Source organism: Dendrobates tinctorius, unplaced genomic scaffold, assembly GCF_039654945.1.
Source record: "Dendrobates tinctorius isolate UK_male_01 unplaced genomic scaffold, ASM3965494v1 ptg000103l, whole genome shotgun sequence".
Classification (NCBI taxonomy): domain Eukaryota; kingdom Metazoa; phylum Chordata; class Amphibia; order Anura; family Dendrobatidae; genus Dendrobates; species Dendrobates tinctorius.
The window spans coordinates 19,085,133-19,157,221 of record NW_027361771.1 but is presented as its reverse complement, the minus strand read 5'-3'; positions in this window follow the sequence as shown (position 1 = coordinate 19,157,221).

The following is a 72,089-nucleotide window of genomic DNA, read 5'->3' as shown; positions in this document are numbered from 1 at the left end:
AGCCGCTGAACTCTCACATTGTTGATATGTCGTCAATGCTAAGCACTGGGAACTGTGGCTGAGACTTGTCAGTGGAACCCGGGATGGTGGGTACACAACACTTTGTTTTTATACCAGGCAACACCCATCCCTTATCAGTTGCCAATGGCAAATTTTAAAGTAACCCAAGTTCCAGATTGCCTGCTGTGCGATATAATCAGTCATCGCTTTACATTGATTGAACATGGCTCCAACATATGCAGCATTTTAATCTAACACGTTGCAACATTGCAAATCAGGAGGTTCTCAGATATGCTGCCTTGTTTCTGAAAAGCCTGGATGGCATGTTCGACCACGTATAAATGTTTGAAATGCCCATATACTCTCCTGGCAATTGGCAACATCTTCATTAAGCATGTGAATGTCATTAAAAGCTTTTGCACAATCAAATTCAAGAAGTGCTCCATGCAAAGAGCATGTGTTACTTTGTCCAATATAGCGTAGTTATGTTTAACATGCAGTGCATGATATTCCAAGAATCATCACTTTATAAAATGCCAAGTTGTGTCCAGGAGCCATCCTGCATGAGATTTGCTGCAAATGAGCAACTCGTTCACTGTGCGGATTTTGTTGTCCATGCTCCTAAATTGTAAAATAGCTTAAACTTACGAGAACGAAAACACTGAAGGCAGCAAGTGGATGCTACATTTTGCCCTGTTGCTTATGGGGATTGATGTCTTTTTAAGTAGAATATATAAAATGTTGTGGATAAGCTCCATTCATTGATGGAACCAGACTTAGCACCTAACTGTGGAAAATTTACCACTAGAGATGAGCGACTTTGTCTTTTTTCGGGTCGAGTCGGGTTTCATGAAACCCGACTTTCTCAAAAGTCGGGTTGAACGCAATCGGCCGATTATCGTGAAAAGTCGAAGGCCGACTGAAACACGAAACCCAATGCAAGTCAATGGGGAACCAAGGTCGGCAGTGAGTGGAGGACAGGAAACACACCTACAGTGCCCATTTTAATGCCAAAAACATCAATTCTTATTACTTAAGCTTGTCAACCTTAATTAACTTTATACTAATAGTTAGGCATTGAAAGCTGGGGGTTATTTGGCTAAAGTTGTGGGGGGGTAGGGCTGGCTCCAGATTTTCATGGGCCCAGGGCCAAAGAGTGTCAATGGGCTCCTTTAACACATGCCACAATTCATGATTCTCTGATACGGCAGAGAAATAGCGGTATAGTACAATGAAAAATACTTCACTTCTTACATCACATGACTGATATCCATTTTAAATTCTCCAATAGCTCCAAAAACGGACATCATATTACTCCATACAGTATTATGGCCACCGCATAGTGCGTTATACAGAGTAATGAGGCACATATATTTCCCCATACAGAATCATTGGTCCCATATAATGTTTGATACAGTATATGATGAGCTCCACATAATGCTACAGTATATGTTGGTCCCCATGGATGAAGCTCCACTGTTTATGGGCCCAAATAATGCTCCATATATAATAGGCCCCATTTCTAATGCTCCAGTGTATAATGGGCCCTGTAAATGCTGCTCCAGTGTCTGATGTCCACCTTTGGAATGCCTCAGTATATGGTGGGCCTCATATATCATTCTCCAGGGTATAGAGCTCCCCAAATATTGCTGTTCCAACATTGAAAACAATTAAATAAGTCTCCTCGCTAGGGAATCCCTGTACTAGTCTGGACTCCTCGTCGTCAACATCTTCCATCTCACTGCAATTGGACTGTTTAGACAGAGGGCGTACAGACGTGATGTCATCACGCTCTCTGACCAGCATGTCACTGTCAGGAAATGCGGAAGATGTCACGGCGGTGGAGGAGGGAGAGGTAAGTATTTCAACTTTGCAAGTGCTGTTATCCTGAGCAAGCAGGGGGGGCCCACTCGTTGGCGACGGCACTGGCACAGGGCCCCTCATAGTACGGCGGTGTGTCTGATGGCAGGTGGTCCCTCCTGGGTGGGCCCTCCCACCGGCAGAGACACTTTTGCGTACTATGAGGGGCCCTGTGCCAGTGCCGTCGCCCATGAGTATGCCCCCCCACCCTGCTCAAGGAATCTGCACTTTCATCTGCACTTTCCTCTTTGTCACTGTGTAAGGTGGTATAGTATGCGGGAAGGGGAACATGAGTTTCATCAGGGTCAGATTCTGGCTGTGTAGAGTGCGAGAGAAATGTAGTGGTCTGGGTCAATGTACCAGCAGAATCCTCTAGCAGTGGCTGGGCATCAGTGCACTTGTGGCGTCCCCAGGAGTACGGTCGCCACAGTGGCATTACCTTCCTCCTAGGGAGTGTGATGTCATGCTTGAGAGCAACAAAGGATCTCTCTAGCAGTTAAACCAACACACAACACAGTTCCCACTCCAGGCCAGCAGGGAGACCTCTGAACCTGACTGCTGAGGAGCTGCTCTCTGTGGTCGGGAGGAAGTAAGTTAGGGCAGTCTGTGAAGGGAAGAGAAGTGTGTGGATGTGAGAAGGGGAGCTGGAGGATGAGCAGAGTTAAGGCTCACTCCTAGCTGGAGCGCATGGTCCGGATTCCGGTCTCCGAGTTTGTAGGGACACTGACGGTCCTGCAGCAGAAACTGGAGGAAGTAGCAGCTGTAAATGCTCTGTTCCCAACTAAGGCTTGGAGGCCCCAGCAGCGACGTGTGTGAGCCAGAAGGAAAAGGCTATGGCCGCCTACCATATGAGAAAGTTCCAAAAGAGAGTCAACAGGGGGAACTTCAGTGAATTCAGTACTGCGAGTACCTCAGATAAGCGCAAGAACGGAGGCCACACTACCTATCTGCAGAGAGAGAATTCGAAATTGGCTTCCAGGCTGACCAACTCCTTCTCCATCTGTACTCTGGGTCCTGGACGGCACTTACCAAGTACAGGTAAAGGAACTGCACGACTGTGTCTGTCATCTTTCTCCTGCGCCTGGCGCACGGCTCTGCTACATCCTGCACTGCACACCATCTACCAACTCTTTCATCTGCCCTGCGACTACGACCCTACCTGTGCAGGGCTTCTACATCTTAGCTGCACCACAACATCTGTCCTAGAGAAGCGACACTGCTGCCCGGGTCAATCTGATCAGAAACCACAGGTGGCGTCACGTATCATTCACCTATAAACGTTATTCACCCCTTTGCATGGACGCCCAGGGTCACGGAATGGGTCATCACCACCAACGTGACACATCCCTCTGAGACACTGGCCCGGTACTGATTAACCTCACTGCCCTGGCTGGCCACCCACACTCCAAGTCAGATTCATCTTGGACTGGGGAATTCACGATTTGACTTGATAACCCAGGCATGGTATGTGAAAAGAGCTCCATGGAGTAATCTGTAGTGTGGCCTGCCGCATCCTTCTCTTTTGGTAGGGGTAAAGGACACAAGGAAAGGTGTTGCTCCTGACTAGGAGCCTCCGCTGATGACTCAGTGCTTTTATTTTTTGAAACTTCAGAAGAGGAGGCGAGAGAGCTGGAGGCTGTGTCAGTAATGTAAGCCAAAACTTGTTCCTGAAGCTCCGGCTTTAAAAGTGGTTTACCTACTCCCAGAAAAGGGAGCCTTCGAGGCCTTGTGGAGCCAGATGATGACGCAGGCTCAACACCTCCTGCCTTAGGTGCTATTGTGCTTTTGCCACTACCAACAGATGCACCACCAACACCACCACCATCAGGATCAGCTGGCAACCCCCGCCCACTTCCACGGCCTCTTCCACCATACTTCCTCATTTTTGTGAAAATGTACCCAAAATACCACCAGCTATATGGTACTGTAAAACAAGGTAGAAGGTGTATATAGTATTGGTGAGAATTTGAATCTCACTATAGATTTGAGAACGCTGAACTATTGTCTCAGGCCCAGTAGAGATTACACCTCAATGTAACACCCTGAAATTGGATGGTGTATGACAAGGTGGAGGGTGTATATAATATTGGTGACAATTTGAATCCCACTAGAGATTTGAGGATGCTGAACTATTGTCTCAGGCCCAGTAGAGATTACACCTCAATGTAACAGGCTGAAATTGGATGGTGTATGACAAGGTGGAGGGTATATATAGTATTGGTGAGAAGTTGAATCTCACTGGAGATTTGAGGACGCTGAACTAGTATCTCAGGCCCAGTAGAGATTACACCTCAATGTAACAGGCTGAAATTGGATGGTGTATGACAAGGTGGAGGGTGTCTACAGTATTGGTGAGAATTTTGATCTCACTAGAGATTTTAGGAGGCTGACAATGATGCTCTCACTCCAAGTATGGACGCAGGCAGCCTAATAAGCAGAACTGCTGCACACAACAGGGTGGAAAAATGAACGCTTGGTAACTGTGCAGAAAAGAGGAAGAAAAGTATTTTTGCTTTTAAAAAAGCAGTTTGCACAGCAGTGTGCAAACAGCAATGCAGCTATCAGGGAGCCTTATGAGGCAGCCTAATAACCAACAGAGCTGATGCACAAAAATATAGCCTTCCCTGTCACTGCACACAAACTGTTGTGTTGTAAGTGGAAATCGCTAACAGAAGCAGTTTTTTGGTTCTTCTTCCCTGCCTAACGCTCTCCCTTATTCTGAATCAGCAGCAGCAACCTCTCCCTAATGCTAAGATCGGCAGAAGTAAGATTGCGGTCGGTGTGCATGCCCTTTTATAGCCCCTGTGATGCCACACAAAGCCAGCCAATCACTTGCATGCCCTTCTCAAAGATGGTGGTGACCGACGCCTATGTCATCGCTTGCCCACAGTGTGTGTCCTCCATCATTGGCTGAAAAAGGGCGCTGGAAGCATCATTTGAAACGTGACTTTGGCGCTCAGGTCGCCGACCTCGTGGCCGACCTCACGCTATGGTTGGGTTTCGTTTCATGAAACCCGACTTCAGCGAAAGTCGCCGACTTTTGAATTTGACCGACCCGTTTCGCTCAACTCTATTTACCACCTGTTCTAGTGCATCACTGCACACAAAACATTCACCCAGAAGGCCATGAAAGATATGTTCCTGTTCCTTTCCATTACTATTGATCCACATGTTAATGGCTCAGTACGCTTTTGAGCTCAATAACTAGTCCGGGAAGAGGCTCATGTCCTTTTGCACATGAAAGCAGAGAACAAGTACCCCGTTCTGTGAAAATACATGACAGCTGGTTATCTTCCAGTGAAGCTGAGTTCACACCATCATTTATGAAAGGCAATGGACTCCATTGAGTGTTACGGCATTGACTGTAACACCAGCAGCTTGACCAGATGGTCGTTGAATTGACACACAAGTGGATAAGCGAGTGCGTTTTGTTATTTCCTATGTACACAATAGAGTAAAAGAAGCAGGAGTAGCCACAGTATAACAAGCTGTAGAAGGTTAGCTTTAATTTTACTCATCACAAGAAGTATAAAAGAATTGCAGCCCTCACCTGATCCTTGGTGATATATTTCTTTATTCCGTTACATGGATAACATAATAAGGTTAGGAGTGTAGGTGGCACAGGAGATTAACAGGTAAGACAAGAGACCTGATGGACTACGGCCGTTTTGCGCCTTCTTTCCGCTTCTAATGGTCCATTATAGAATGGAATAAAGAAATATATCACCAAGGATTGGGTGAGTGCTGCAATTCTTTTATACTTCTTGTGAATTATTCATATATGCTATGATGATGCACCACCCTGAAGTGAGCCACTGAAGAAGCACATGAGGTGTTATTTCCACAGACACTTTACTTTTGGTTAATCTTGCTCATAATGCTGGCCAATTTACTTTTCCCAAATTCCTCATTCCTGGACCAGTTGAAGCTGTAACACGCGAAACAGCCGTCGTCCTCGCCAGCACTCCCCGCATTCCTCCACAAACCTGAATCCCGCACTCAAACGCCTGCACCATTGGTGAAATAAAGGATTTTTGAGAAATACTGCAAACGTGGTGAATGCCACATTTTTTTTCTTTGTCAAGCATTATACTCACATGTTATTTCTGTGCTGAGCACCACAAACCGTTTGCAAAGCTGACAATATTCAGTCAAATAACAGGCCATTTTACTTCCATTGTGGACTCGTAGCATCTCTAGTGCAGTTTACTTTACTATTGCTGCATGGACCATTTCAATTTTCCCAAGTTCCTCACGTGAAGATAGCGGGGTAAGGACCTTTGGTGCCCATGGAATAGTGTCAGAATAAGTGTGACTCAAGATGGCGGCCAGAAGCTTGGATTCCATGATGATAACAGCGGTGGTGAAGAGAAGAACCACCTATTGTGAGTTTGGACGGTGCTCGAGAGTGCAAAAATATGTTCAACCCCAAAGAGTGTCTGCCCGAAGAAGGATGTGCTCTGCAGCCAGGATCCGACTCGGAGTTTGAAGTTTGTTTTTAAGGAGGGCATGCTGCAATGCGAGGCATGGCCCATTGGGTGGAAGAGGGCAATGGCAAAAGGTAGGTCCGAAGGCAGAGCTCCCAAGAGTGTATCACAATACAGTGGTCGATTCAGATTTTTGGTCCAGGAAGAGGCAGAGTGGAGCGGCTGACGCCATTTAGAGTGAGAAGCTAGGACGAAAGCCCCAGGCAGAGATGGCACATAGCGATCGAGACCAAGGTGGGCCCCATGACTGCTCCATGGATATGAGTGAGGGAGAGACAAAAGTTCAGGAGGAAGTGACTGAGATCATCACGCCCATGGTGGAAAGTTACAGAACAATGGGTACTGCCTGAGGACGGTCACCCTCAGATGATGATCTAGTGGTCAACCATTCCACAGCCAGAGGTATGCATTCTGGTCCATGAACTGAGGATGCTTTGATGGAGCCCTATGTAGGAGGAAGAGGCTCCCTTGGGCTGAGGGAGAGAAGACCCCTAAGGCCACCAGCACAGGAACACATCCGCTGAATAGTGCAAACAAGCCTCTGTGTGGCTGGTCCCCCTTCAGGTGTCTGCCAAAAAAGTCCATAAGGAGATGCCGGAACAGGTCGGGACTGATGTTAGCATGGCAGAGGTAAGACTGAGTGAGCAGAAGGTCCCTCGTATTATTTGGTGGGAGATAAAGAAGGACTTGCTTTGTACCCATTGCCCAACAGCCAGTAATGCCTGCTGATAAAAGCAACCCCCTAAGAGCCTCCCCTAATGGAATCAGAAGTGACCAGTCAGAATCCCCAGGAGGGTCGTGAATTGGCTGAACAGTCTTGTCAGGTGGAGCCACCAAGCTTGCTAGCGCTGTGGAAAGAAGGTCCAGGAAGTATGAAGCAGGAGTCAACTGAAAGAAACAGGGCCACTACAGACCAAGTGGTCAATAAAGTTCAGGTGACCAGTTATGGGTGGAAGCGCTATGTCTGGAGGAAATGATGGGGTAAAATTTCTGGACCAGCCCTGAAAGCGGAAAAGACCACCCTCCCCCACCACTTAGACCATTTTCATGAAGGAGAGGCTAGATACCCTGAAGAAGTCTTGAAGCAATAGGTGATCCAGGCCACAGCGTCCTTGTGCTGGAATTAGTTTAGAAGGAAGCCAACCCAACTCTGTCTATCAAAAAATCAGAGGATGTAGTTTTCATTGTTTTTGCTGAACCTGTTGCACCTTTTTCTGCTAGACTGCAGGCACTGATATGACCATTGTGATTTTCCTGTGCTCTGTCCCTTATGGACACTACCATCAAGAGAAGGTGATAAAATCCGCTGGACGGTGACCTTGGATAAAAGGGACTACTGTTGTGCTGGCCCACAGGGCTCTGTTAAGATCTGGACATGGACACTTTGCTTCTAGTGTCCTTAATAAAAAGAACAAGTGGGTGCTAAGTTTTAAGGTTATAGACTGTGTCATTTGCTGTTCCAGGACCCTTACCAATAAGGGCTAGGTGTCCACTGAGAAGAGGATGCCGGGGAAAGACTGCAATCTAAATGTTTCACAATGTTTTATGACATATGCATAAACTCTTCTTCTAAGGTCTCGGTATGGTCGAGTTCAACCATAACTAAAGTGTGAGGAATGTGGGAATCATGAAGATGATATTCCATTCTTTCACACACCAATTGGTTAAATGCATTTTATAGTAATGCATGTATCTGAAAGCAAATTCCCACTGGGGCTACAGTATAGTCTATACAGGGTTGACTGTAATGGCTGGCCCAGATAGGGAAGAAGGAACTGTTAGCTAGTGTCAAGTTCAGAAAGTATCAAGTTCAGTTAAGGAGAGTGTGGTGAAGTGCTAGCAGTGGTCATATAAAGTGGGCAACTAATACTAACATGAGCCTTTTACTTGGGGAAGTGGATTGCCAAAGAACCCTTCTGGGTGAGTCTGACTGTTGGGCCAGAATCCTCGAGATGGACGTTGGGACCTTTGGGGGCACTAAGCCTGCGGTGTTTCAGGGAAATATGGACTCTCAAAGGCAGGAAGTAATGAAATCTGGGTGCACTGCTTTTGGGGGAGAAGAATTCCTAGTGCTAGTGGAGTTAGCAAGAGGGATACTGTCCCAAGACCGAGAACTAGGGCAGAAGTTATTTATGGTACCTGTGGGAAAGACTTTGCCCTTTTGTGCACTATCCTACATGCTTCATTGTAATGTCCATAAACTGCCAAGTCCAAGATTGACTGTTATAAAGTATTCAGTGTCCCCTGGATTGTGTACTGTAAAGGTTCTGGAAGATGAAAGCTTGGAGCCAGTGGAGGCCTATGGGGCACAAGCAAGTGCAATACACCCTGCACACAGCAGCACATCGGGACTGGGACACGATTTTTCTGTAGGGTGCCGAAGCGTGCAGAGGCAGCAGCTCATCCATGACTACTTCGCTCAGGTACCTTGCACAGGCTGTCCAGCCACTAACTGGGAAGGCAAGTGCCAGACAGTCTGATGGGTGTGTATGCTGTCAGTTGGAGTCAGCTCCCTACCTTGGTCAATTGGACAGCATCACACCCAAAAAATCTCTTAACTTCCTGCTGGAAGCTGTCAGATATATTTCCTGTTTCTGACTTCAGGATGTTTGGTGACCCTCCTGGTTCTTACCTGGCTACCTGTCCGTTCCTAACAGCCTGCACCATCAAACAGCAGCTGACCCAATGGCCCAAGAATCCCTGTGTCATACAACATCTCAGTATTTGGATTAAAGAGTGAAGGCCTGGACTCTGTGTTCTTGTAAATGAAGTGTCTAGCTCAAAGCCTGTTTGTTACAGTAATTTTAGATCTGTCAGACTATGAACAATGCATTCCATTGTAATCATGTTACAGTTACAAATTATGGTCCATGAGCAATGAATAGTTAATAATTTTATAATTTTGGCCCTTATTAGCATTATCAAGAAGTACTGTCTCCTTAACCCCTTAATGTCCAATGACGACACAGTCCGTCATCAGACATCTCCCCTGCTTTGATGAGGGCTCCGGCGCTGAGCCTGCATCAAAGCCGGGACATGTCAGCTGTTTTGAACAGCTGACATATGCCCGCAATAGGCGCGAGCGGAATCGCCATCCGCCCGCACTTATTAACTAGTTAAATCCCTCTGTCAAAGCTGAGAGCGGGCATTTAAATAGCATTTCCGGGCGCCGGGCCGGAAATGACGTCATCGCCGACCCCCGTCACGTGATCAGGGGTCGGCGTCATGTTGCCTGGACAACCAGAGGTCTCTATGAGACCTCTATGGTTGTTCCAGGCATATGGCTTTCAGCGCCACCCGGTGGTCGACGCTGAAAGCACAGCAGTAAATCTGCTACATATGGGCGATCTGCTCATCGCCCATATGTAGCAGAGCCGATCGGGTTGCGCATGCTTCTAGCCTCCTATGGAGGCTATTGAAGCATGCCAAAAGTAAAAAAAAAAAAATGTTTAAAAATAAAAAAAACCTAAAAGTTCAAATCACCCCCCTTTCGCCCCAATCAAAATAAAACAGTAAAAAAATTACCACATACACATATTTGGTATTGCCGCGTTCATAATCACCCGATCTACCAATAAAATAAAAGCATTAACCCAATCACTAAACGGCGTAGCGAGAAAAAAATTAAAAACGCCAGAATTATGTTTTTTGGTCGCCAAGACATTGCATTAAAATGCAATAACGGGCGATCAAAAAAACATATCTGCACAAAAGTGGTATCATTAAAAACGTCAGCCTGGCACGGAAAAAATAAGCCCTCACCCGACATCAGATCTTGAAAAATGGAGACGCTACGGGTCTCGGAAAATTGCGCAATTTTTTTTTTTTTTTTTTTTAGCAAACTTTGGAATTTTTTTTCACCACTTAGATAAAAGAGGACATAGACATGTTTGGTGTCTATGAACTTGTAATGACCTGGGAATCATAATGGCAGGTCAGATTTAGCATCTAGTGAACCTAGCAAAAAAGCCAAGCAAAAAACAAATGTGGGATTGCACTTTTTTGGCAATTTCACCGCACTTGGAATTTTTTTCCCATTTTGAGTACGCGACATGGTAAAACCAATGGTGTCATTTACAAGTACAACTTGTTCCGCAAAAAATAAGCCCTTACATGGCCATATAGATGGAAAAATAAAAAAGTTATAGCTCTGGAAAGAAGGGGATGGAAAAATGAAAATGCAAAACCAAAAATACCCCTGGTCATTAAGGGGTTGGACTGCTCACTGTTAACTTGTAACTGCAGAAATATATTAGTACTCTTGTAACAGTACTTCATTTGAAATAACTTTATCTTCTCAAAATCTTCACAGGTCATGATTAGCTTCAAACAGACTTCTTTAAGGCCATGTGCATGTAAAGGAGAGAAGTTCGTTGGATGCAGTGAAGAGCCAGAGGCGGAGAAGGGGATAACAGAATTTACTGAACAGGCAATTAACAAGTAATACTCCATGCAGGGAGGCAAGACTAGTATGGCAGCAGCGGGATTTGCACGCAAACACAACGCTCGAGAATAAGATATACAAAACAAGGTAACTTATCGCTTGCAGTTCTTGCAGGGGAAATGCTGGAAAATCCCCCGATGATGTTGCAAATCGTGGACAAAGTCTCTGGCTCTGTTACAGAGGAACGAGAAGCACTGTTGCCCGACGGTACTGAGGGATCCGGTTCTGCTTGGCATGAGTGCGCTAGAACGTGGAAACACTCCTTTTTGTAACCGTGGCAGAGGGCGGTCCTTTGGGGTAGTCTCTAGGCAGCTTATCTGTTACCACAGACAGGACAGGGCTGTCCAAAAGAACAGGGTCAGACGATAACTTAATAGCGTCAAAGTCAATCTTATAGTCAGTATGCCGAGGGAGGAGTGGCGTGGAGTTGTCAGCCAAAGCAGCGGACAGGGAGTCAACTTTCTCCTGTCGCTTTCCCACCAGGTCTGACCCGTTCCTGTGCTCAGTCCTCCTTATATTCCCTGCACCCCCTGCTTTCCAGCAGGAAGGTCCTTACCTCTCAAAAGAAGCCTCCCCCGGCAACACTGGTGACAGTCCAGATAGTTCTGGCCCTAAAGGGAACCGGAAACAGCTGACTCTGTCTCGGCTCATCTTCTTACACCCTCCCTTTTCACTCGCAATTCCATGGTTGAGGCATCCTGAGCATTATTAGAGAGCTTTTTGTCTGTTTTAGCGGTTTGCCGCCAAATATACTGATCCTGATTGAACAGATTGGGGGGCTGTCCAGCCATTGTGTGTTCGGAGCGATGTAGATTGGAAGCAATAGTGGAGCCTTCCAGCGGGGGCAAAGTTGAATAAGTACCTGCCGTGATGTTTCCTTCCGGGGTCTCAGGGCCCTGATCTCCAGATGAATTTTCAGATGGCTGTTCGAAACATTATTCCTCTTCGTCCTCCACGGCCACAGGAGGCACTTCAGGAACCTCAGGGGTTTCTTCCCTGTGTATGGGGTCCTCGGAGAGGCATGGCCGGAGCATACTCCTGTGGACCACTCTGGTGGGTGCATTCTCTTCCCCTTCTGGATAAATCTCATTTACAGGCCCTTCCATACTGACCCTACGCTTCACTCTGTATGGCCTGCTCTCCCACCGATTTTCCAGCTTGTCATGAAGACGTTTCTCCCGCACCAACACTCGATCACCAACCTGAAGATTTGTCGCCCGCAGAGGAAGCGTCTCAGGGTTCTCCAGTTCCCAGAGCCGTGTCTGAACCAAACGATGTAAGGGCTGTAGATGGTGGTGATGTTCTCGGACTCAGGTAGACAACCCCGTCCATGGGTAGTCCTCTCCTGGATCCAACTCCAGCTGCTTAACTTCTTTTCCTGTTCGGCCAAACAACAAGGAGTAAGGTGTGTAACCGGTGGTTTAATGTACTCGACTGTTGTAGATCCGCACGAGTTCAGAGACATATTCTGGCCACCTAACCTTCCTATCGTCTTCCAGGGTCCTCAGCATCTGGATCAAAGTATGGTTAAATCGCTCACAGGCCCCGTTTCCCTGAAGATGGTACGATGTGGTGTGTGATCTGTCAAACTGATAGATCCGCTCTAATTCATCCAGATAGATGAGCGTGGCCTCAAAGTTCAAATCACCTAGACACCTCTCCATCGGTCGCTGGAACGTACCTGGGGCATTGGCCAGGCCGTACGGCATCCTGTTGAATTCAAAGAGGCCCATGGGAAGTATAAAGGCTGTTTTCGCCTGATATTTTTCTGACGTGGGCATTTGCCAGTAGCCACTAGCGAGATACAGCATCGAGAAGAATTTGGCCTTTCCAAATGCGGACAGAGATTCCTCAATCCGGGGCAGAGGGTATGAATCCCGTACAGTACAGATGCTAAGCTTGCGGTAGCCTACACAGAACCTCAGTGACCCGTCCTTCTTCCGCACCAACACAATGGGAGCTGTCCACGGACTCTGGCTCTTGCTAATGACACCCGCCTGCATCATCTGACTGAGCATTTCTCTCACTTCCTGATATAACTGGGGGGAATGTACTGGTTGCACTCTCGAATGGGTGCTGTACCTCCCGTTGTTATCTAGTGAGTGATCACCGTGGTGCAGCTGAAGTACTCTTCATGATTTGCAAAAACGGACTGATTTGTTACCCCAGTAACGCTTCTACTTGGTGCACTTGGGTGGGCGTGAGTTCGGACAGTTCAGCGCGCATCTGTTCCAAGATGCGCCGACCCGCTTGGATGTATTGAGGTTTGGCCGTCGGAGAGGTGGTGACTTTCACTGACCACGAGTCTTCCGGATTCACCGCCAACTGTATGACCTGGAGCGGTATGACTTATTCGGGCATGCCCACTACCTGTGCGACTTCACCCCTGTGTGGGACGACAATCTCTTGGTCTATCAGATTCATGCAGCGTACCAGAACCATCCCTTCTCATACCACGGCCAGCGTTCGGGCCACTAAGAGTCCTGCAGGCAGTTGTTCCACTACCAAAGGTTCCAATTGGAATTCCACCCCCTCCAGCGGGACACGTGCTCGGACGGGCACGGTTAGACTGGCACAATCACTTTTCCTAATGTTTCCCCTTGACTAGAGACTTCCTGCACCTGAGCTGTATGAATTAGCAGTTGGAACACCCGCCGCAAGGGGGTGTGCGGACTCCACTGGTTTAAAGAAAGGTGAGATGGCTCATCACTCAGCAGTTTTCCAAATTCTTTCAAGATATTCATCCCCAGCATAATATGACCATGGCCAGCCTCTCCCTGGGTCAGCACGATACCCCTCCTTCCAAGATCCTTCCTGCACAAGGAGACCTTCATCCATATCACCCCTGCAACCGGGATGGGCAGGTGATTTGCCACCGTCAGTTTTACTACCGAGCCCCACTCAGCCCTGAGAGTCTCTGGGAAGTGCCGATGGAAATATGCTTCTGGCCATCCTGGCACAGCCTGGCCATCGAACTCAGCCCAGACCAGCGGGCATGTAGACACCAGATTCGTGGGACTTTCACTTCTCCTGCCTTTCCATTCTGGTTCTGGGTGACATCCCTCAGGCTCAGAGCCCTCTAGAGTAACAGGCGGCGTGGCCGGGGGCCGGCCTGTCATGGACATTCACTAGCCATATGTCCTATCTCTCTGCAGTTATAACAAGTGAAAGACCTTGGTTGACGGATCCTTTGGGCCTTGTAATGGACATTTGCTTCACCTTGTACTCAGCATGGCCCCCAGGGAGCTACTGGTTCTGGGCTCAGCTGCCTGTTCTACCGCCTCCATGCCATTAAACTGCATCCTACCAACTATGCCAAAATGTAAAGGAGAGAGGTTCATTGGATGCAGTGAAGAGCTGGAGGCAGAGAAGGGGTAACAGGATTTACTGAACAGGCAATTAACAAGTAATACTCCACGCAGGGAGTCAAGACTAGTACAGCAGCGGCAGGAATTGCACACAAACGCAACGCTCGAGAATAAGATATACAAAACAAGGTAACTTTTCACTTGGAGTTCTTGCAGGGGAAAGGCTGGAAAATCTTCCGATGGCGTCTCAAATCGTGAACAAAGTCTCTGGCTCTGTTACGGAGGAACGAGATGCACTGTTGCCCGATGGTGCTGAGGGATCAGGTCCTGCTTGGCTTGAGTGCGCTAGAACATGGAAATAGTCCTTTATGTGGAATCCTCAGGAATGGTGCTCAACACAAGCTGTGGGCACACACAGACTGCAGCAGCAGGCAGTCCTTTGGCATAGTCTCTAGGCACTTCCCTATTGAGCTTTGTACTGTACCTCAAATGTAGTTTGGGGTCTGTTTTCTCCTTTTATCTTTGTGAAAACACAAAATTTGAGGCTAAAAACATTTTTGTGGGAAAAATGTGATTTTTTTCTTTGCCTGGCTCAACATTATAAACTTCTGTGAAGCACTTGGGATTTAATCACACATCTAAATAAGTTCACTGAGGGGTCTAGTTTCCAAAATGGTGTCACTTGTGGGGGGTTTCCACTGTTTAGGCACATCAGGGGCTTTCCAAACGCGACATGGCGTCCGCTAGTTATTCGAGCAAATTTTGTATTCAAGGAGCCAAATGGCGCTTCCTCCATTTCAAGCCCTGCCGTGTGCCCATACAGTTGTTTTACTCCACATATTGGGTATCAGTGTACTCATTAGAAATTGCACAACAAATTGTATGGTGCAATTTCTCCTGATACCCTTATGAAAATGCAAAATTGGGAGCCAATAAACATTTTTGTGGAAAAAATGTGATTTTTTTTTTTTATTTTCACGGCTCAACGTTGTAAACTTCTGTGAAGCATCTGGGGTTTCAAGGTGCTCAATACACCTCTAGATAAGTTCCCTGGCGGGTCTATTTTCCACAATGGTGTCACTTGTGGGGAGTTTCCACTGTTTAGGCACATCAGGGTCTCTCCAAACACGACATAGCATACGCTAATTACGCCTGCAAATTTTACATTCAAAAAGTCAAATGGCGCTCTTTCCCTTCTAAGCCCTGCTGTGCGCTCAAAAAGTGATTTATCCCCATATATGGGGTATTGGCATACTCAGGAGAAATTGCGCAAGAAATTGCATGGTCCATTTTCTTCTGGTACCCTTGTGAAAGAAAAACAATGGGTCTAAAGTAACATTTTTGTGAAAAAAGTTTAAAGTTTTTTTTACCTTCCACATTCCATTAATTTCTGTGAAGCACCTGAAGTGTTAATAAATGTGTTGAATGTGGTTTTTAGCACCTTAAGGGGTGCAGTTTTTAGAATGATGTCACTTTTGGGTGTTTTATGTCATATAGGCCCCTCAAAGTTATTTCATATGTGATGTGGTCCCTAAAAAAATTGGTTTTGTAAATTTTGCTGTAAAAATTAGAAATTGTTGGTCAACTTTTAACCCTTTTAACTTTCTAAAAAATTTTGCTTTAACCTCAAATATTTCATTTTCAGGAGAAAGTGGATCACAAAATTTGCTGTGCAATTTGTGCTGAGTACACACATACCCCACATTTGATGGAAAACTACTGTTTGAGCATACGGCAGGGCTCGTAAGGGAAGGAGCACCAATTGAATTCTGGAGCACGATTTTGGCTGCAACACATTTAGAATGCACGGAAATGCCAAACAACAAGTGACTCCACATCTTGAGGAATTCATCTAGCAGTGCAATGAGCATTTTTAACCTTCAAGCGATTCACAAAATTGTATAACATTGGGCTTCTGCTGAAGAAGAAGTAGCTATATACTTCGAAGCACGTAGAATAAACCACCATCCTTCATGTATTCCGTCTGGATTGATGTCTTATTCAGCAGCACGGGTAATATCCAAAAGATTTCTTTTACTTTGGTTCTGAAACGGTCACTTGTTGACCTGTGGATCTGCTGAGCTGATATTCTCGCTTTACCAAAGAATTAATCAGGTTAGTAGAATCTGATCAGATATTGATAATATCCATCTGATTAGACCCTATTTGCGCCAAATTTTTCCTACAGTTCTATCGTTAGGCCACAATCCCTCAGTGACCCTATGGTCATCTTTTGGCCCTGGGTCACCATGGAGACAATCTTGGGCATTGCTGAAGGGTGTCAGCTCGCTTGGCGTAATTCATCACGATGATCACGCAGAATCTGTACGGCAGTATGCAAGAACACAGCTGCCGCAATGCCATACGTATATGATGCATGTCGGAAAGGGGCTAAGTAAAAATAGGAATAATGGTACGATGAATGAGAGCCATGATAGCATAAAGCTTTAATCAGCTGGCCAGGAGTGGCAGAAAAGTTTCCCTTTAAATAGGCTGCCAGGTCTGATGCTATCTTCAGGTACTGGTTGCCTTAGTAGTCTGATGTATCCAGAGTAGAACCTTGTACTCAGCAGAGGAATTGCCTTAGTACAAATGAGCAGATCACTTTGTGCAACCCCAGTGCGCAGTCTAGGTCACTAATCTCCGGCCCTGAACAAGAAATGCCCAAATATCCTGAGTTTTCAGTTTCCCCAGCTTGGCATTTCATCATCTATGTGGCATGTGGCACAGAGATAACGAGTATGACACAAATTATAAGCCAAGACTAAAGTCCCAAATGGTGAGAAAATTTGGGCAGCTCCTGTCTACGGCCAGAGAACATTGACCTGGATTGTGCACTGGAGTTGCGCGTAGATATCAGCTCATCGCTACTAATAGAATATTCTGTCCACAGTATCAAGTTTTCAGGGTTGCTTTCCCTACAATGCCATGTTTCGGACTATGTCAAAATGAAAAGTTTATTTGATGCAAAGTTCTCACGACCATATTTTTTGTCCAAATGGTGTCCATGAACACAACTGAAAGCAGTCATACCAATGTTATTCAATAAGACTGTTCAGATTAATGTTTTCTTTTCATGGACCCATCGTCTGCATGAAAAAAAATGCTCTTCAATATTTCGACTAAGACTTGCCTGTTCAAGTCTATAAGTGCACAAAAAAAACCGTTTTCAAATGGACCATCCATATAGAGCCCAATTTTTATGGATACAGTGCAGTTGTAACATAGTAAATTGTATTTGGTCTTGTAAATGATAAGTGCTGATGTATAAATACGGATGCCATACAGATTGCATATGGGTGACAATACAGATGAAGAAAAATCCGTTTTTGTGGTTGAAAATTGGATGATTTTTTGATACGCTTGTGTTAATTTAGTCTAAGGAGCAATGTCTAATTGAAATCGATACTTAAACATTCAATTCATCTCAATAAACTAAGGAAAAGTTTGGAAAATTGGAAATTTTTCTCAGAGGGGCTGATATGAAGACAGTTCCATGTGATCTCGTCCATATTTCATCCTTGCCTTGTACAGTGTCACAGAATGCTACATGGTATAAGTGCTACTCTAATATATTTGTCCACTAGATGGCATAATCTCATAGATGAATACCTTTTTTCACTTGCATTATTGGACTTTGTCAGAACAGCATTTGTATTCCAAGAAAATTTGTGTTATTGTTTAATTTTACGAACATGTTGTGCAAAAGCATATCCATCCATATAGCCATACATGGGGCTTTTTTTTTTGCTGGACAAGTTGTACTTTTAAAAGTATCCGGTATTGTGCTTAGCGCCCTTGGCTTTATATAGATTGTACTTTTAAAAGACACCATTTTATCATGCGATGCATTGGAAAGACGGGAAAAAGATTCCAAGTGCGTTGAAATGGCAAAAAAGTGCAATTCAACAATTGTTTTTTGAGTTCCTTTTATTTACCATGTTCGCTATGTGGGTAAACTGACCTGATAACATGATTCCCCAGGTCAGTACAATTATGCAGATACAAAACATGTACAGGTTTTTTTTATTTATTTTTATAGATCTGACTTACAAATGCAGTGATACCAAATGTGTGTATTTTTCTTAAATTGTCATATTTTTAATGGGGCAAACAGTGTTTTTTGTGGTTTTTTATATTTTTAAAACAATTTTTTCTTTCAAGATCTCCTATGAACTCCAGCTAAACCCTGGCTTACAGGTATTGTCATGACCTGTATGGGGGTCTTCAGCATCCCCCCGGTTATCCATCAGTGCCCCACAATCATGTCACGGGCTGCACCGATGGGAGGATAGAATGACAAAACCCTTGCCAGCACATGTTAAACACTCCTGTCAGAGATTGCCAGTGGCATTTATCATGTTAACAGCCAGGGGCAGAACTCAGCTCCAGCCGCAGTCATTTGAAGCAGATGATGGCTCAATAATTCAGCCATCATCTGCCGGGAAAGATACAAGTTTGGTTTGCAAGCCCAGTGCGTCATATGTTGGTGAGGGGTTCATGTAAAGTGTTGTAATTCAGGCTGTAGATAGTTGTAGAGGTTTTAGTTATTTTATGCCCTCATATGTTATGTGTATGTATGCCAAAAAAAAAGAATAAAGTTTAACACCAACATGTTGCGTTCAGCACAGTTCGGCGCAGCATCAAAACGACGCAATCAGAGGAATCCGAATAGTCAACATGTTAGGTGGCGTTGTCATGCTCAAGCAGACCAATTTTTTATTTTCAAGTGTGAAAAACTTTACATTTGCCAAAATGAATTAGGCTTGGGTCAATGCGGATTTTCATTAACTTATGGCTGATGAAAATGAGGCTCTGCATTGTGTTCTATAGCATTCTTATTCCATCAGTGCCAGTGCCCTCCCATCGGGCACTTCCTGCATGTCCATCGTGTAATATCTATACTGTGCAACTGATGCTTCTACTACTGGTGATAATTTTCCACAGCTGGACATATCCTTTCCTGCTCCATCATATTCTACACTGTTCAGTTGCTGTTGCTGCCACATACACTGCCACTGGTGATAGACAGCCATGCAGACCTCCTGTTAACTCATTGTGTTTTACTGCTATACTGCTCTGCTGCTATTAACCCTATTCTGTACAGGGTAACTAAAAGTGAAATTACTCCCACAAAAGAGATAATTTTTGCATGCCTTATTACAAAGACAGTCTCTCTTTCAGCCTTCTCTTTCCAAACAGCAAACTCATTGCTACTCCCAAAAAAGGGATACTTTTTAGAAGGCTTTTTATAAAAAGCTATAGCTTCATCATATATTTAACAACACACTTCTTCCTCCTCAAACAGAGAAAAATGTTAGAGCAACGCTTGTCAAAAAGCCTTGGCTTCTTCCATGTTCCTCAATTGCGATAATTTTTGGACCAATTTTACATTTCCTAAAGCTTAAACATCTGTTAATGCAGTGTGTTATAAAACAGGGTGTTGGTCACTGCTGGTTACCATCCACCAATTACAATCCACTGTTGAGGTCACATTTAGGCTGTGGTCAGGGCCGGACTGGCCATCTGACAATTCTGGCACAATGCCAGAAGGGCCTGTCTGGTCATGGGCTGCCTTGTTGCCTTGTCTGCTATGTTGTTAACAGAATCAGTGTTCTCAAGATACACATACTGTTAAGGCCTGTTTCACACATCAGTTTTTTGCTTCAGTTAAAATCCGCTAAAATGGCGGACAACGGATCCGTTCTTGGACTGATGACGACGTTTGTCACTGGACCGTTATTTCAACGGATCCGTTGAAGGAAGAATTTTAAAGGAACCGCTGCCTGGGGAGGAGAGAGAGAGGGAATTTTTTCACCGCCAGAACAGAGTTTAAGGTCAAATTTCCGAGCGAGGCAAATCCTCCGGGCATGCGCAATGTCAAATGCGGATCCGGCCGCCGAAAAAATGTTGCATGGTCCGTTCACGCATGTCGGCGGACTCCAAAATTTTGGCAGATCCGCAAAAAACGAATCGAACGGATGGCCATCCGTCAAGATCCGCCGGTAATGCAACTCAAATGGAAAAAAAAACGGATCCGCCAAGCAAAATGGCGGATCCGTTTTTTTTGCACAATGGCGGATTTTGACGGATTTAAAAAAACTGATGTGTGAAACAGGCCTAAGGCTAAGTGCACACGTACCGGAACTCTCGCGGAAATTACCGCGAGAATTCCGGAATTCCAGTCCACGGGAAAATCGCATTTTAAATTCCCGCGATTTTCCCGCGGAAAAACTAGCATTTTGCAAGCGTATTTAGCGAAAGCGATTCCGCCGCGGTAAAAACCGCAGCATTAGTACAGCATTGCGGAATCCCATAGGAATGCATGGGATGCTTATTTTTCGCGTTTTCGCGGCAAAATCGCGCGGTTAAAACCGCCGCGGAAAAGCGAAAAAAACGCCACGTGTGAACTCAGCCTAAGAGTTGTGACAGGGCACAAAGTCTCTGACTGTCACTTACCCCAGCAGGCCACGGGTAACATTAGAAATATTGGTCTTGCAGTAAATCTTGCTTTCTTCTATCCAGGAGAATATTAGTAACATCTCCCATCTGGTGCTTGGGGATGGGGACAGCATGGGCCTGTGTGATTTCAAATGTCAGGACTGAATTTCAGTCCCAGTCCGTACCTAGCTGTGGTTATGTTAAAAAGCTTATACTAGTACATTTCAGTCCTAAGAGACTTTAATATCTTGCACACATCTTTTCTGGGTAATTGGATGCTTTTCAGTATTACTATTTGTGGCAAATTGATTCTTTGGTAATGAATTTTTAAAAAACATAATTAAACAAAACTGGAAATTTTGATTTTTAAGAATTTGCCTCATCTCTAATATCTACAATAAGGAATACCTAATTTACAGACCTTCAAAGCATCAATGGTATCTCTGGTACATACAGCCATTAGTTATACCATTCTGCTGGGGAAATGTGCAGCTTGTAGCAATTTCTTTACTCCCCAAACCAGTTAATCACTATGCCAACTTAATTTTAAAGCAAATCTTCAATTTTCTCTGCTGCACAGCAGCAAATGCGTCTTTAGACTGAGTTCACAAAAGCAGTAGTTTACCATATGGAAAATCCATGTGTATATTTAGTGAAAATTGCTATGGTTTTGCTGTGCACTTATTCTTCAGGTTTTTTTTTTACATATAAAATATTACTTTTATCATTTTCACCTTGTAATATTTGTGCAACTAAAAATTGCACCGCAAGTCCAAGCAATTCACAGTAAAAGTGCTAGTGTAAATCCAGCCTTAGAATTTGAAAGCTTCGATGTGAGATTTATTGCCCTTTCTCTCGGCTTGTAGTAATTAATTAATGATGAGGATAAAATCATGACTTTCAGATAGCCTAAGAGAGGAATGGCAGACATTCTCATTAGCTGCGGTCATCGGTGAGATGTGTTTCCAGATGTTTTCCCTGTGGCTACCAGCCATGGATCATTCCTTTCATCTTCTGTGTGTAGTGCTTATTTCCCGAAATCCACCAGAGGGCACTTGAGCAATAGTTAGTGCTAATATGCCAGCTACCAGGTGACATCAGTTCAGTTTGCTCTGCTCAGCCACTTTTGTATTTGTATGTGCAAATTTTCATAAACTCTGAATAGAAAAGGTCAATTTTTGGAACTGCAAACTCATAGCAGCTATTTCCTCATATATAGTTTCCTCATACACGTTCATCACCGAACAGAGTGCAGAATGGTATCATAGTTAGAAAACCAAGCTGCAGCAACTAAAAAGAGTAGAGATGAGTGGATCGCTCCACTGCGGATCAACTTTGAGTTGAATTTCCCCAAATTCACTGATCCTCATAAATTCAGTTTGCAATGAGATTAACTCTTTACTGCAAAAAAGAAGTTGTATTCACATCCTGGAAACGGATCCTAAGATGTGGAGCAGGCTTAGTTCCTGTATTATATAGCTGCCATCTATATCTAAAAACTGGTGCTGAGTTCCGCTGTTAACCATTGAATGTCGCTGTCAATCTAGGTCAGCGGCATATAAATAGAATGTGTACTGGTGCCCATGCTCACTAGCTTCCATTGCTTCCCTAGGGCGCGATTGTGGGGGATGGATGAGTTAGGCCATGTGCACACATTGAGTATTTGGTGAGTTTTTTACCCCAGTGTTTGTAGCCAAAACCAGGAGTGGAATGGTCAGAGGAAAAGCCCGCATACTGTAATATGGTGATTCAAGATATGCTCATTGAACACATCCGGAATTGCCACAGGGTAGCCATAGAATAGACATGCTGCAGTCTAAAAAGACGCACCGCATGTCCGGTGTAGCGGGTGTGTCACCCACGTAATTGGACGCATAGTGGAGATGGGATTTCATAAAATCCCCTCCGCTATGCAGGAACATCTGGCCGCTGCGGCAGGACGCGCGTTCAATCCGCAGCAAATACTGAATGTTTCCGGACCGTGGAAACATGCCCTAATAGAAACATTTGCACCCCTTCTGCATTTATTACCCACTCCTGGTGTTTGCCTACAAATTCTGGGGTAAAAAACTCACCAAATACTCAATGTGTGCATGTGGCCTTACCATGAAAGCCAAGGATCTGCTGAAGACCCCTATTGCTGTCATCTTTGTCCTGTGAATCTCAGTTATAGGCTGAGCTCTATAGGAGACTAAGATTTTCACTATATAATAAAATACTTTTGTATTTGCAATATTGCAGTAAAGGACTATCACAGCTTCAAGTCCACTAAGGGGACTAAAAAATAATGTAAAGAGTAAAGTTTTTAAAAATATATGAAAAAAGAAGCCTGTTTTCACCTTCTTGAGCAGGCCAATTTTTTTTTAGTCGTGACCACTGTCACTTTATGTGGTAATAACTTTGGAACGCTTCAAAGGATGTTAGTGATTCTAGTTGTTTTCTGGTGACTTACTGTACTTTATGATAGCGGTAAAATTTGTTCAGTATGATTTGCATTTATTGATAAAAACTTTGTAAATTTGGCAAGAAATTTTTGAAAATGTAGCAATTTTTAAACTTTTAATATTTATGCCCTTAAACCAGAGAATTATGTTATACAAAATGGTTAATAAATAACATTTGCCACATGTCTACTTTATTTCAGCACAATTTTTTTAATCATCACTTTTTTTAGGAAGTTCTAAGAATTACTAGTTGATCAACTATTTCTTATTTTTCCAACAAAATTTACAAAACCATTTGTTTAGGGATCACATCACATTTGAAGTGACTTTAAGGGGTCTATATGTCGGAAAATACCCCAAAGTTTCATCATTCTAAAAACTGCACCCCTCAAGGTGAGCAAAATTACATTCAAGAAATTTATTATCACTTCAGATGCTTCACAGGAACTGAAGAAATGTGGATGGAAAAATGAATATTTAGCATTTTTTCACCAAAAATTAACTTTAGACCACAATTTTTTTATGTTCACAAGGGTATCAGGAGAAAATGGACCCAAAAATTATTGTGCAATTTCTCTTGACCTCGTTGATTCCCCATACATGGGGGAAAACTATTGTCTCAGTGCATGGCAGGGCTGGGAAGGGAAGGAGCACCATTTGACTTTTTGAATGCAAATGTCACGTTTGAAGAGCCCCTGATGTACCTAAAGAGTGGACCCCCCCAATTGACTCCATTTTGGAAACTATACCTCTCAGGGAACTTTTCTGGATTTGTGGTGAGCATCTTGAGTCCCCAGGTGCTTCATAGAAGATTATGCTGTTGAGCCGTGAAAATAATAAAAATCACATTTTTTCACACAAAAATGATCTTTTAGCCCCATTTTTTTTCACAAGGGTAACAGCAGAAAATGGACCCCATTTGTGTTCTAAAACTATTTTGGAGGCACAGTGCAATGCTCAGAAGGGAAGAAGCACTATATTGGAGTTCAGATTTTGCTGGATTGGTTTGAGGTTGCCATGTCACATTGGCAAAGCCCCTGAGGTGCCAGAACAGCAGAACCCCCCTTATTTAACCCCATTTTAGAAACTACACCTCTCAATCAATTAATTAATCTAGGGGTGCAGTGATGATATTGACTCCACAGGTGTTTTTCAGAATTTTATACCAGTGAAGGAAAAATAATTTACATTTTTACCTCCAAAATTGTGTGATAGCCCCAAATTTTTCATTTACTTACTGGGAAATGGGTAAAATGGCAGCAAAATTTGTCACACAATTTCTGCTGACTATAGAAATACCCTATACAATATCTGGCTGTACAGTACTGCTTAGTTACACAGAGAAAGGACGTGGCAGTATTTGCATCTTGCAGTGCAGATTTTCCTAGAATAATCTGCGAATCCATATGCAGAGCCCCTAAGTGCTAGAAAAGCAGGATCCCTCCCTCAGGTGACCCCATTTTGAAAATTATACCACTTTGGGATTTTATCTACAGTTGCAGTGACGATTTTGACTCCATGGATGTTTTCCAGAAACAAGCACTAGTGGTTGTTGATGAATGAAACTTGAAAACTGCCATTGTAGTGCCCAGTAAGTTGTAGTCACCAGTACATTGTAGGGCCCAGCACAAGCTTCTGGAGACATGGACCTATAAATTAAGCGGGCTGTCATTGCTACAGAAATGCCAAATGTGTGGTCACTAAATATGGTTAAGGCACCCTGTGGGGCTCAGAGAGGAGGGGGCATTTAGATTTGAGAGCATAGAGTTTGCTGAATTTATTTTGGGAGGCAAGTCAGCGCTTTTCCAGAGACTTTATATTACCAGTAATGTGGAACCACTTTATTTCCCCCAAATAATGGGGAAAATGGGGGTGCATCTTTCAATGCATATGTACCTTACCTGTACTCTTGCTGCAGGCTGGTTTGAGGAGTGTCCAGTGCTGCTGCCCGGGATGTCCACCGCTGCTGCCCAAGGTGTCCGCCGCTGCAGAGGGAGCTTCTGCCGATATTTCGTGAAAGGCCAGAGCCCCCCCGCAGTTCCGTGGTTTCCTGTGCGGTGGACGCCGGGAAAATGGCTGCTGGGGGTTGCGCATGCACAGATGGAGATCTTGGCATCAAGATATCGGGAGATGAGATTTCATAACGTTTGGGATCACATTTATCTGTCACTCTATGCTGAACACTTATATCGGAGTTTCCATCTAAATCTCTGAGTGACAAGATTCAGATGAAATCCCCAAGGAAGCCACTCACTATATTAAGGAAGCAGAGTTTCTCTGGACTCCATCTTCTTTTCAGAAGTGCACAAAACTGTGTCCATCTGCCTCATTATAGGGAATCTGCCACCGGGGATTCCGTCTGAATCATGTATTTTGGAGATTTACACAGAAACCCTGATGCAAGCGCTCAACATAGAGTGCAGGATAAATCGTGTGGTATAGGTGATTAGGCTACTTTATTGTTCGGGTTGGTGCGATTACAGTGATACCAGATTTATATACAGTGCCTTGCGAAAGTATTCGGCCCCCTGGAACTTTTCAACCTTTTCCCATATATCATGCTTCAAACATAAAGATACCAAATGTAAATTTTTGGTGAAGAATCAACAACAAGCGGGATACAATTGTGAAGTTGAACAAAATTTATTGGTTATTTTAAATTTTTGTGGAAATTCAAAAACTGAAAAGTGAGGCGTGCAATATTATTCTGCCCCTTTACTTTCAGTGCAGCAAACTCACTCCAGAAGTTCATTGTAGATCTCTGAATGATCCAATGTTGTCCTAAATGACTAATGATCATAGAATCATAGAATTGTAGAGTTGGAAGGGACCTCCTGGGCCATCTGATCCAACCCCCTGCTCAAAGCAGGATTCTCTAAATCATTCCAGACAGATGTCTGTCCAGCCTCTGTTTGAAGACTTCTATTGAAGGAGAACTTACCACCTCTCGTGGGAGCCTGTTCCACTCATTGATCACTCTAACTGTCAAAAAGTTTTTCTAATATCTAATCTGTGTCTCCTCCCATTCAGTTTCATCCCATTACTTCTAGTCTTTCCTTGTGCAAATGAGAATAAAGATGATTCTTCTACAATGTGACAGCCCTTGAGATATTTGTAGACAGTTATTAAGTCTCCTCTCAGTATTCTCTTCTGCAAGCTAAACATTCCCAAATCCTGCAACCTTTCCTCATAAGACAGGATTTGCAGACCGGTCACCATTCTGGTCGCTCTTTTCTGAACTTGCTCCAGTTTGTTAATGTCTTTTTTAAAATGTGGTGCCCAAAACTGGACACAGTATTCCAGATGAGGTCTGACCAAAGAGGAGTAGACGGCAATAATGACCTCATGTGATCTAGACTGTATGCTTCTGTTAATACATCCTAGAATTGCATTTGCCTTTTTTGCTGCTGCATCACACTGTGGACTCATATTCATTCAGTGATCTATTAGTATACCCAAGTCTTTTTCACAAGTGCTGTTGATTAGCCCTATTCCTCCCATTCTGTATATGCTTTTTTCATTTTTATTGCCCAGATGTAGTACTTTGCATTTTTCCCTGTTAAAAACCATTCTGTTAGTTGCTGCCCACTGCTCTAGTTTATTTATATATTTTTGAATCCTCTCTTTCTCTTCTCTAGTATTAGCTATCCCTCCTAGCTTTGTGTCATCAGCAAATTTAATCAGTTTACCCTCAATTCCTTCATCTAAATCGTTGATAAAGATGTTGAACAATACAGGGCCCAGAACAGAGCCCTGTGGTACCCCACTTGAGACATTCTTCCAACTGGATGTGCAGCCATTTACGGCCACTCTTTGGGTCCGATCACTAAGCCAGTTATGAATCCACCTAACAGTTGCCTTGTCTATTCCATACTTAGCCATTTTTTCAATAAGGATTGTGTGAGATACTTTGTCAAATGCTTGGCTGAAGTCAAGATATACTATATCTACAGCATTTCCTTGATCTACCCAATCAGTGATTCTGTCATAGAAGGAAATTAAGTTAGTCTGACATGACTTATTAGTTACAAACCCATGCTGACTTTGTTTAATCACTTCATTCTTATCCAGGTACTGACATACATGTTGTTTAATAATTTGTTCAAAGATCTTTCCTGGTATAGAAGTCAGATTCACCGGCCTATAGTTGCCTGGGTCCACCTTTTTCCCCTTTTTGAAGATGGGAACAACATTTGCTCTTCTCCAGTCTCCTGGGACTTCTCCTGTTCTCCAAGAATTTTCAAAGATTATGGAGAGGTGTTCAAAAATTTCTTCCGCTATCTCCTTCAGTACTCTGGGGTGTAATTCATCTGGACGTGGAGACTTGAATTCATTTAGATTAGCTAAGTGTTTCCTCACTATCTTTCTGTTTATAGATATCCTGGATTCTTCTATTCCCTTAGTAGGACAGTGAAGAACAGTTGATGTTACATTTCCTTTCTGAGAGAAAACAGATGCAAAATAGGAATTTAAAAGTTCAGCCTTCTCAACATCCTGTCTTACCATTTCATCATTTTCATACTGTAAAAATCCTACAGCATCTTTGACTTTTCTTTTACTTTTGACATATCCCCAAAATCCTTTATTATTGCTTTTGACATCTCTTGCAAGCCTCAATTTATTGTCAGCTTTAGATAATCTGATTTGTGCCCTGCAAGTTCTGCAGACAGCATTATATTCTTCTTTAGATATGCCTCCCTCTTTCCATTTTACAAACATTTCTTTCTTCCTTTTTAGCATCTGCTTAAGTTCTGTGTTCATCCATCCTGGTTTCTTTAAATGCTTCCTATTCTTCCCTCTTTTCAGAATTGTTAACAATTGTGCTTTGAGAATTTCATTTTTCAAGACTTCCCATCCTTCCTGGACATTTTTGTCCTTAAGGATATCCAGCCATTGGATTGTGCCAATTCTCTTTCTGAATCCCTTAAAATCTGCCTTTCTGAAATCTAACCTTGACGTCTGAGTCTTCACAGGTCTTCCTCCTCTAATTATCCAAAATTCTAAAATAGCATGGTCGCTACCTTCTAGGGTCCCAGCCACTTTTACCTCCTCAACCATTTCCTCCCTGTTTATAAGGATTAGATCCAAGGTAGCAGTTCCCCTTGTTTTCTCCCCTACCTTTTGGAAGATAAAGTTGTCAGCAAGAGAGGATAAGAATTTCCTTGACCTGTTAGTTTTTCCTGAGAGAGATTCCCAACAAATGTCAGGATAGTTGAAATCTCCCATGACAACTATGTCATATTTTTTGTAGAACTTGGCCATTTGATGCGTAAAAAGATCATCAATATCTTCAGCTAGCACAGGCGGCCTGTAGTAAATGCCTACAATGGTGTCCTTTCCATTGTTCTGTCCTTGTATTCTTACCCAAACAGTTTCCACAGAACTCCCAGTCTCTGAAGCTTCAATCTCTGTGCAGATATATGCGTTTCTAACATACAATGCGACACCTCCTCCTCGTTTATCAAGTCTGATTCTAGCAAATAAGTTGTATCCTTCTAGCCTTGTATTCCAATCATGTGTATCATCCCACCAAGTTTCAGTGATTCCAATGACATCATATTTCTTTTCCTGTGTTAGTAGTTCCAATTCTCTTTGTTTGTTGCCCATGCTTTGTGCATTAGTATAGAAACATTTTAGTTTGTGATTGGTTTCTCTTTCTCCAATATTTTTATTATTTAGATTCTTTTGTCTTTGTTCTTCCTTTCCACTTTTAATAGCAGAGTTCTCAATAGCACTTGTCACGTGTATGGCTTTTTCTGGCCTTTTGCTTCCCTTCCCACATTGTTCTAATTTAAAGCTCTCCTGATGAGTGTAGCAAGGCGACTTCCAAATACACGTTTTCCAGTCTTCGTAAGGTGCACCCCATCTCTAGCAAGTAGTCCATCGTATAGGTAATTCACTCCGTGATCCAGAAATCCAAATCCTTGCTGACGACACCATCGATGTAGCAGTTGTTCACCTTCAGAATCTTATTCCACCTCCTTGTTCCATGGCCATCCGCTGGGAGGATGGAAGAGAAGACCACCTGCGCTCCTAGTTCTTTCACTTTCTTACCTAAGTTTTCAAAGTCACTGCAGATGGTTTCCGGGTCATTTCTTGCTGTGTCATTTGTCCCCACATGTATTAGCAGGAATGGGTTGTCATCTGTATGTCTGAAGAGTCCTGATACCCTGTCAGACACATCTTTAATTTTTGCACCTGGAAGAATGATGATAAATATAATTCACCTGTGTGTAATCAAGTCTCTGTATAAATGCACCTGCTCTGTGATAGTCTCAGGGTTCTGTTTGAAGCACACAGAGCATCATGAAGACCAAGGAACACAACAGGCAGGTCTGTGATACTGTTGTGGAGAAGTTTAAAGCCGGATTTGAATACAAAATCCGAGCCTGAGCCTGCTCGATTATGGCGCAGTACACATATGGAAGTCTGCGTTAATACAGCCTGGCAATGCTGTATATATAGGGCACATGTTATGGAATTGAAGCGCCCCAGGGGCCATGGGCTACTCGGTACCGGGCCGGTGTCTTAAAGGGGAAGTGTCACGGTGGCGGTGACCTGGTCCATGGCCCCTGGCGTTCATGTAAAATAGGAGGAATGAATAAGGAATAAAGTTTGTGTAAAATATATAAGTTCGTGACGCCACCTGTGGTATTCTGGTCCGAGGCGACTAGCGCTGTAGTGCCATTACTCTGGGACCATTGTTATGATGCAGCTGAGGTGAAATAGCTCTCCACAGGCAGAGCTGTAGTCCCAGGGCCGTTGAGAGAAGTTTTAGAGGCGGTGATGTAGTGTGGAGTGAAGATTGAAGCAGTGCTGGGTTGATGACGCAGGAAGAAAACAGATGAAGCAGTTGAATGTACTTCCAAGACTTTACTCACAGTTCTGTCTGCAGTACAGATGCCCGCCCCAGTGCTGTGTTCTTCAGGTGAGGGGTCCAGTCAATTCCCAGGCAAGATGAAGTACACCTTCTAGCACTCCCTGTCAGTATGTACCTTTCCTGGCCGTCTCCATAATGCTGCTTTCTACTTTCCTTCCTTTCCAGCACCTCACAGTCAGTGTCCCTGGCCAGCTGCCGCGGATCCTGTCAGATAAGGTGACTCAGGCGTTTCTTTGATCCTATGTGGCTGCCTTTCCGGTGAAAATAACTGTGGTAATTCGCAGTGGCCCATAAAGTTGCCACAGCTGTCAGCTTGCTAGTTAAGTCCGATGTTCACTTCACTAGGCTAGAGGCTGAGACCCTTCTGCGACCTGGATTCTTGCTCCACCTGTCGTCTATCAGCGTGGAACGAGCCCCACTGGGAGTACTCTCCTCCGTGTCTCTAGAAGAACCACTCTTCCCTCCAGGGAGCTTCCCTTCCAAAACAATCTGTCTAGCAGCTCCTACTTAGCAGATAAATGGATTAGCGTGCACACTGTGTGAATTTCTGAGGTGCTGGTGTAACGGACCTAAGGCCCCTTGTCAATGGGATTAATGTTAACCGCACACTCAAGTGGAATAACTTGCATAAAGAATTCATTTATTGTGATACAAATATTAAGCCAGGGAGCAGATTTAGAAATGCGATTGCAAGTGAAGTTTCGACCCTGCCAGGGTCTTAATCATAAATCGCTGTAAGAAAATAAAACAAGTATAAATAAAACACAACACACCAAAAGTTAATTAGATATATAGAAAAAGAATCACCCTGGGTACATAGTCAAACAAAATACAGAGTAGAAGATATATACAATATATACAATACATACAAACTGAACACAGCTCTAAGTAATAGATAGATTTGTACAGTTCATAGCATAACAAAGCATAGTGTCTAGTGCATGGAGCAAGTCAGAGACATGAAAAAAGAGAGAGGTATATGTTACCTTAAATTTTAGTGCATACACGAGATAGAGCACAGTGGTGCAGTGAGGGTATAAAGCGATCCCACAGGCTGCAATGAATCATAACATGAGGATTTGAATTACAATGAAACAATAATGAAGAGTAGATAATATAAGAAATGTAAAAGGTGGATACCTAATGAAATGAGGACGGTGCCAAAGTAGCGCTATTACAGCATTAAGCTGGTTCTTCAGCGCTTTGTGTACTGCAGGACCTACAAAAGTCATGGAAATGGTCACTAATGTTGCCTATATGGCAGGTATATGGTAGGGCAGTGTGCAGCAGAGGTATTACCTTGGTCCCAATATGTGGCTGAGCAGCGCTCCCGCGCCTGGCTGTGGCAGTGTGCATCTTGTGTGGAATAATCCACTATTTAAGTCCTGTGAGCGCTCGGGACCGGAAGTCCAGCGCTAAAACAGGAAGTGATGTCAGCTGCCAACTGAGCACTACTACTAGAGAACTACTGTGCATGCCCAAGATTCCCAGCCCCGCAGTGTAAATAAATCATAAGCGACTGCGGGGCAGGATCTCTGGCAGCGCGTCCACGCAGGCGCGATAGAAAGGCCATGAAGTGATGTGAGAGAACAGGCAGCGCTAACTGCGCATGCCAAGAAAATATATTACAGCGCAGGAGCCAGAATTTGAATTGAACACAGAGGAGGCGGAGCAAAGACATAAGGAGCAAATGAATGATGGATGCGAGGCGTCGGTGTCAGAGGGGGGAAAGACCTGCCCCCTGGTCAAAATTCTGGTATGTCTGACTATTTTTAAAAACGCTTATTTCGGCGGTGGAAGGGGCGCTAAATGAAAAAGCCAGCCACCTTGACAAAATGCAGCATTAGTGCTGCACAATGTGGCCCTTTTACTTAAAAATGCCCGGGGGGGGGGGTGACAGGTTCCCTTTAAGAGCATGGAACTCGAAAATGAACAAAGTTTTGATGGATGAAGGATTTAAAAGCTGTCAAGCTGATTCATGTTTGTATATGCAGAATGTAGCGAAGGAGTGGATGTATGTTCTCCTATATTTAGATGATCTAATCATGTCTCATCAAGATGAAAAGGAAATTGCAAAGCTAGGTGAAATTCTCAACCAGCACTTTGAGACTAAGGACTTTGGAAATGTTACATATTATTTGGGAATCGAAATCCAGAGAGATGAAGATGGGAGTTTTCTTCTCAACCAAAGTTCTAAGATTTCCACAATCCTAAACCAGTTTGGAATGTCAGAAGCCAAAGGTACGTCAACACCAATGGATCCTTCCTACTTAAACGTGGAAGGAGAAGATCTGCTAACCAGCAATGAGAGTTACAGACAAGCAATGGAGGCAATTCTGTACATAGATGCAATAGATAGAGCCAAAAGCAAGGAGCTGAACCATATTGATGTATGGGCATCAAAAGTAAAGTAAGTGTAAAGTGCATAGTGCAAAATCTACAGCTCAAAGCAAGTGGCTGACCAAAGAAGAAAAAGAACCTAAGCAAAATGCTGAGAAAAAGGTAACACGCTGTCCCCGCCGCCCCAATGCACATTTTGTTAAGACTTCCTCAGGAGGCATGTCTCTATTGCACCTGCACCTTATATTTATTGCGATTCTCATGCTGCTCTTTTTGAGTGATGTGATTTCTATTGATATGTCTTGTTGTAATATGACTACACATTGTACTCCTTTTTATAATGATCTGGATCTACATGCTGGGGTGATTTAAAGGGATTTCACATTTTTTGAAGTGGCTGTATTGTATTGGCAACACCCTGTCCCTGGACTTCTTGTGTTCAGTAGTTCTGATTTTACTTATTGTGAATTTCATATTGAATTAATAAAGAATTTATTATAAGGATTATACTATAGGTGGTGATATTTTATGCACTTTCTTTTCTTGTTTGTGATGTGTAAACAAGCCACGCCAAAGAGACTGGAATGCAATTAAGAGAATTCTTCAATATCTTAAAGAAACTCAAAAGCTAAATGTTAAGATATCTGCATCAGGAGATCTCACTCTCAGAGGTTATGTGGATGCGGATTGGGCTGGAGATTCAAGTGATCGGAAATTAACAAGTGGTTCCTTTTTCAAGTTAGGAGAAAACTCAATTTCTTGGTCCAGCAGAAAATAAGTGTCAGTCGCATTATCTTCTACAGAAGCAGAATATACAGTGGGGCAAAAAAGTATTTAGTCAGTCAGCAATAGTGCAAGTTCCACCACTTAAAAAGATGAGAGGCGTCTGTAATTTACATCATAGGTAGACCTCAACTATGGGAGACAAACTGAGAAAAAAAAATCCAGAAAATCACATTGTCTGTTTTTTTTTTCATTTTATTTGCATATTATGGTGGAAAATAAGTATTTGGTCAGAAACAAGCAATCAAGATTTCTGGCTCTCACAGATCTGTAACTTCTTCTTTAAGAATCTCCTCTTTCCTCCACTCATTACCTGTAGTAATGGCACCTGTTTAAACTTGTTATCAGTATAAAAAGACACCTGTGCACACCCTCAAACAGTCTGACTCCAAACTCCACTATGGTGAAGACCAAAGAGCTGTCAAAGGACACCAGAAACAAAATTGTAGCCCTGCACCAGGCTGGGAAGACTGAATCTGCAATAGCCAACCAGCTTGGAGTGAAGAAATCAACTGTGGGAGCAATAATTAGAAAATGGAAGACATACAAGACCACTGATAATCTCCCTCGATCTGGTGCTCCACGCAAAATCCCACCCCGTGGGGTCAGAATGATCACAAGAACGGTGAGCAAAAATCCCAGAACCACGCGGGGGGACCTAGTGAATGAACTGCAGAGAGCTGGGACCAATGTAACAAGGCCTACCATAAGTAACACACTACGCCAGCATGGACTCAGATCCTGCAGTGCCAGACGTGTCCCACTGCTTAAGCCTGTACATGTCCGGGCCTGTCTGAAGTTTGCTAGAGAGCATTTGGATGATCCAGAGGAGTTTTGGGAGAATGTCCTATGGTCTGATGAAACCAAACTGGAACTGTTTGGTAGAAACACAACTTGTCGTGTTTGGAGGAAAAAGAATACTGAGTTGCATCCATCAAACACCATACCTACTGTAAAGCATGGTGGTGGAAACATCATGCTTTGGGGCTGTTTCTCTGCAAAGGGGCCAGGACGACTGATCCGGGTACATGAAAGAATGAATAGGGCCATGTATCGTGAGATTTTGAGTGCAAACCTCCTTCCATCAGCAAGGGCATTGAAGATGAAACGTGGCTGGGTCTTTCAACATGACAATGATCCAAAGCACACCGCCAGGGCAACGAAGGAGTGGCTTCGTAAGAAGCATTTCAAGGTCCTGGAGTGGCCTAGCCAGTCTCCAGATCTCAACCCTATAGAAAACCTTTGGAGGGAGTTGAAAGTCCGTGTTGCCAAGCGAAAAGCCAAAAACATCACTGCTCTAGAGGAGATCTGCATGGAGGAATGGGCCAACATACCAACAACAGTGTGTGGCAACCTTGTGAAGACTTACAGAAAACGTTTGACCTCTGTCATTGCCAACAAAGGATATATCACAAAGTATTGAGATGAAATTTTGTTTCTGACCAAATACTTATTTTCCACCATAATATGCAAATAAAATGAAAAAAAAACAGACAATGTGATTTTCTGGATTTTTTTTTCTCAGTTTGTCTCCCATAGTTGAGGTCTACCTATGATGTAAATTACAGACGCCTCTCATCTTTTTAAGTGGTGGAACTTGCACTATTGCTGACTGACTAAATAAATACTTTTTTGCCCCACTGTATGTCTGCTGCTTATGCAAGTCAAGAGGTAATTTGTTTGAAACAACTTTTGGAAGATTTCGGAAAGCCAATAGCTCAACCAACAGTTACCTTATGAGGACAACGAAGGATGCATTATACTTGCCAGCAGTGAAAAGATTAGTTCAAGGACTAAGCACATTGATGTAAAACATCCAGGGCTGCCACTAGGAATTTCGGGGCCCCATACTGGTAAAATTTTCGGGGCCCCCTTGAGACTCCGCCCAGGCTCCACCCCAGCCCCGCTCCACCCCTCGAACTGTCCAAAGTCCCACCGCTCTCTCTTGGAAAAACTCCACTTCTCACCAATCACACTTTAACAGTTCCCATCACCAGATTACACATATAGCCAGCAGCTTTTGTTTTGGCCAAAAGATTTTTTAAGCCGCCACCATAACAGGGTAGACTCTTTTGGCCGAGCTCTATTCTACTGTAACCTATTAAATATTTGTTAAAATATGTGATACAATTTAGTTTTTTTTCTATTTTTCAATTTTTAAAATGACCAATAATATCACATACAAGGGAAAAATACCACCGCACCATGTTCAGACCACATAGTGACCTATAATACCACACACAAGGAACAAATACCGCCAGACCATGACCAGACCACATATTACCACCACAGTGACCGAATAATATCACATACAAGGAACAGCACCGCACCATGACCAGACCACATATTACCACCACAGTGACTGAATACTACAATACTGATCAGTAATAAAAGAAAACACGATACTATCACCATAAGTGCCATTATACACTGGAGATCTGTACTTAGTATGCAGTGTCTGTGTACGGGTAATACAGTGATCAATGACATTATACACAATGTCTCTATACAGTGTATAGTGTCGGTGTATAGGTGACACACTAACTCACCAGTGACGTCTCTAGGTGAAGTCCTTCATCTTTGCTTTTCATCTTTCATCCAGCATGGACTGCCATCACGTCTTCCAGCCAGGGCTTGTCTCTACAGGAAATAACATGGTTACCTAGAGCTCCGCTTGCAGAACATATTACTTAATTTTCCAACTTCTACATTACATCACATGAAGAAAAAAAGGCAACATAGTGTCACTGTACACAGTAACAGGACCGCCCTCCCCCATTTAAAACAGCATACTCAAAAAATAAAATAAATACATCACTGCAGTAATAATATCCCTTAATTAGACCCTGTGGTAATAATATCCCCAATCCTAGCCCCCATGTATCTCATTCCTGGCTTCAGCCATCCGTTCTCCCATCCCGCCCTCATAAGTATCCATTCTGCCCCATATGATCTCGCCATCCTGCCCCATCTGTCTCCACCGTATCCATCCTGCCCCATGATCCTGCATGATCTGTCTCCAATCCTGCCCCATCTGTCTCCAGTCCTGCCCCCAGTGTCTCCAGTCATGCCCCCATGTCTTTGATCCTGCCCCCTATGTCTCCAATCATGCCCCATATCTCCAATCATGACCCGTATCTCATTCTGCCCCTTCCTGTGTCTCACTGTCACATTCTGCCTCCGTGCTTCACATTCTGCCCCTTCCTGTGTCTCACTGTCACATTCTGCCCCGTGCCTCACATTCTGCCCCTTCCTGTGTCTCACTGTCACATTCTGCCCCCGTGTCCATTCAGCCCCCTCCTGTGTCTCACTGTCACATTCTGCCCCTATTATGTCCAGCAATCTGCCCCCATCGTGTCCAGCATTCTGCCCCCATCGTCTCCAGCAATCTGCCCCATCGTCTCCAGAAATCTGCTCCATCGTGCCCAGCAATCTGCCCCATTGTGTCCAGCAATCTGCCCCATCGTGTCCAGCATTCTGCCCCCATCGTGTCCAGCATTCTGCCCCCATCGTGTCCAGCAATCTGCCCCATCATGTTCAGCAATCTGCCCCATGGTGTCCAGCAATCTGCCCCATCGTGCCCAGCATTCTGCCCCTATCATGACCAGAAATCTGCCCCAGCGTGTCCAGCAATCTGCCCCATCATGCCCAGCATTCTGCCCCATCATGACCAGCAATCTGCCCCATTGTGTCCAAATGTAAGAGAACGAAAGGCCAGCAGTCAAAATGTCATATAAAATGCAATATTTTATTAATAATATATGTAATATAATAAGACATAGGTACATGAAAGGGGGGGGGACATATAAATGGCTAAAAAGAGGGCCTAGTATGGCACCCTCATCTCCCAGGAATACAATCCCATGTGGTCATACCGCAAGACAATACATATAAGAGTCATATATAATTAAGTAATTGTAATATATATCTACATACTGAACCGAGACTCAAAGAGCTCACTGTTAATAAAGGTATCTAGAACAAATGTTCATAATGACTCGACCTACAAGGGGTCTGTAGTATTACCTGGACAGAGTGGGGGTAAACCATGCAGCGGCCGGACCCCGACGCGCGTTTCGGAGCGTACTGCTCCTTCCTCGCCCCCTGAGGAAGGAGCAGTACGCTCCGAAACGCGCGTCGGGGTCCGGCCGCTGCATGGTTTACCCCCACTCTGTCCAGGTAATACTACAGACCCCTTGTAGGTCCAGTCATTATGAACATTTGTTCTAGATACCTTTATTAACAGTGAGCTCTTTGAGTCTCGGTTCAGTATGTAGATATATATTACAATTACTTAATTATATATGACTCTTATATGTATTGTCTTGCGGCATGACCACATGGGATTGTATTCCTGGGAGATGAGGGTGCCATACTAGGCCCTCTTTTTAGCCATTTATATGTCCTCCCCCCCCTCTTTCATGTACCTATGTCTTATTATATTACATATATTATTAATAAAATATTGCATTTTATATGACATTTTGACTGCTGGCCTTTCGTTCTCTTACATTTGTATTCTGTGATTGCAGTTGTCTTCATCAATTGTCCTTTATGTATATGTGTATTGGCTTATTCTATCTGCCATGTGATTTATTGTGGCTCTTTTTGGCCCCATACACATTATGTATACCACAATTCTTACCCATTGTGTCCAGCAATCTGCCCCATTGTGCCCAGCATTCTGCCCCTATCATGACAAGCAATCTGCCCCATCGTGCCCAGCAATCTGCCCCATCGTGCCCAGCAATCTGCCCCATCGTGCCCAGCATTCTCCCCCATCGTGCCGAGCATTCTGCCCCATGTCCAGCAAACTGCCCCAGTGTTCATCATTCTGCCCCATGTCCAGCAATCTGCCCCAGCTTTCAGCATTTTGCCCATGTCCAGCATTCTGCCCCCATGTCTCAGTCTTCCCTGGGCCCCCCGGATTGCCGTTCTTAAAAATTTTAAAAAATAAAAAAAAGTTCTTACCTGGCCACGGTCCAGCGGCGGGCGACGCTCGCGCTCCCTCCACACTGCAGCGCGTCCCAGCCGGCAACTGACAGTGACGTCAGACGCCGGCGAGGTGCGCGCTGCGGCTGATGTCAGCTGCCAGCCTCCTATTGGCTGGTGGCTGTTAACTATTGACATGCAGGCCGGCGGGCCCGCATTGTCAATAGCGTTTAGCTGCGGCAGTGCCGAGGGCCTGGTTTACCTACCGGTAGGGGCCCGGTGACCAGAGGAGACCGGGCCCGATGCGGGCCCCCTCTGCCCACCGGGCCCCATACGCCAGTCAGGGCAGTAATGCCCTGATGGCGGCCCTGAAAACATCACCACTTACGTGATGTAGTGGAACATGGTGTACTCGAGTTTGTTTATTGAGAGTCTGACAAGGTGATAGCTAATGGTATGACAAAGCCATTATCAAGAGCCAAGTTTGTGGACTGCAGAACTGCAATGGGACTAACAGGACAAGTAATTGTTGAGTGTGGGTGTTGGAATATGTTTAGTGCAACACCTACATTCCTGTCTATGAGTGTTCGGTTGCTTGATTTGTATGCTGTTAAAAGTTAAAAAAAAAAACTCCCAGAGGTCACACTGTTTTCCTGTGTCAGTGCATGAGAGAAGCAGCCAGATGTAGACGCTGCACAGATAGAGACACACAAATGATTTATTCCGGATCTACAGTTGTGGCCAAAAGTATTGACACTCCTACAATTCTGTCAGAAAATACTCAGTTCTCAAATTCTTTGGTATTATTATCTTCATTTAATTTGTCTTAAATGAAAAAACACAAAAGAGAATGAAGCAAAAAGCAAAACATTGATCATTTCACACAAAACTCCAAAATTGGGCCAGACAAAAGAATTGGCACCCTCAGCCTAATACTTGGTTGCACAACCTTTAGCCAAAATAACTGCGATCAACCGCTTCCGGTAACCATCAATGAGTTTCTTACTATGCTCTGCTGGAATTTCTGACCATTCTTCTTTGGCAAACTGCTCCAGGTCCCTGATATTTGAAGGGTGCCTTCTCCAAACTGCCATTTTTAGATCTCTCCACAGGTGTTCTATGGGATTCAGGTCTGGACTCATTGCTGGCCACCTTAGAAGTCTCCAGTGCTTTCTCTCAAACCATTTTCTAGTGCTTTTTGAAGTGTGTTTTGGGTTATTGACCTGCTGGAAGACCCGTGACCTCTGAGGGAGACCCAGCTTTCTCACACTGGGCCCTACATTATGCTGCAAAATTTGTTGGTAGTCTTCAGACTTCATAATGCCATGCACACGGTCAAGCAGTCCAGTGCCAGAGGCAGCAAAGCAACCCCAAAACATCAGGGAACCTCGGTCATGTTTGACTGTAGGGACCGTGTTCTTTTCTTTGAATGCCTCTTTTTTCTCCTGTAAACTCTATGTTGATGCCTTTGCCCAAAAAGCTCTACTTTTGTCTCATCTGACCAGAGAATATTCTTCCAAAACGTTTTAGGCTTTTTCAGGTAAGTTTTGGCAAACTCCAGCCTGGCTTTTTTATGTCTCGGGGTAAGAAGTGGGGTCTTCCTGGGTCTCCTACCATACAGTCCCTTTTCATTCAGACGCCGACGGATAGTACGGGTTGACACTGTTGTACCCTCGGACTGCAGGGCAGCTTGAACTTGTTTGGATGTTAGTGGAGGTTCTTTATCCAACATCCGCACAATCTTGCGTTGAAATCTCTTGCCAATTTTTCTTTTCCATCCACATCTAGTGAGGTTAGCCACAGTGCCATGGGCTTTAAACTTCTTGATGACACTGCGCACGGTAGACACAGGAACATTCAGGTCTTTGGAGATGGACTTGTAGCCTTGAGATTGCTCATGCTTCCTCACAATTTGGTTTCTCAAGTCCTCAGACAGTTCTTTGGTCTTCTTTCTTTTCTCCATGCTCAATGTGGTACACACAAGGACACAGGACAGAGGTTGAGTCAACTTTAATCCATGTCAACTGGCTGCAAGTGTGATTTAGTTATTGCCAACACCTGCAAGGTGCCACAGGTAAGTTACAGGTGCTGTTAATTACACAAATTAGAGAAGCATCACATGATTTTTCGAACAGTGCCAATACTTTTGTCCACCCTCTTTTTCATGTTTGGTGTGGAATTATATCCAATTTGTCTTTAGGCAATTCTTTTTGTGTTTTTTCATTTAAGAGAAATTAAATGGAGATAATAATACCAAAGAATTTGTGTTTGCAATCATTTTCAGGTAGAAACTGAGTATTATCTGACAGAATTGCAGGGGTGTCAATACTTTTGGCCACAACTGTATTAAGTTTATCATATATTGTTCCTGAATAAAGAAGCTCTGTTGTCACACGCTTGGAGAGTATCCTGAATAATCCGCTGCCAACAGTAGCATAAACAGATGATTTGTGTCATTGTCATTTTATTTTATCTACAGCTCTGGCAAAAATTTAGAGACCACTTCAAAATGTTCAGTTTGTCTGATTTTTCTCTTTATAGGTATATTTTGAGTAAAATGTAAATTGTTCTTTTAGTCTATAAACTTCTGACAAGATGTCTCTGAATTTCCAAGCAATAAATTTTGTTTTTGTTTTCTGAAAAGGAGAAATGGTCAAAATAAATAAAAACAGTGCTTTCGGACCTCAAGTAATGCAAAGAAAAAAGTTCAGAATCATTTAGAAACAACAATACTAATGTTTTAACTCAGGAAGAGTTCAGAAATCAATATTTTGTGGAATAACCATGATTTTTAAAAACAGCTTTCATACGTCTTGCCATGCTTTCCACTAGTCTTTAACACTGTTTCTGGCACGAAAATGTAAGCAATTTTTCTTTGTTTGATGGCTTGTGATTATCCATCATCCTCTTGATTACATTCCAGAGGTTATTAAAGAGGTCCAGGTCTGGAGAATGGGCTGCCAATGGCAGGGTTTGGATGTGGTGGTCTCTTATTTTTTTGCCAGAGCTGTATGCGCATAGAATATTTATGTACTGCTCAGTGATATCATCTGCTGAGTTAGATGCTAAAATGTCTTCTGGTTACAGCCTTCTCCAGATAGAGCTTAATGCATATGGATTTATAACGTTTTCAAAGTCAATAGTAGCTGTATAAATACATTTCTAGTAAGCTATCTTTAGTGGCAGCTGACAGTTGAAAGGTTCCAAATACTGAGTGTCAGGAACAACGCACTGTACTTGCTCACTGAGCCAGTGCGCATGTCCTGAGTACAAACCTGTGCCCGAAGATACCTATGGAGCGGGGCAGCAGTGGTGATGATGCGTGCTCCAGGCTCACAGGACCTGTGTCACTGAAGGTAGAAAGCAGTGAAGGACCTACGGTCATGTGACTGCAGGGGGCGGGGCTTAGCGTCCTGCTGCTGGAGATAAATGCAGGATTCTACTACAGGGATCCTCAAATCAGACAAACGGGGGTCATACACAGAGAGGGCAGCACTGTACCAGAGGGACAAGCAGAGAGTAGTCAGAACGTAAGCAATGAATCATGCATGGAGATAGCAGTACAGTACAAGAGGGGCAATCAGAGACTAGTCAGGACATAGGCAATGAGTCAGAAACCAGAGAAGCAGATAAACAGTACAGAATCAAGAGACAAACTCACAACAGGGGACAGAACCGGGTCAGAACCATATAAGTAAGCTAGAAGACAATCAGAAGGCACATGCACATATGGGTCACCACACTCGGCCAAAGGCAAAAGTATAACTGACAGGGATAGGAGTCTCCCAGGGCTATAAGAAGCTCTCCTTGAGCCAAAGAGAGGCTACAATAATTAACCCCTGACATGCAGGTCAAAACCTGCACTGGGATCATGACAGTACCCCCTTCTCAAAAGGGGGCCTCTGGACCCCCAGGCTTCCCCAGGTATTTGGCATGGAAAGCCTGAACCAGGCGATCTGCATGTACAGAGAGAGCAGGAACCCACGAGTGAGCCTCCGGTCCATATCCCTTCCAGTGGACCAGGTACTGCAAGGAGCGGCGCACCAGCCGAGAGTCCACAATATGTCCGACCTCATACTCCAAGTGACCCTCCACCAACACTGGAGGAACAACAAGCTCGGAGTCCTCCTTGACAGACCCCACAGGTTTCAACAGCGATTTATGGAACACATTGGATATTTTTAAGGAGGTGGGTAGATGCAGCCTATATACCACTGGGTTGACTATCTCCACAATCTCATACGGACCAATGAACTTTGGTCCCAATTTAGCTGATGGTACCTTCAAGTTGATGTTACGTGTGGAAAGCCAAACCTTCTCCCCCACCTGAAACATGTGTCCCGGGGCTCTCTTTTTGTCAGCAAAATATTTATACCTCCCCTGGGCCCGAGAGATATTACTCCAAACTTCAGCCCAGAGGTTTTTTAACCGTTGAATGGATCCCTCCGCCCCTGGACAACCGGATTCCACCTGTGAAAACTCCCCAAAATGAGGATTAAACCCATAATTGACCAGGAATGGGGACATGTTGGTGGATTGATTCACCCGGTTGTTAAAAGCAAACTCGGCCAATGGTAGCGCATCACACAAATCTTCCTGTCTGGTGGAGGTCAGACACCTGAGAATCTGTTCCAGGGATTGATTGGTGCGTTCCGTCTGATCATTACTCTTTGGGTGATATGCTGAGGAGAAGGAGAGTGAGATGCCCAATTTCTTACAGAATGCCCTCCAAAATTTGGCCACAAACTGCACACCTCTGTCAGACACAACATTCAGGGGTACCCCATGCAATCGGACCACATGCAGCACAAACAACCTTGACAATGTTGCTGCTGAGGGTAATGCTGCCAAGGGAATGAAATGGGCTTGTTTAGAAAACTTGTCCACCACCACCCAGATCACGGTATTGCCCCTGGATGGTGGAAGACCGGTAATAAAGTCTATGGAGAGATGAGTCCATGGCCTATCAGGAACCGGTAACGGTATGAGTTCCACAGCCGGCCGATTATGTGAGCTTTTGGAACGGGCACAAACTTCACAAGCAGAAATGAAATTCTTGACATCGGACCCAAGTGAAGGCCACCAAAAAACCCTGGCTACTGCCTCTCTAGTGGCCGTGATACCGGGATGAGCACTCAGCCTAGACTCATGAAACTCCTGCAGAAGTCTAGGCCGCAATAAATCTGGAACAAACAATTTATCTCCTGGCCTGGCCGCCGGAGCTAGGGACTGGGCCCTCATAATTTCTTGTTCCAATTCTGACGAGACCCTCGCCACTACCACCCCCGGGCGAAGAATGGAGGACAGCGGCTCGGGGGAGACCCCGGGTCAAAACCTCTGGATAGCGCATCCGCTTCAACATTTTTGGACCCTGGTCGAAAAGTAATTGAGAATTGAAAGCGTGAAAAAAAGTGACCAATGGGCTTGTCTAGGAGTAAGCCTCTTAGCACATTCAAAGTATGCCAAATTTTTGTGATCAGTGATAACCGTGATCGGGTGAGCCGCCCCTTCCAAAAAGTGCCTCCATTCTTTGAATGCCAGCTTGACCGCAAGAAGTTCTCTATTGCCTACATCATAGTTTCTCTCAGTGGATGAGAACTTCTTGGAGAAGAAGGCACAGGGTTTGAGATTAGTAAGGATGGCCGGACCCTGGGACAACACTGCCCCCACCCCTACTTCAGAAGCATCCACCTTCACAATAAATGGTTTGAACTAGAGATGAGCGACTTTGCCTTTTTTCGGGTCGAGTCGGGTTTCACGAAACCTGACTCGCAAAAGTCGAGTAGAACGAAATCGGCCGATTATTGTGAAAAGTCGAAGGTCGACTGAAACACGAAACCCAATGTAAGTCAATGGGGAAGAAATGTCGGCAGTGAGTGGAGGACAGGAAACACACCTACAGTGCCCATTTTAATGCCAAAAACATCAATTCTTATTCCTTAGGCTTGTCAACCTTAATTTACTTTATAATAATAGTTAGGCATTGAAAACTGAGGGTTATTTGGCTAAAGTTGTGGGGGGGGGTAGTGCTGGCTCCAGATTTTCGTGGGCCCAGGGCCAAAGAGTGTCACTGGGCTCCTTTAACACATGCCACAATTCATGATCCTTTGATACGGCAGAGAAATAGCGGTACAGTACAATGAAAAATACTTTAATTCTTACATCACATGACTGATATCCATTTTAAATTCTCCAATAACTCCAAAAACAGACAGTATATTCCTCCATACAGTATTATGGCCACTGCATAGTGCGCCATACAGAGTAATGAGGCCCATATATTTCTCCATACAGAATCATTGGTCCCATATAATGTTCGATACAGTATATGATGAGCTCCACATAATGCTACAGTATATGTTGTTCACCATAGATGAAGCTCCAGTGTCTTATGGGCCCAAATAATGCTCCATATATAATGGGCCCTGTAAATGCTGCTCCAGTGACTGATGTCCACCTTTGGAATCCTCCAGTGTATGGTGGGCCCCAGATATCATTCTCCAGAGTATCGTGCTCCACAAAAATTGCTCCCAACCTTTAAAACAATTAAATAAGTCTCCTCGCTAGGGAATCCCTGTACTCTGGACTCCTCGTCGTCCCCATCTTCCATTTCTCTGCACTTGGACTGTTTAGGCAGAGGGCGTACAGACGTGATGTCATCGCGCTCTTGACCAGTATGTCACTGTCAGGAAAAGTGTTTGGTTTCCGGGGGCAGTATGGTTGCAAAGCTGAACCTTAAAGGAATATCCAGAAGGGCACCACCAGGAGTGGAGCCTGCAGCTTAATTGGACTCAACACTGGCAACCTCAACCATGCTATCCACAAAAAGCTGCACAGATTGCAAGCTTAATTCCATTAATGAACGAGACTCAGGCATGCCCCCGCGGTCCGCGTCCAGCTTACTAGAGGGACACGCGAGGCTCTGGCACGCGGGATCAACCAATAACAGGTCTGTCATGCCCTTACATGTCCGGGGCTGCACATGTGCTACAATGAAAGGACCAGCGTGTATCGCTTACAGGTGCGGATAACACGCTGAACCCCGTTAGTGATGGGGATCTGGGATTACAATTCTTCCCCGCGAACAAGCATTTCCCAGTAAGTGCAGGTCAACCGTAATTCCAGAATTAGGCCTAAACGGCATTCCAGAAAGAATGTGAAAAATTTAAGTGTCCAAACCACAGGTGCTGTAGCTTGCTTAACAGCTGGGCTCCTCTGCTGAGTAGCACACAGTTCTTACATAAACAGGCGGCATAGCTCGGTTCACGGGTGGGCTCCTCTTCTGAGTAGCAGACACAGCTACTATGCCCTAAAACTGTCTATTATCATTGAAAACCATTATTAATGTGAAAAAAAAGATACGCTTTTGTTTAACGAAACATTCTCAAACGGAATCTCGAACAGCCGAATTTTAATCAAAGTGTTGCAGTTCGACGAACGGATCTTACACCGCCCAAAACACCTAGAATTTGAACTTGGCCAACAGTTCCACTCAAACACCACTCATCTGTAATCAGGAGGCAGACTCAGACGGTCTCAGGCACAGTATGGATTCGACAAGATTGCAGAAAGTTGTGAAAGGGTACAGTATCACCGGATAACAGGTATATATAGCGTAGTTTAAACATTTAATTTCTCCGTGTTTATTTCCGGAGTCCGACAAAGACACTCACAGCCTCAGTATGGATTAGACAACAATCTAAAAAGTAGAAAAAAGGAAATGTTTTTGAAGCGTACACCAGTATACACTGTTGGGGTATTTTTAAATCTTCATATATATTTCTGTCTCAGTAAGACAGTCCAGACTCTCCGCAAGAGGAAACGAGATGGATAAAAGTACAGACATAAAATCGGGTGATTGCAGAAATTTAGGAATTACTAATCATGGAAAAAACTCCCGGGAGAATTCTCAGAGGCGATGCTGACCCTCAATTACTTTGTGAGTGGAGACAGCGAAAACAGTTCTTTGTGAAGAAAGGTTTGCTGTATCGCAGTACCGTTGATCCCATCACTATTACTCATCTCCATCAGATTTTGATCACAGGGAGAGATGTAGACATGGTCCTCACTGCCTATCATGATCTGTCAGGTAACTTTGGAGTGCAAAAGACAGAAGCCACAGGCCGTAGACGATTCTATTGGATTGGCATGAGAGGACACATTTAAAAATGTGGGCAGGAATGTCACACGTCTGTGAGTAGGAAAACTGTGAAAGCTGATGATAAACCACAACTGCATCTCATTGTGAGTCGATGTCCATAAGAAATGGAAGCCATTGATCATCTGAAGCTAGAGCTCGGCCAGCAGGACAGGGCATAGCTACATCTTAACCATCATCTATCAGTTCACCAAATTTGTAGTGGCAGTCCCAGGGAAGGATTTGACAGCCCAGACTACACAGCGGAGGAGCAGGGAGAGGTAAATATTGCACATGTTGGGGCCCTGCCCAAGCAAGGGGGGCCCACTCGTGGGCGTCCATCTGGCACTGGGCCCCTCATAGTACGCCGATGTGTCTGATGGTGGGTGTGCACCCCCACTGTCAGAGACACTTGATTGCACTATGAGGGACCATGTGCCAGTGCCGGCGCCCAAGAATCGGCCCACCCACCTGTCCAGGGCAATGGTACTCGCACGGTTGCGTGCGCTAGGTGGTGACCCCGGCCATGGAGGGGGGGCAGCCCAGTTAGGGAGGTTTAAAAAATGGCATATGTTGATGTTGGACATTCAGCAGCTGCAAATGGAGGAATTGGAGAAGTCCGAGGAAGAGGAGGACAAAAGCGAGCCATTTTTCTGGCAAGCTATGTGTAATCAGGGGAAGGTGGGACAAAATCCTTTGAAACCCATGCATGGTTCATTTTAATGAAGGTTAGATCATCAACATTTGGGGTTGACAGATGGGTCCTTTTTTCTGTCAGGATTGTGCCAGCAGCAATGAAGACTCTTTCGGATAGTAAACTAGCAGCAGGGCAAGCGAGCTCCTGTAAGGCATATTGTGCCAATTCAGGCCAGGCATCCAGTTTAGAGGCCCAATAGTCAAAGGGGAATGACCTGTGAGGGAGAACATTGATATGGGACGGGAAGTAGTTTGTAACCATAGTTGACAACTGCTGTCTCCTGTCACTTTCAATCGATGCAGTATTACCAGTCGTGTGAGCGGGACTTGAAAAATCTGTCCACAACATGGTCATGAAACCCCTGTCTCCAACGCCACTTCTGATGTGTGCACCACGAACACCTCTTCCATGTTGCCCCCTACGGCTCGTTGGAGAACCATGACCGCTGCTCTGTGCTGGGAATGCCTCAAACAAACGGTTTACCAGAGTTGCTTGTTTGTTAGCCAATATTAGGTCAAGGTTCTTCTGTGGCATGATGTTTTGGAATTTGCCTTTATAGCGTGGATCCAGGATGCTGGCCAACCAGTAGTTGTCATTGTTCGTTGCAGCTGAAAAGAGGAAATCGGAAAACCAGGGGAAGAGTCTTGAGGAGATCATTTGCATATTCCCAGTGCCTTCTGGGATAAGTGAAGAGTCTCCGCGAGCTCAACGATCACTGGGTTTTGACCGTTGCAGCTGAAAAGAGGAAATCGGAAAACCAGGGGAAGAGTCTTGAGGAGATCATTTGCATATTCCCAGTGCCTTCTGGGATAACTGAAGAGTCTCCGCGAGCTCAACGATCACTGGGTTTTGGCCGTTGCAGCTGAAAAGAGGAAATCGGAAAACCAGGGGAAGAGTCTTGAGGAGATCATTTGCATATTCCCAGTGCCTTCTGGGATAAGTGAAGAGTCTCCGCGAGCAAAACGATCACTGGGTTTTGGCCGTTGCAGCTGAAAAGAGGAAATCGGAAAACCAGGGGAAGAGTCTTGAGGAGATCATTTGCATATTCCCAGTGCCTTCTGGGATAAGTGAAGAGTCTCCGCGAGCTCAACGATCACTGGGTTTTGGCCGTTGCAGCTGAAAAGAGGAAATCGGAAAACCAGGGGAAGAGTCTTGAGGAGATCATTTGCATATTCCCAGTGCCTTCTGGGATAAGTGAAGAGTCTCCGCGAGCTCAACGATCACTGGGTTTTGGCCGTTGCAGCTGAAAAGAGGAAATCGGAAAACCAGGGGAAGAGTCTTGAGGAGATCATTTGCATATTCCCAGTGCCTTCTGGGATAAGTGAAGAGTCTCCGCGAGCTCAACGATCACTGGGTTTTGGCCGTTGCAGCTGAAAAGAGGAAATCGGAAAACCAGGGGAAGAGTCTTGAGGAGATCATTTGCATATTCCCAGTGCCTTCTGGGATAAGTGAAGAGTCTCCGCGAGCTCAACGATCACTGGGTTTTGGCCGTTGCAGCTGAAAAGAGGAAATCGGAAAAACCGCGCGCTGATAGGCGCGCGAAATTTGGCTCATCTTTCATCGTTTTTAAGAAATCTCAAGATGGAAGAGGCCAGGAGCCATTTGGTGAGCTGCATTTCTTGCTACATGTTCACAGATTTACCAGTGGAAAAGCCAAACTTCACATGCCACAAATGCAAGCTTGTGTCCCTGTTGGAGGAAAAGTTGCAAAATCTCGAAGAGAGGTTAGCTACGTTGAAGATCATTAAGGAAGGTGAAGAGTTCTTGGACAGAGCAGAATTATCTCTTCATGTTACAGAAAGAGAAGAAATTCGAAGTGCACCTGAAGAAACAGAGGAATGGAGACATGTGACCCAGAGAAGCAGGAGGATCAGGAGGCAGTCAGCACCCATACTGCTCAGAAACAAGTACCAGGCTCTCACGCAGGAAAACGATGAAGAAATACATCAGGATAAGACTCTGCCAACAAACAGCAACCTTGTACGCCTTCAGAGTCCTCCTGGATGGAGAAAGAAAAATGTTGTGAAGAAGAAACGGAGAGTGGTGGTCATGGGGGATTCCCTGCTGAGAGGAACAGAGGCCGCTATCTGCAGACCGGATATAACTACAAGAGAAATGTGCTGTCTTCCAGGTGCAAAAATTAAAGATGTGTCTGAGAGGATATCAGGACTCTTCAGACCTACAGATGACTACCCATTCCTGCTACTACATGTGGGGACAAATGACACCGCAAGAAACGACCTGGAAACCATCTGCAGAGACTTTGAAGACTTAGGCAAGAAAGTGAAAGAACTGGGAGCGCAGGTGGTCTTCTCTTCCATCCTCCCAGTGGATGGCCATGGAACAAGGAGGTGGAATAAGATTCTGCAGGTGAACAACTGGCTACGTCGATGGTGCCGTCAGCAACGATTTGGATTTCTGGATCACGGAGTGAACTACTTATACGATGGACTACTTGCTAGAGATGGGGTGCACCTTACGAAGACTGGAAAGCATGTATTTGGAAGTCGCCTTGCTACACTTGTAAGGAGAGCTTTAAACTAGAACAACATGGGAAGGGAAGCAAAAGACCAGAAAAAGCCATACACCTGACAAATGCTATTGAGAACTCTGCTATTAGAAGTGGAAAGGAAGAACAAAGACGAAAGAATCTAATTAATAAAAATATTGGAGAAAGAGAAACCAATCACAAACTAAAATGTTTCTATACTAATGCACAAAGCATGGGCAACAAACAAGGAGAATTGGAACTACTAACACAGGAAAAGAAATATGATGTCATTGGAATCACTGAAACTTGGTGGGACAATACACATGATTGGAATACAAGACTAGAAGGATACAACTTATTTGCAAGAAACAGACTTGATAAACGAGGAGGGGGTGTCGCATTGTATGTTCGAAACGCGTATATCTGCACAGAGATTGAAGCTTCAGAGACTGGGAGTTCTGTGGAAACTGTTTGGGTAAGAATACAAGGACAGAACAATGGAAAGGACACCATTGTAGGCATTTACTACAGGCCGCCTGTGCAAGCCGAAGATATAGATGAACTCTTTATGCATCAGATGGCCAAGTTCTCCAAAAAATATGACATGGTTGTCATGGGAGATTTCAACTAACCAGACATTTGTTGGGAATCTCTCTCAGGCAAAACTAACAGGTCAAGGAAATTCTTATCCTCTCTTGCTGACAACTTTATCTTCCAAAAGGTAAGGGAGAAAACAAGGGGAACTGCTACCTTGGATCTAATCCTTATAAACAGGGAGGAAATGGTTGAGGAGGTAAAAGTGGCTGGGACCCTAGGAGGTAGCGACCATGCTATTTTAGAATTTTGGATAACTAGAGGTGGAAGACCTGTGAAGACTCAGACGTCAAGGTTAGATTTCAGAAAGGCAGATTTTAAGGGATTCAGAAAGAGAATTGGAGGGATCCAATGGCTGGATATCCTTAAAGACAAAAATGTCCAGGAAGGATGGGAAATCTTGAAAAATGAAATTCTCAATGCACAGTTGTTAACAATTCCGAAAAGAGGGAAGAATAGGAAGCATTTAAGGAAACCAGGATGGATGAACACAGAACTTAAGCACATGCTAAAAAGGAAGAAAAAAATGTTTATAAAATGGAAAGAGGGAGGCATATCTAAAGAAGAATATAATGCTGTCTGCAGAACCTGCAGGGCACAAATCAGATTATCTAAAGCTGAAAATGAACTGAGGCTTGCAAGAGATGTCAAAAGCAATAATAAAGGATTTTGGGGATATGTCAAAAGTAAAAGAAAAGTCAAAGATGCTATAGTATTTTTACAGGATGAAAATGATGAAATGGTAAGACAGGATGTTGAGAAGGCTGAACTTTTAAATTCCTATTTTGCATCTGTTTTCTCTCAGAAAGGAAATGCAACATCAACTGTTATTCACTGTCCTATTAAGGGAATAGAAGAATCCAGGATATCTATAAACAGAAAGATAGTGAGGAAACACTTAGCTAACCTAAATGAATTCAAGTCTCCAGGTCCAGATGAATTACACCCCAGAGTACTGAAGGAGATAGCAGAAGAAATTTTTGAACCCCTCTCCATAATCTTTGAAAATTCTTGGAGAACAGGAGAAGTGCCAGAAGACTGGAGAAGAGCAAATGTTGTTCCTATCTTCAAAAAGGGGAAGAAGGTGGACCCAGGCAACTATAGGCCGGTGAGTCTGACTTCTATACCAGGAAAGATCTTTGAACAAATTATTAAACAACATGTATGTCAATACCTGGATAAGAATGAAGTGATTAAACAGAGTCAGCATGGGTTTGTAACTGATAAGTCATGTCAGACTAACTTAATTTCCTTCTATGACGGTATCACTGATTGGGTGGATCAAGGAAATGCTGTAGATATAGTATATCTTGACTTCAGCAAAGCATTTGACAAAGTCTCTCATACAATCCTTATTGAAAAAATGACTAAGTATGGAATGGACAAGGCAACTGTTAGGTGGATTCATAACTGGCTTAGTGATCGGACCCAAAGAGTGGTCGTAAATGGCTGCACATCCAGTTGGAAGAATGTCTCAAGTGGGGTACCACAGGGCTCTGTCCTGGGCCCTGTAATGTTCAACATCTTTACCAACGATTTAGATGAAGGAATTGAGGGTAAACTGATTAAATTTGCTGATGACACAAAGCTAGGAGGGATAGCTAATACTAGAGAGGAGAGAGAGATGATTCAAAAAGATTTAAATAAACTGGAGAAGTGGGCAGCAACTAACAGAATGGTTTTTAACATGGAGAAATGCAAAGTACTACATCTGGGCAATAAAAATGAAAAAAGCATATATAGAATGGGAGGAATAGGGCTAAGTGACAGCACATGTGAAAAAGACTTGGGTATACTAATAGATCACAGACTGAATATGAGTCAACAGTGTGATGCAGCAGCAAAAAAGGCAAATGCAATTCTAGGATGTATTAACAGAAGCATACTGTCTAGATCACGTGAAGTCATTATTTCCCTCTACTCCTCTTTGGTCAGACCTCATCTGGAATATTGTGTCCAGTTTTGGGCACCACATTTTAAAAAAGACATCAACAAACTGGAGCAAGTTCAGAAAAGAGCGACCAGAATGGTGACCGGTCTGCAAACCCTGTCTTATGAGGAAAGGTTGCAGGATTTGGGAATGTTTAGTTTGCAAAAGAGAAGACTGAGAGGAGACTTAATAGCTGTCTACAAATATCTAAAGGGCTGTCACATTGTAGAAGCATCAACTTTATTCTCATTTGCACAAGGAAAGACTAGAAGCAATGGGATGAAACTGAATGGGAAGAGACACAGATTAGATATTAGAAAAAACTTTTTGACAGTTAGAGTGATCAATGAGTGGAACAGGCTGCCACGAGAAGTGGTGAGTTCTCCTTCAATGGAAGTCTTCAAACAGAGGCTGGACAGACATCTGACTGGGATGATTTAGCGAATCCTGCTTTGAGCACAGGGTTGGACCAGATGGCCCAGGAGGTCCCTTCTAACTCTACGATTATATGATTCTATGATTCTATGATTCATCATTTTGACAATGTGGGGGTCCCTTTTTAGGATCTGCAAGGCATAATCTGACATGTGGGCCAATGTTCCAGGTGTCAATGATGCACTGTGAGTGCTGGGTGGAGGAGCACTTTCTGGCAAATCCACATCCCTCCAGTCACGCACAAACCCTGTACCAGACCTTGCCACGCCAACATTTTCTTTTGCCCCATGAGAAGCATCCTCCCCTAAATAATCATCCCCATCATCATCCTCCTCTTCCTCTTCTTCCTCCACCTCATCCAGGAGAGGTCCCGGAGCAGACAATGGCTGACTGTCATCAAGGCTTCCCTCCTCCTCTTCCTCATCCTCCTCGGCTGCAGACGCCTGCTCCTTAATGTGCGTCAAAGTTTGCATGAGCAGACGCATAAGTGGGATGCTCATGCTTATGATGGTGTCATCTACGCTTACCAGTCGTGTGCATTCCTCAACACACTGAAGGACTTTACAGAAGTCTTTCAGCTTTGACCACTGCACACCCGACAACTCCATGTCTGCCCTCAAAGTGCCTGGCCGTGTATCCTCCCACAAATGCATTACAACCTGCCTCTTTTCGCACAGCCTCTCAACCATGTGCAGGGTGGAGTTCCACCTTGTTGCAACGTCGATAATTAGGCGGTGCTTGGGAAGTTGGAGCAATCACTGCAGCTTCTGCTTATGACTGGAGTGAACGGGCGACCGGCGGATGTGCGAGCACAGTCTTCGGACCTTCTGGAGCAGGCCTGTTAACTCCGGATAATTATTGAGGAAGCACTGCACCACCAGGTTCAAGGTGTGAGCCAGGCAAGGTATGTGTCTGAGTTTTGAAAGGGCTATGGCTGCCACAAAATTACGGCCGTTATCACTAACTACCTTGCCTGCCTCAAGATGTAGACTGCCCAGCCATAACTCAGTTTGTCGCTGCAAGTAGTCGGCCAGTACCTCCGCGGTGTGTCTGTTGTCTCCCAAACACATCATCTTCAACACAGCCTGCTGATGCTTACCACTAGCTGTTCGATAGTGGGACACCGAGTGTGCAACACTGGCAGCTGCGGATGGATTGCTCGTGCGACTGCTCTCTGTGGACGAGCTTTCGCTTCTGGAGGTGGAGGAGGAGGAGGGTCGAACGCCTACAGCCAACTGTTTCCTATACCGTGGGCTAGGCAGCACTGTGCCATCACAGCTGTCCCCTGTGGACCCTGCATCCACCACATTAACCCAGTGCGCAGTGATGGACACTTAACGGCCCTGGCCATGCCTATTGGACCATGCATCAGTTGTGAGGTGCACCTTTCCACTCACTGATTGCTTGAGTGCATGGACAATGCGGTCTTTCACATGAAGGTGGAGGGCTGGGATGGCTTTGCGAGAAAAGAAGTGCCAACTGGGTAGATCATAGTGTGGTACTGCGTAGGCCATGAGTTCGCGGAAAGCTTCGCTTTCAACCAACCAGTAGGGCATCATCTCTAATGAGATTAGTTTGGCAATGTGGGCGTTCAAAGCCAGTGTACGCGGATGAGAGGATGAGTACTTTCTTGTCCTACTCAGAGTCTCTGGTAGGGTGAGCTGGACTTGAGAGCTGCATATGGTGGAACTAGCGGTGCACATGGCGGACTGAGAGAGGGTTGATGATGGTGATGGAGTTGGTGTTCTTTCTGATGGCCTAGATTCAGTCTTTTGTAGCAATAACATTGTGATTCCCTGACTGCTTTGGCCTTGCGACGACACCTCAACATTTGCTGCTGGTGGTGTGCTAACTGGTGGGCTTACAGTGGGGGAAACGATGTAGCGTTGCTGACTACCTTCATTGGGAGCAGTTGCACATGTGGAACGTGAGGTTTGGTAGTCTGTCCACGTTTGCAAGTGCGTGGTGGTTAAATGTCTAAGCATGCAACAGGTATTCAAATTTCTCAGATTTTTCCCTCGGCTAAAGGTCTTTGTGCACTTCTTACAGATAACCTTTGCCTGATCATTAGGATTTTGTTCAAAAAAGTGCCACACTGCACTCTTCCTACTATGGCAGACATTTTGAGGCCTTGAGCGCTGTGCTAATTTGACCGTCTGGCCTAGCTGTCCTGCAACTCTTTTGGTTTTTGTAACCTGTTTTTGGACTGCTCCGGGCCTGCCAGGTAACAGCTGTTGCGATGTCGATGCCTGCTGCGGATGCTCCTCCTCCTCTTCTGAGCTATTGGCAATGGCACCCTCTTCCCCCAATGGATGCCAATCTGGGTCAACAACTGGGTCATCCATCACCTCCTCTTCAATGTCATGTGCACCTTCCTCTGTGTCACCATGTAAGATGGTATAGTATGCGGGAAAGGGCACCTGAGTTTCATCAGGGTCAGATTCTGGCTCAGTACACTGCGAGGACAATGTAGTGCTCTGAGTGAATGTACCAGCAGATAAATCTAGCAGTGGCTGTGCATCAGTGCACTCCATGTCAGATTCTTCTTGGACTGGGTAATTCACGATTTGACTTGCTAACCCAGGCATGGTATGTGAAAAAAGCTCCATGGAGTAATCTGTAGTGTGGCCTGCCGCATCCTTTACTTTTGGTAGGGGTGAAGGACACAAGGAAAGGTGTGGTTCCTGACCATGAGCCTCCAATGACGACTTAGTGCTTTTATTTTTTGAAAGTTCAGAAGAGGAGGCGATAGAGCTGGAGGCTGTGTCAGGAATGTAAGCCAAAACTTGTTCCTGAAGCTCCGGCTTTAAAAGCGGTTTACCTACTCCCAGAAAAGGGAGCCTTTGAGGCCTTGTGGAGCCAGACGATGACGCAGGCTCAACACCTCCTGCATTAGGTGCTATTGTGCTTTTGCCACTACCAGCAGATCCACCACCACCACCAACACGATCCTTACCAGCTGGCAACCCCCGCCACTTCCATGGCCTCTTCCAACACACTTCCTCATTTTTGGGAAAATGTACCCAAAATACCACCAGCAATATGGTACTGTAAAACAAGGTACAAGGTGTATATAGTATTGGGGAGAATTTGAATCTCCCTACAGACTTGAGGACACTGAACTATTATCTCAGGCCCAGTGTAGATTACACCTCAATATAACAGGCTGAAATTGGATGGTGTATAAAATGTCTATATAGGACTGGGGAGAATTTGAATCTCCCTACAGACTTGAGGACACTGAATTAATATCTCAGGCCCAGTGTAGATTACTCCTCAATATAACAGGCTGAAATTGGATGGTGTATAAAATGTCTATATAGGACTGGGGAGAATTTGAATCTCCCTACAGACTTGAGGACACTGAACTATTATCTCAGGACCAGTGTAGATTACACCTCAATATAACAGGCTGAAATTGGATGGTGTATAAAATGTCTATATATGTCATGTCGGACGCTGTTCACACCACAGCGTCCGGCAGGCAGAGGTAGTTCCACCTCCAGCCACTATAGCCTCAGTGGCGCCGGCCTGATCTTCAGGCTCTCGGGGGTTAATCCTGCTGGAGACCAGGTTGGATGGTTAGTCACGCCCACGTTCTTTAAATAGTCATGCTGGCCTATGGGCGTCGCCGATTATAGCTTGTGTTTCATACCAAGTGGTTCCGGTCTGGAGTGGAGGTGTTGCAGAGAGAGAGATTCGTATCTGGTGTCGTATGATCCGTCGTTATCCTTTCTCCTTCCCATATTTGTGTTTAGTTGTGCCCTGTTCACATTACTGTATATTCCTGTGTGGGTGCGGCGCAGTGCAGTTTAAGTTCTCCCTGTCTGTCTTTATTTGTGTGGGGGCTTTGATGGTGTGTCTCCTCACTGGGTGGAGGGTGGAGGGTTAAGTGCAGGGCTGAGCAGGAGACAAGGAAAGGTTGGAGGCTCAGGCATTTGCACCATCAGCAAAAACCCTGGGTTGAGGGTGAGACAGGGTTTCCCCTAGTTATAGGGACATCACAGGGCCCCCGGGTATTACGGCCTTAGTGGGACTAAGCCCCACGTGACATTATAATCAGCCCACATTTTTTCAGGAGTCCATGGATCCATTAGATTCCATAACCCACCAGTTGGCGGCGCTGTCCTTACAGGTCTCCGAGTTGAAAGGGGCAGTTCAGCAGCAGGGCCTGGTAGTAGCGAAGGTGCAAACGGCATCTGCAGGTATCGGTGCAGAGCCGAAGTTTCCGCTGCCAGAACATTTTTCAGGGGATCGCAGCAAATTTGTCGTATTTCGGGAGGCCTGCAAGTTATATTTCCGCATGCGGCCAATCTCCTCAGGTAATGAGGCCCAGCGGGTAGGGCTGGTGTTGTCATTACTGAGTGGTGACCCCCAAGCATGGGCATTTTCCTTACCAGCTGACTCTGCTACATTTCTTTCTGTTGATAATGTTTTTTCTGCCCTCTGACTCATTTATGATGATCCTGACCAACTGGCTCTATCGGAATCTAAAATCCGCACCCTCCGCCAGGGGGAGCGCTTGGCAGAGGACTATTGTTCGGAATTTCGCCGCTGGGCCGTAGACACACAGTGGAATGACCCAGCGCTGCGGAGCCAGTTTAAGCATGGGGTGTCAGGGAGGGTTAAACAAGCCCTCCTGATGTATGAGTCTCCGGCATCGTTGGAGTCTGCCATGAGTTTGGTGATACGTATTCATCGCCGTTTTCGTCAGGGGGCACAGGAGACGCTACCTCTGGGGGAAAGCAGAGGTGCAAGTGTGGTTGAAGTAGATGAGTCCCCTGAACTTATGCAGATTGCTGGCGTGGCACAGGTTAAGCGTCGCGCTCCGGGATTCCGGAAGCCCGGAGCATGTTTCTACTGTGGTAAAAGAGGTCATTATATTAACGTTTGCCCGGTACTACCTAAGAGGTTCACATTGGCGGAAAACTGTTAAGCTCAGAGGGTATGGAGGAGACCCAACTGAGCGTATGCATATCCTCCATGATGGTATCTCAATGTATGCTCCCTGCCACGGTTATTATCGCGGGCAGAGAGCTACCAATATCAGTGTTTGTGGATAGCGGTTCCGCCACCAATCTCATAGATGAGGAGTTTGCACACACCGCCGGGTTTAAGATTGAAATACTTCCTCACCCCATACAGGTGGTGACCATTAATGCTGTTCCCCTCCCTCAAGGGGAGATTACGGAGTTTGTGGCAGAGGTGAAACTCCACATTGGGGTCCTACATTCTGAGTCGGTTACATATAGGGTCCTCCGTAATCTCCCAGCACAAATGGTCCTGGGTTTTCCATGGTTGTCCAGACACAACCTGGTAATTGATTGGAAAACTCAGGACATAGTACAATGGAGTGGTTTTTGCCAAGACAATTGCTTGGCCACATGTGTGTCCGCCGTGACGCCCAGCATGCCGGAGGCTTTGTAGGATTTCGCAGATGTTTTCTCTGAGAAGGGTTGCTCAGAACTGCCTCCACATAGAGCCTATGACTGTGCGATCAGGTTAAAACCCGGGGCCAAATTACCTAAGGACAGGATGTTTAATATTTCTGGTCCTGAGAGACAAGCTCTGAAAGACTACATCGCGGAGAGTCTGAGCAAAGGACACATCCGGCCTTCGTCCTCGCCTGTAGCCACAGGGTTTTTCTTCATTAAGAAGAAAGATGGGGGGTTACGCCCGTGTCTGGATTTCCGAGAGTTAAACCAGATTACTATCCGTGATCCTTACCCTATGCCGTTAATCCCGGATTTGTTCAACCAGGTAGCGGGGGCGAAATGGTTTTCCAAGCTGGACCTCAGGGGGGCGTATAACCTCATAAGGGTCCGTCAGGGGGATGAGTGGAAGACGGCGTTTAACACTCCTGAGGGTCATTTTGAGAGTCTGGTTATGCCGTTTGGGTTGACCACCGCGCCTGCCATTTTCCAACATTTTATTAATGATGTATTTGCTCATGTCCTGTGGAGATTTGTGATTGTATACCTGGATGATATCCTCATTTATTCTAGCGATCGGGACACTCGTTTGGAGCATGTCAGGCAGGTGTTACAGTTGCTCCGGGAGAACCAGCTCTATGCTAAGCTGGAAAAATGTTTATTTTTTGTCCAGGAGTTGCCCTTTTTGGGATATATTGTGTCCGCAGCCGGGTTTAAAATGGACACCGCTAAGGTGCAAGCGGTGCTGCAGTGGGAGAGGCCAGAGAGTCTGAAAGCACTCCAGCGGTTCCTTGGGTTTGCGAATTATTATAGGAAGTTTAAAAAACACTTTTCGACTATCGCCAAACCGCTCACGGACATGATAAAAAAGGGTGCCAATCTGGCGAACTGGCCTGAGGTGGCTATACGTGCCTTTGAGCGTCTGAAGAATAGTTTTGCTTCAGCCCCCATTCTGGTGCAACCAGACGTGTCTAAACCTTTTGTGGTGGAGGTTGATGCGTCGGAGGTGGGAGTGGGGGCAGTACTGTCTCAAGGCTCGTCCTTGAGCGAGATGCATCCATGCGCCTACTTCTCCAAGAAGCTGTCGCCGGCCGAACGGAATTATGATATCGGCAACAGGGAGTTGTTGGCCATCAAACTGGCTTTTGAGGAATGGCGACACTTCTTGGAGGGGGCGGCTCACCAGGTCACAGTCATCACCGACCATAAGAATCTGCTCTATCTGGAGTCGGCCAAGCGTCTGTCTCCTAGGCAGGCTCGCTGGGCATTGTTTTTTACTCGTTTCAATTTTCTGGTGACTTACCGTCCCGGGGCTAAAAACACCAAGGCGGATGCTTTGTCTAGGTGTTTTCCGGGGGGAGAACCTCGGGAAGAGCCGGTACCCATCCTCCAGAAAGGGGTAGTGGTCTCGGCTCTCACGACGGAGGTAGAGGCGGAGATTGCCGAGGCCCAAGAGGAGGTACCACCAGGACTTCCCGCCAACAAATCATTTGTACCCCTGCATCTTCGGCTTAAGGTGTTGAAGGAACACCACGACTCGGTACTGGCTGGTCATCCAGGGGTGAGGGCACCTTAGAGCTGGTATCGCGTTGTTTCTGGTGGCCCAAAATCCGGCAGGACGTGGTCTCATACGTGGCAGCTTGCATCACGTGCGCTAGGGCTAAGTCACCCCGTACCCGTCCTGCTGGCACGCTACAGCCTCTGGGGGTGCCCAATAGGCCATGGACAGAAATCTCCATGGATTTCATCACTGACTTGCCAGCCTCAGCGGGGAACACGGTCATCCTGGTGGTGGTTGACCGTTTTTCAAAGATGGCGCATTTTGTGGCATTGTCTTCGTTGCCCAATGCTAAGACGTTGGCTCAGGTATTTGTGAAGGAGGTGGTCAGACTCCACGGAGTACCGTCGGACATAGTATCTGATAGGGGTACGCAATTTGTGGCGAGGTTTTGCAAAGCTTTTTGCTCACGTTTGGGGATCAAGTTGTCACATTCATCGGCGTTTCATCCACAGTCTAATGGACAAACTGAACGCATGAACCAAAATCTAGAACAATATTTACGATGCTTTGTGTCCGACAACCAGGAGGAGTGGTCTACTTTCCTTCCTCTGGCCGAATTCGCGTTAAATAATCACCGCCAAGAGTCATCGGGAGAGTCTCCATTCTTTTGTGTGTACGGTCAACATCCTCAGTTTTGTACCTTACGTCAGGGTGACTCAGGGGGTGTCCCGGAGGAGGATCAGCTAGGAGCCCAATTGTCATCAGTCTGGAGGCGGGTGAAACAGCGTTTGTTGAGCATGAGTGCCAGGTACAAAGGGGTGGCTGACAGTAGACGTGTGCCAGGTCCGGACCTGTGTGTGGGTGAATGGGTGTGGTTAGCTACGAAGAACATAAGACTCAAAATTCCATCTTTAAAACTGGGTCCAAGGTTTATTGGGCCTTTTAGGATTTCTGCCATCATTAATCCAGTGGCGTATCGGTTGGAACTTCCTGCGGTGTACAAGATACACAACGTGTTTCACAGAGCTTTATTGAAAAAGGTGGTAGGCTCTGTGGACGTGACGCCGATGCCACCTCCAGTCATGGTGGATGGCGATTTAGAATTTGAGGTCGCCAAGGTAGTGGACTCTCGAGTAGTATGCCGTACTCTTCAGTATTTGGTGCACTGGCGGGGGTATGGTCCGGAGGAGAGGTCTTGGGTTCCAGCCTCAGACATACATGCGGATCGGCTGGTCAGTTCTTTTCACCGTCGTCATCCGGACAAGCCGGGTCCTATGAGTCTTGAGGGTCCGGAGGTCCCTCGTAGAAGACGGGGTAATGTCATGTCGGACGCTGTTCACACCACAGCGTCCGGCAGGCAGAGGTAGTTCCACCTCCAGCCACTATAGCCTCAGTGGCGCCGGCCTGATCTTCAGGCTCTCGGGGGTTAATCCTGCTGGAGACCAGGTTGGATGGTTAGTCACGCCCACGGTCTTTAAATAGTCATGCTGGCCTATGGGCGTCACCGATTATAGCTTGTGTTTCATACCAAGTGGTTCCGGTCTGGAGTGGAGGTGTTGCAGAGAGAGAGATTCGTATCTGTTGTCGTATGATCCGTCGTTATCTTTTCTCCTTCCCATATTTGTGTTTAGTTGTGCCCTGTTCACATTACTGTATATTCCTGTGTGGGTGCGGCGCAGTGCAGTTTAAGTTCTCCCTGTCTGTCTTTATTTGTGTGGGGGCTTTGGTGGTGTGTCTCCTCACTGGGTGGAGGGTGGAGGGTTAAGTGCAGGGCTGAGCAGGAGACAAGGAAAGGTTGGAGGCTCAGGCATTTGCACCATCAGCAAAAACCCTGGGTTGAGGGTCAGACAGGGTTTCCCCTAGTTATAGGGACATCACAGGGCCCCCGGGTATTACGGCCTTAGTGGGACTAAGCCCCACGTGACAATATAGGACTGGGGACAATTTGAATCTCCCTAGAGATTTTAGCAAGCTGACAATGATGCTCTCAGTCCCAAGTATGGCAGCAGGCAGCCTAATAAGCAGGACTGCTGCACACAAAAGTGTGGAAAAATGAACGCTTGGTAACTGGGCAAAAGAAGAGGATGAAAAGTATTTTTGGTTTTAAAAAAGCAGTTTGCACAGCAGTGTAAAAACAGCAATGCAGCTATCAGGAAGCCTCATAAGGCAGCCTAATAACCAACAGAGCTGATGCACCAAAATATAGCCTCCCATTGCACTGCACACTAACTGGTGTGTTGTACTGGCAAAATCGCTAGCAGCAGAAGCAGTTTTTTGCATCTTCTTCCCTGCCTAATGCTCTCCCTACAGAATCAGCAGCTCTCCCTATTCTGAGATCAGCAGAAGAAAGATGGCGTGCACGCCCTTATATAGATCCTGTGACGCCACACAAAGCAAGCGAATCACTTGCATGCCCTTCTCAAAGATGCTGGTGACCGCTGCCTATGTCATCGCGCTGCCCACAGTGTGCGTCCTCCGTCTGTAATAATTATAGGGGATAACTCAGGAGACTCTGTGCATGGAACAAGATGACTACAGGACACAGCTTTATAAGTGGTAAAGTCTATATTAACACACGGTGATACAACAGATGCAGAAAGACACTCAAGTCCATAACACTTGGAGAAAATATAAGAAGCAGCTTAGCAGTCTATAGGAACTTCAGAGGACAATGCAATCAAGCAAAAAGTCTATGAAGCACAGTTATTCTTGAGGATACTTGGCATGAATAAATCCTTGTCTTAGTCCAGACACAGATGGCTAAGCTTAAAAGGCAGTTCAAATCTTATCTTAGCTTGACCAGGAAAATAGTCTCAGGCTCTTGCAGAGCAGGAACAGCTTACATGTCCAGCAAATGCAGATGAAAGTGAAACACGAGCAGCAGAGGAAGAAGAGTTCTGGAAACTGGAGTATGCAGCAGGAACTCAGAGCAGAGCAGCAGGATCACCACACAGGTTCACAGGAGACGGTATATAGCCAGGGAGCAATCAGAGGTCAGGAGCTGGATGCAAGGCAGAATACTCAAGCACAGACTGAAGGCTGGGGTGGAGTTTTATAGCAGGAGGACACAATGCACATGAGACCAAGGACACCATCTTGGAAAAGGGCAGTAATGCAAAAAGGTAAAAATGTCCTGACATTACTCCCTCCTTAGAAGCGGCCTCAGGACGATCCTGGACCTGGTTTCTCAGTGAATCTCCGATGAAAACGAGAAATCTTCTGTTGGGCATTGATGTTTTCCACAGGTTCCCAAGAGTCTTCCTCAGGGGAATATCCCTGCCATCTTATCAGATATTGGAGCCGATTCCTGCGAATCCTGGAATCAATAATTTCCTCCACCACAAATTGTTCTTGCTCATCAATCACCACAGGCTGCGGAGGTGGCACAACACGTCTCTGGAAGGTATTAGGAGATACAGGCTTTAGTAAAGATACATGAAAAACTGGGTGTACCTTCATAGTCCTAGGCAGCTTCAGCCGGCAGGCCACAGAGCTCACAATACCGTTGATCTTGAAAGGGCCAATGAATTTCTGTCCAAGTTTCTGTGAAGGAACGTTTAACTTCAGATTCTTAGTTGCTAACCACACGGAATCTCCTACCTTGAACATGGGTGCAGGTTTACGGAATCTATCAGCCGATTTCTTATAACGTTCTTGAGCTGTGGTCAGGGATTCCTTCAGAACTTCCAGATTTTGCCTCATCGCAGTCAGTCTTTCCTCCACTGCCGGAACCGGAGAATTAATTGGCGACCTAGGTAAGATACACGGATGATAACCCAGATTGGCAAAGAAAGGTGTAAATTTAGTGGAGGCGCTCTGAGAATTGTTATACGAAAATTCGGCTAATGGCAGCAACTCCAACCAATCATCCTGGAGATGGCTGACATAGCATCTTAGATATTGTTCCAGCGTCTGGTTGGTCCGTTCAGTCTGACCATTAGTCTGGGGATGGTAAGCGGAAGAGAGACAGACCTTAATATTGAGTGCAGAGCAAAACCCCTTCCAGAATCTTGAAGTGAACTGTACTCCCCGGTCAGAGATGATCTCATCCGGGACCCCATGTAATCGAAAGACATTCTGTATAACCAAGTTCACTGTATCTTTAGCTGAGGGGAGGCCGGTGCACGGAATAAAATGGGCAGCTTTGGTCAGGCGATCAACTACCACCATGATTGTATTCATGCCCCCCGATGTGGGCAGCTCCACAATAAAGTCCATTGATATAGACCCCCAAGGGCGCGACAGAACAGGTAATGGTTGTAGAAGACCCGTAGGTGCCACATGAGGAGTCTTGTAACGAGCACATACCTCGCAAGAGAGCACATAGTCCTTGGTATCCTTCAGGCAAGTTGGCCACCAGAAGAATCGGCTCAGGAACTCTTGTGTCTTCTGTACCCCCCTGTGACCAGCCAACTTGGAGTCATGTACCAACTTGAGGATCTGCAGACGGACGACCTCAGGGACGTAGATACGTCGATCTCTGAACCACATGCCACCCTTAAAGACAAGATTAATATCCACTGGTGGGTTGGCCAGAAATACATCACCGTCATAAGCCTCCCTGCACTCCTTCCACAAGTCTTGGTCGTGGATAACTCCGATGAAATTGGCATCCGATAGAATGGTCTTGGATGGGGCTCCAGGTACGGAATCTGCAGCATGGATTCGGGATAAAGCATCAGCCTTCCCATTACGAGAACCTGGACGGTACGAGATAACAAAGTTAAATTGGTTTAAAAATAAGTTCCAACGAGCCTGACGAGGAGAAAGACATCTAGCGGATCTCAGGAACTCTAAATTGCGATGGTCAGTTAGCACTATGATCTGTTGTGAGCTCCTTGCAGATGATGTCTCCATTCTTTGAAAGCCGCAATAATGGCCAGCAATTCCTTGTCTCCCACGTCGTAATTCTTCTCTGCTGAGGTTAGTCTACGGGAAAAGAAAGCACAAGGATGTAGTAGACCCTTCTCTCCAGTTCTTTGGGAGAGAATCGCCCCCAAAGCATTATCGGAAGCGTCCACCTCCACAATGAAAGAAAGTGTTGGATCTGGGTGTATCAACAGTGGTGCTGAGGTGAAACAGATCTTAAGCTGATCGAAAGCTTCTTGAGCCTGTGATGACCACTTAAAGGGCTTTTCCTTCTTTGTCAAGGAAGTAATGGGACGGACAATATCAGAAAAATTTCGAATGAAGCGTCTGTAGAAATTTGCAAAACCAATAAAACGTTGGACCTCCTTAACGTTCTTGGGTACCGGCCAGTCAAGGATAGCCTGAATCTTACCGGATTCCATGTTCAGCCCCTGGGGAGAGATGATATACCCTAAGAACTGTATCTCAGAACGATGGAACTCGCATTTCTCCGGCTTAATATACAGATGGTTCTCTTTCAGACGTCTTAAAACAGTCTTGACATGCATTTCATGTTCCTGTAGAGAGTCAGAAAAGATTAGTATATCGTCCAAATAGATCACCACAAACTGGTCCAACAAATCTCTGAAAATGTCATTAGCAAGGTGTTCAAATGTTGCAGGGGCGTTACAAAGGCCGAAGGGCATCACAAGATATTCAAAGTGTCCATACCGGCATCTGAATGCTGTCTTCCACTCATCCCCTGGACGAATACGCACCAAATTATAAGCCCCACGAAGATCCAGTTTAGAGAACACTTTAGCATGGCGGACTCTTTCCAGTAATTTGGGAATCAGAGGCAAAGGGTAACGATTTCGTATGGTTACCTTATTAAGTTCACGATAGTCAACACAGGGTCTCAGGGTCCCATCCTTCTTCTTTACAAAAAATATAGGTGCCCCTGCTGGTGAGGAAGAAGGACGTATGAAGCCTTTGGCCAGATTTTCATCAATATACTCCTTTAAGGCTTGAAGCTCAGGTGCCGCCAAAGGGTATACGTTACCAAAAGGAATAGCTGCCCCAGGAAGCAGCTCAATGGGACAGTCATAATGCCTGTGTGGAGGAAGCTGATCTGCATTCTTCTTGTCACAGATGTCAGAGAACTCTTTATATGCTAAAGGTAAAGGAAATACCTGTACATGTGGTTCTATGGCCGTGGACTCAGGGACAGCTTCTGTTAATGCTGCGTTGCTCCTTGTTGGAAAGACGATCTCCTTGGTTTCCCAGTTGATACTTGGGTTCTGAGAACGCAACCAAGGAATGCCTAAAATCACAGGAAAATGAGGAGAAGAAATTAGCAAGAAAGAAAGTTGCTCCTGATGACTAGGCTCCAACAAAATTTCAAGGGGTATGGTCTCCTGATCCACAGGCCCAGAGATTAAAGGTGACCCATCCACTGTTTCCATGGTAAGTGGAGAGGCTCTTTGCTGAATTTTAATACCATGTTCCTTGGCAAATGCGATATCCATGAAATTGCCACCTGCACCAGAGTCAATCATAGCTGCACTGGAAATCCACTGTCCTGAACACAGGATCTTAATAGGGAGAGAACAGTGAGAGTTCTTCTCCTTCAGCTCCTTGGGGGGTGAAGTCATAGAAATTGAATGAAATACAGCGTTTAGAGGCAGGCTACATTCAGAGATGTCAGATTCATCATCACAGTTGTCATATTCTCCTACTGCTGCTAGCACCTTATTAGGCCGCTTGGGACACTTGGGACAGTTGATTAAAAAGGTGTCAGACTGACCGCAGTAGAAACATAGACTCTCATGAAGGCGATGCTCCCGGCGCTCATTACACTCAAGCCTCTGAACGGAATCAATCTGCATGGGCACCTCCTCCCCCTCCCGAGAGGCTTTACCTGCAGGCTCTTTGGAAAAAAGGGAAAAGTTAGAAATACGGTTATATGCAGCAAATTTCTCCTGCCTACGCTCAGTAAGGCGAATGTCTATGCGCACACAATGCTGTATAAATGTCTCTAGCTCTTGTGGTGACTCAGAGCGAGCTAGTTCATCCTTTACAACACTAGACAGACCCCTCTTAAAAATAGGCAATTGTGCATAACTGTCCCAATTGGTATCTACCGCTAATCTCCTGAATTCAGTGGCATATTCAATAACAGAACATTTAGCCTGGCGTAAAGACAACAAAGCAGATTCGGCGGTTGCACGGCGATTAGGGTCATCAAACATTAATGCCATAGCGGCCAAGAAATCATCCAAGTTATTTAACCGTGGGTCACGAGACTCAATCATTGGATTCACCCAGGCGAGCGCTCGTGAGGTCAGTAGCATTATTACACACAATACCTTGGATCGATCAGTAGGAAAACGGTCGGCATGCACATCAAAATATAGCATACATTGATTCACAAAGCCATGAAATTTGTTGCGATCACCATTAAATCTGAATGGGGGCAACTTGGGTGGGCTAGCTGGTGGCGGTTGCCCAGCGGGTAAAGTTACTTGTGCAGCTATTTGCGTGCTTATGTCCTGAAAAGCCCGTCCATACTGTGACTCTATGCCAGCAAGTTTGTTTTCCTGGGCTGCCATGCGGTTGCTTAAGTCCTGCAAAGTCTGTCCAAACACTTGTTGTTCAAAGCTTCCAAACTTCTTTTGTAGACCTTTCACATCTTTCTGCAGTGATCTAATTATGGAAAACACCTGCTCTAGTCTGCTTTCTGCAGTCATTGTTCCAGCAGTCTCCTTTTTGTAGGGCTTGAGTATCCTGTAATAATTATAGGGGATAACTCAGGAGACTCTGTGCATGGAACAAGATGACTACAGGACACAGCTTTATAAGTGGTAAAGTCTATATTAACACACGGTGATACAACAGATGCAGAAAGACACTCAAGTCCATAACACTTGGAGAAAATATAAGAAGCAGCTTAGCAGTCTATAGGAACTTCAGAGGAAAATGCAATCAAGCAAAAAGTCTATGAAGCACAGTTATTCTTGAGGATACTTGGCATGAATAAATCCTAGTCTTAGTCCAGACACAGATATGCAAGCTTAAAAGGCAGTTCAAATCTTATCTTAGCTTGACCAGGGAGGCCTGGGAAAATAATCTCAGGCTCTTGCAGAGCAGGAACAGTTTACATGTCCAGCAAATGCAGATGAAAGTGAAACACGAGCAGCAGAGGAAGAAGAGTTCTGGAAACTGGAGTATGCAGCAGGAACTCAGAGCAGAGCAGCAGGATCACCACACAGGTTCACAGGAGACGGTATATAGCCAGGGAGAAATCAGAGGTCAGGAGCTGGATGCAAGGCAGAATACTCAAGCACAGACTGAAGGCTGGGGTGGAGTTTTATAGCAGGAGGACACAATGCACATGAGACCAAGGACACCATCTTGGAAAAGGGCAGTAATGCAAAAAGGTAAAAATGTTCAGAGTCCTGACACCGTCATTGGCTGAAAAAGGGCGCTGGAAGCATCTTTTGAAACGCGACTTTGGCGCTCTGGTCACCGACCTCGTGGCCAACCTCACGCTATGGCCAGGTTTCATTTCATGAAACTCGACTTTTGCGAAAGTCGGCAACTTTTGAAATTGACCGACCCGTTTCGCTCAACTCTAGTTTGGACGTGTTTGGCTGAACCAACACCGGGACGGACATGAAATATTTTTTAAGAGCTGAGAAGGACTCCTTAGCGAGTTCTGACCAATTTTTTACATCAGCCCCCTTCCGGGTAAGACCAGTGAGTGGTTTAACCACTTGAGAGAAACCTTTAATGAATCTCAGGTAATAGTTTGCAAATCCCAAGAAGCGCTGGAGCCCCTTGAGATCACGAGGCTGAACCCAGTCTGCGATCGCCAGCACCTTCCTAGGGTCCATACGAAACCCCTCACAAGATACAATCAGCCCCAAAAAGACAGTTCCTGTATGAAAAACGAACATTTTTCCAATTTAGCAAACAAGTGGTTCTCCCTGAGTCTCTGGAGAACTGTCTGTAGATGTTGCAAGTGAGACTGACTGTCCGAGGAATACACCAAGATGTCATCCAAATAAACGACAACAAAACGGCCTATCAGGTCAGAAAACACAACATTGATAAAGTTTTGGAAAATAGCAGGGGCATTAGTTAACTCAAACGGCATAACCAGGTTTTCAAAGAGTCTCTCTGATGTGAGGAACGCAGTTTTCCACTCGTCCCCTTCCCGAACCCTTATCAGGTTGTAGGCCCCCCAAAGATCTAATTTGGAGAACCATTGGGCCCCAGATAGCTGGTTACATAAGTCTGGGATGAGGGGAAGTGGATAAGTGTTCCTAACCGTTATCTTGTTAAGTTCCCGAAAGTCGAGGCACAGCTGCAAACCACCATCTTTCTTCTTCACAAAGAAGAATCCTGCTGCCACAGGTGACACAGAAGGTCTGATATGCCCTTTGCGGAGATTCTCAGCTATGTACCCCTTCATGGCTTGGCGCTCAGGCCCGGACAATCGAGCCTTAGGTAACTTGGCTCCGGGTACTAAATCAACGACACAATCGTAGGGTCTATATGGTGGCAGCGCCTCAGCCTCGCTTTCAGAAAATACGTCTTCAAAATCCTTCAGGTACTCCGGAATACCTTCCAGACAGACAGACGACTCAGATACGGTTTTAACAGAGTTAACAAGAGGCCCCAGGTTACAACATTTATCTTTGCATCCCCATTGAGTAATCTCCCCTGTCACCCAATCAATGGTAGGATTATGGCATTGTAGCCAAGGCATCCCCAGTACCAGTCCTGGAGGCACATTATCTAACACAAGACAAGTTAATTTTTCCACATGAGTGGGACCCACTTTTAGAGAAAAAAGTTCAGACCCAAAACAGATACCGTCCCGGGTAAGAGAGGACGAGTTAATTGCCACAAGTTTAACAGGGTCCTGAAGCCTGACTGTCCCTATCTTATTAAGTGCTATAATCCGGGCATCAATCAAGTTAACAGCAGAGCCACAGTCAACAAAGGCGGTAGTCTGAACAGAACCATCAGCAAGATCCAGTTCCACCTGAAACACAATTTTTGCAATTGAGGAAAAAGGTACCTGAAGGTCTGGGTAGCCTCCTCGATTATTACCCAGACCTAGTCGTTTTCCCGCCACCTTGGAGGACAGGAGAGGGGCAGTCCTTCCAATGTCCACATTCCCCACAATAAAAGCACAACTGCTTCTCCCGGCGGCATCTTCTTTCCTTCTCCTCACAGGTTACAGCGCTCACCTCCATAGCCTCAGGAGGAGTTAGGGTCTCACCTCCACTGGAGAATAAAGAGGTTTCAAGTTGCATCACCCCTCTTGCCTGCAGTCTGCGATCCATACGAACCGCTTGGGTCATGGCCTCCACCAGGGAGTCAGGTGGGGGATGAAGTGCCAGGGCATCCTTCAGATGTTCACACAGACCTCTACGGAACAACCCCTGAAGGGTGGTATCACTCCAAGAAATCTCAGCTGCCCAACATCTAAATTCAGAACAAAACTACTCGGCCGAGTGCTTCCCCTGACAGACACTCATCACCTTGTCCTCAACCAAACGCACTCTATCGGACTCATCGTAAATAAGCCCTAAGGCCTCCAAAAACGCATCCACAGTCATTCTCTCTGGGGCAGAAGAGGAAAGAGAAAATGCCCAGGCTTGTGGGGCCCATCTAAGCAGGGAAATGATCACCCCCACCCTCTGTTTCTCATCCCCAGAGGAGCGGGGTCTCAAGGAGAAAAAGAGCTTACAGCCCTCCCTAAATGCTCTAAATTCATTTTTGTTACCAGCAAACTTATCTGGTAACTTAACCGGAGATTCGGGTGAGACTAAAATGACATCTCTAGTCCCCACCTGCTGAAACCCAGCGGAAAGCATCCCCTGAACTGAGTCCGCAACCTGCCGTTGGGACTGGGTCAGAGTTTGGTGTTCTAAACTTAGCTTCTGCAGCGACTGAGTCAAGCATTTCACCTGCTCAGATAACGCATGCATTGGGTCCATGCTGCAGAAGTGAGAGAAAAAAAAGTTCACGGTCAGTTATAATGTCAGGAACACCGCACTGCACTTACTCACTGAGCCAGCGCGCATGTCCTGAGTACAAACCTGTGCCCAAAGATACCTGTGGAGTGGGGCAGCAGTGGTGACGATGCGTGCTCCAGGCTCACAGGACCTGTGTCACTGAAGGTAGAAAGCAGTGAAGGACCTACGATCATGTGACTGCAGGGGGCGGGGCTTAGCGTCCTGCTGCTGGAGATAAATGCAGGATTCTACTACAGGGATCCTCAAATCAAACAAACGGGAGTCATACACAGAGAGGGCAGAGCGGTACCAGAGGGACAAGCAGAGAGTAGTCAGAATGTAAGCAATGAGTCATACACGGAGATAGCAGTACAGTACAAGAGGGGCATTCAGAGACTAGTCAGGAGATAGGCAATAAGTCAGAAACCAGAGAAGCAGATAAACAGTACAGAATCAAGAGGCAAACTCACAACAGGGGACAGAACCGGGTCAGAACCATATAAGCAAGCTAGAAGACAATCAGAAGGCACACAGGGGTCACCACACTCAGCCAAAGGCAAAAGTATAACTGACAGAGCCAAAGAGAGGCTACAATAATTAACCCCAGGTCAGGGGTGCAGGTCAAGCTACTGAGCACAAGACATTAACCCCTGACGTGCAGGTCAAAACCTGCACTGGGATCATGACAGTGAGGTGTGAAAAAGGTTAGCTATGCTACCTACTTTGTAAAGGCTCATTTACACTTGCCGGTAATTAGCAAACAATCATTCATAAGAAGTTTATTTTGTGGTCATCGGCCAGGGTAAACACATAGGCGATTACTGTATAATGAGAGCAATTGAGGCTTCTGAAAATCCAGGGAGGTCCATGGCCAGATTGCCTTCATTATAATTTTTTGTGCACCACCATCGGAGGCGCACCTCTCGAAGCATGGAGCTTTCCCAAAGACAGAATGACAGTGCAGCTCCCGGGAATCTTGCGTCACCTTTTTAGTGATACACGATCATGTCACCAGCTGGTGCACCAGCATGTACACGCCAGCCACAAGAAGAAGTGGAGCCACAGAAGCTTCCATGGAGAAGTAAGTTTAAAAATCTTTTTTTTCAATAAAATAAATAAAATGGGGGTAAGAGAGAGAGGAAAATATAATGAATAGATGGGTGGAGGGATAGAGAAAATTATGATGAATTATAGGGAACCTATAAAAAATTATATTAGCCACGGGCTTTCAGTCATAAGGGTGGGCCATCAAGGCTTCAGTCACTGCTCAGTGCAAAGTGAGTGGTGGCTCTAACCATGCACCTGGCACTGACTAACAGCCAGCTCTAATGCTGATTCTCCTGTCAGTCATTCCGAAGGGTGCTATGCACTCAGCAGTGACTGAACCCATGCTGGCCCACCCATATGACTAAAAGCCTGAGCTTGCTGGGAGGAATTAATTGAGGATGGAGGGTGGAAGAGAGGACATAACATAATGAATTGGGTGTGGGGGTTCATGTAATTATAATGAATTGGGGGAGAAGGAGATACACAGTGGTGGGGCATCGAGGATACAGGCGAGTAACTGATAATGAATTGATGAAAAGAATACGGTGGCGAATTAATTTATGTACCTATTAGCAGAGTAAAACTGTCTAATTATTGTTAACGGTGAAAAGTGGTCGAGTATCAATTTAAATTTGTAATGGTGGGTTTCAGAATAGCTAATTATATATTAAAGGGAACCTTTCACTAGGTTTGGCCGAAATGAAGTAAGCTCACCACCTTTTGAAGCTGATATACAGCATTCTATAATGCTGTATATTGGCCCCGTGCCCGACCTGTAAGAGAAGAAAAATAACTTTTATTAAACTCATCTGTCCAGTCCGAGGGGTGTCGAGGTTCTTGGTCCGGCACCTCCCATCTTCTTGTGCAGGCATACTTCTCTGCCCTGTTTTTGTGTTTTTTCTTTGTATTTTTGCATTCTGTGCAAGCTGCAGTGTGGCCTCCCTCTCCTGAGCTGGAAATTGTATATAAGGCTTCCCCAGACTGGTGTCTACTGTTTGGGACCCAGTCCTTTTGTCTGCCCTTGTT